This window comes from Crocodylus siamensis, chromosome 5 (genome assembly GCF_052110815.1).
Source record: "Crocodylus siamensis isolate JL-2025a chromosome 5, ASM5211081v1, whole genome shotgun sequence".
Taxonomy (NCBI): domain Eukaryota; kingdom Metazoa; phylum Chordata; order Crocodylia; family Crocodylidae; genus Crocodylus; species Crocodylus siamensis.
This window is the reverse complement of record NC_143399.1, coordinates 23,975,714-24,047,802: the sequence shown is the minus strand read 5'-3', so window position 1 is coordinate 24,047,802 and position 72,089 is coordinate 23,975,714. Positions and strand designations below refer to the sequence as shown.

The following is a 72,089-nucleotide window of genomic DNA, read 5'->3' as shown; positions in this document are numbered from 1 at the left end:
CTGATTCAGAACATGAACATTTTTAGCATCTTAGAGTTCAGTAGGATAAGAAAATCAAATCCTAAGTGTGGCAAAACACCAGTCACACATGCAAGAGCACAATTAAAAATGGGACTTGTTTAAAATTGAAAACTTTGAAAATAATGGGGGAAATTACTGGAAGACCAATGAAAAATTTAAAAGGAATGTATTATCAAGCTAAAGTGAGGTATTGGTAGGATTTCAACCATAACTTTGCACCTTTATAGAAAAACCTGTAATTAGAGATCAGCGTATACTGAAGATCAGTGTAGTAGGGACCCAGACAGGTCTTACCAAATGGCTACTGCAATGCCCCGCAGTCTGTGGGCCCCCCCAGCCATCCCGAGGAAGAGTGGTGAGCCAACAGGCTAATATTATGCCCTCCCACGCACCCACTTCCCAGGTGGGGCAGGCAGACAGAGGGTTACACATTCCCCATGGACCCATCCCCCGGTAGGGCTGAGAGCCAGAAGCCAGGCTCTACCTTGGCCCAGAGCCCAGCCCAGAAAGAGTGGCTGGCTTACCTGGTACCACCTAGAGCCTGCAGCTGCAGGTGATGGCGAGCTCTACAATGGCTCTTAGCACTTGGAAGTGGTCACAGGGCACAACAGAGTACATAGGGGTCTGGGTTGGCCCAGGCCACCCTCGAACTTCCTTTATAGGGCAGCACCAGCCACCAAGATGGTAAGGCACTGGTGTAGGCACTGACTCGTGCCACTTCCCTCCACTGGAGCCAAGGACATCCTACCTGAGACCAGCTCAACCCCAGTTTCCCCAGCAGGATCCTGACTACCCTGAAGATACTGGATGTCTAGTGCCCACAAGGGCCTCACGGGGGTTAGTACTAGTTCAATCATAGTACCATCTATCACAGTACCTCAATTCCATGAAAAACCAAAGGCAACCATCTTAATATACTAAGATCCTTTCCAGAAAGGTGAAGGCAGCTACCCTTTGGATGAGAAAAAGAGAGAGAGAGTTCCAACTGACTGTCCCAGGAGATCCCTAGTTAGAATGGAGTTATAGGTAGATAACATTATTTATAATCAGTGGATGTACTGGTATTAGATAAATTGAAATAAAGTGCCGGGTTAAATCATCCTTCTGAAGATTAATACAAAATAACAGTAATGAAAGTATTCTAGAGAAAAGGCAGTGAAATGACAGACAAAACTGATGAAAATAATGATCCATTTTACAGATGATATAAATGGTTTGTCCTTCAGTTGATATCAATAAAAGTTCCAGTGAGACTGTCATATTGGATGCATATGGAATACTATAATGTGTCATGTGGATAATTTCCATACAATTCGTTTCTCCATGCATTTCTCCTTCTCCTTACTCTACCCACCTTTGAATCCTGAGTATAGAAAGGATAGGACTTGGAGTTTCCATCTATTTTAGAGGAAATTCAATTGTGTATTGTCAAATCTGGCAGATTAAATGAAACTACCAATACACTAGAGGCAGAACAGGGCAGCTTTGTACTCTGGGAAGTGACTCTGCCTGTGGGAGTTCTGCTGCCGTGCTCCTGGTGCCCCTTCTAAGTCACTGCCCGGGGTTAGTGCCACCCTGCTGCCACGTTAGTAGTCAGTTGGAATCAGGAGCCAGGCCCTGTTCTGCTATGTTACATAGTAAAGTCAATTTACTACATAGTAAATGTCTTGTGAGTCTACACCATGAGGCAGACAACTCCACTGCATACTTATTTTTCTGAAAAGCAGTGTATATTAACCCATATAGTTTCATACTGTGGGCACGTGTACACGTGCTATTAACGCACCTGCATAACTCTGGCAGAGTTCATGCTGAAGATTATTGCTCTCAAGTGCAGCATTTACACACGAACCCAGGACTGCAGCATGTAGAGCCGGGGTAGCGCAGTCCCAGCTGGAAGAGAGTGGGGATCAGCCTGCCAGCCCAGAACTGCTCTGCTCTGGCTTAACGTACTGGGGAAGGGCTGGCTGGGGCACAAGGGCGCTACAGTGCGGGGCTAGCTGGCAGACAACCCCTGCCACTGTAACACCCTCATGCTGAAACCAGCTCGCCCTGCTCACCATCTACATATACATTGCAACACACTAAATAACTCTGCTGTAGGATAGTATTTGTGTCAAGCAATATTATCCTACAGCAGAGTTAGTTTACTCCAGCCTAATAGTGCCATATGTGTGGACAGTAATGCTTTACTGTGTAGTTAATTAGTCAACTCCACAGTAAAACATACATACAGATGTCACCTGTTACAACCAGATTACTTCTGGTAATTAGGTAAATTAGGGTATTTCTACATTTTACTTCAGTCTACAATATTACACATGCCCATAGATTAGTTATTCATTGATGCAACATCATTGCTATCCACAGAGTTGTTTATTGATGTTAGTATGATATCAAATCAAGTCTAATATTTTAATCTTGGCTGTCTATATAATTAATCGTGCATAATTTATTATGGTCTTTTTCTTCTTTTAATTTAAAAATGTCCAACACCAGAATTCACAGGTTTATTGGGCTGACAAATTAAGTTTAATTACAGAAATGTTTCATATACCTGTCAAGATAAGAGGAAAAGACCTTCAGTAATTTGTTTAATGTAGATAAAACTATGCAAGTCAATGCTTTGCAATTCTTTGAACAAATATGCAAGACTAAGCCCAGCATTTGTTTTTCCCTTGGTTAATGTGTATTTTGTGTTGCTGGGAGTAGTCAAGACAACATTTTGCTGATAATTTCTACCTGAGAGATTATTTTCCTTTCATTCATGGGTTGTACGATTTGGATTTAAAAGACTTCGATGAGTTGTTCAGTTTTCTAGTAAATAAAGTCTTATTTTCCCTAAAGTACTTTATCTTTTTAAAAATCTGCATATTTTAAAGAATTGGGCAGAAAGGGGGAGGGGGTATACATTATGGGTCAGAAAATATCTAAGACACACCTAAGTAAAGAAAGGGACAATGAACAACAACCATAATCTATCAAATACTGCTTTTCAACTGTTCTTTGAGGAGCGTATTGCTTGTGAATATGGGAAGACTCTAAATCCTGCGCGTGAATGAGAAACGGCAAAGTTGATACCACTAAAATGGCAGGACCATAAAACCTTTGGAAATCGCTGTTATAAAATTGTCTTCTTGCTGAAACTCACTGAGATGCAGATCTAAAGGAAGCACAATAGCCCACTGAAGGTTTTTCCCTAGATGGCAGAAAAAAGATAAACCAAATGCATATCATGGGAACTTACTGTATTTTAGGTAGAGTATACAGCAATCCTTTATCTAGCTTGACTTGCCTAGTTTCCTACCACTTTTGTTTAAAAGGTATAGCACCAACATTCCCTGAGGTACTTGTTAAAACTACTTGGGTTTCAAGTATTCTTGTTTTGTTTGTTTGTTTTTTTCTGGCTGGACCTGAATTGTAAGCATCATATTAAAGAAATTGAAGTCATCTGTGCCTTTTTCTTGATAATATTAAATATCTGTAAATCGGCTTTAGTTGGGCTGCACAGACATAGCTGAAAATAGAGCCCAGTGTTTTCCTAGTATGGCTTGGCCAAGAATTATAACATTCAGCTAAGACATAAATGATGGTGATTGAAATAATGTAGCACTTATTTTACCGATACCCAGTTAGCACTCTAAATGCTTTTGAAAGGTGCTTGAAATTGATGTATTTGAACACTGTAAAAGAAAAATAAAAGATGACACCAAAATGGACCACAGTATTTACATTTTAACATCAAATGAGAGGTAGAATAATAAGATAAAAGTATATTTCAGCCATCAATGAGTTTTAAAGCTTAATGGCTGCTTGAACTGAACATAAATTTAAAGGTATGATGAACATCTATTTCAGACACATAAAAATGTAATACTGTATAAACTAAACAAGTGAAACTTGTCATAGAATGTACTTAGACTCCCTTTATCTTGTGAATCCCAAACTCCCACTGAAACCAACTGGATGTATAAAGGTACATAAGGAATATCCTTTGTTTCAACTTATTCCATATGAAATACTTAAAAAAATAAGATATTATATGAACTTTGAGTCAGCTACTAAATTCTAAGAAGTAATGGTTTTTAGTCTGTAATCAGCTCAGTACTTTGGTGTGATACAGTACTTAGTTGTGGCTATCTAGAAAGCACTCTGCCCACTTGTTCCATTTCAAAATCAAACACTTTGATTTTCAAATGAATTTCAATACTTGATTGTGATTACCTAAAAAGTGCTCTGTCACTTGTAACATTTCAACATCAAGCAGCATTTTGATTTTAAAATGGGTTTCAATGCAGTCTTTCAATCCTATGCGTTTCTCAAAACATTTTCACTCTTGTATTATTTTGTGAATACAGCGTAACATATTTTCTGACTCTACTATTAGTCTTTCATCTTTACCTTAGTTTGACACTATAGTAAAACTTCTACAAAATGAAGTTAGTTTTCTTGTATTTGCTACAAATCAGTATTTTGTAATTGTAACAAACTATAAAAAGTGTTAATGATGTTTCTAATTATTCTTAAATAAACAGAAATTAATTCATTTTCCTAAGTATGATAACGAGCATTTCTGGCATTATCAACAGATGGGCACCATTTTGGAGAAAAATTAAACAACCAGGTTTTCTTCCTAACTCCAGAAAAGGTATGCTCAGTAAGTTGAGTTGCCTGGCTGGTCATCAGCTTAACAGTTATGTGGCAATGTTACAAGAAATGCATATGGAAATTAGGGTTATTAATTAAAGCTAGAGTTCCTTTCAGATGAAGTATGAAGATTCCTATATTTGGGATGTGCCTCTGGTACATCTTAGACCATCATGGTCATATGTACACTTTAAAGTAATCTGCAAAAATTTTCCCAGGTTTGTTCTCCTGGTAGGAAAACTTATCCAGAGATGCCTGAACAGATATTCAAATGCTATGGCCTTGAAGAAAAGAGAGCTAGAAAAGAGAGCTTGTAGTGCTGACATTGCACAGCCAGAGGACACCTGCGCAAAAACCTCAGTGTGCTCTGCAGGCTCCCAAGTCTGCCTGGTGATAGATGGCAGCAATAAACAAGGCAGCTCTGATTAGCTGATCCATACTGTTCAGAGTCAGCCTGTATCTCCATGAAGCATAATAGGGGATTGTGAAGGGGGTGCTCTTTAGAACAGCAGAACCCAATGAGTAAGACACTGTCTCCTGCAGGGAGGAAGGGAGCAGAAGCAAAGCACCCCAGGATGCTGAAGAACAGTGCTGTGGCTTTTCTCAAAAGAGAATATGTATAGACATTCAGTCTCCCAGGAAAAACTCTCCTGGGAGTAATTTAACCCTGGTTGTTCTTGGGTTATTTTTCTCTTGTAGCAGCCATTTTTGCTCTGGGAGAAAAATCCTGAACATATGTATACTTGTGGTTTTTCCTGGGAGAACAGCAGCTCTCCCAGGGAAACTCAATGTCTGTACATGGCCCATGTCAGCACATAACAAGACTGGAAATGCAGACAAATGTACTGAAAAATAATCTAAAATTGAAACAATATTTTCATGGAACACAAAAGCACAACTAGAAAAGTGTGCGGGCCTAAGTGGGGGTTATGTACTCTTTCAAAACATTTATTACTTCACCTCACATACAAACTTTACGTATCAGAGACTCATGTTCCTTTGTGGGTAGTTTGTTCAGTGATATGTTGCCACTGGAAAATCGTATCAAATTGTATATTCATGGAAGTGGTTAATCACTTCTCCTAAAAATATTGAGTACCCTGACAAAAAAAAAAGATTGCCTAACACAGTATTTAATATATATAACATGGATATTATAGGCAAAGACCTATGGTCAGATTCTATTCCACTATTAGGAACGTAAGTGGACTTAAGTACCTAAATGCAATTCTATTCACCCCAGACCAAGTCCCTGAAAAATAATTAATACAAAAGACAGTTGAGTCCTCTACCTCATCACTAACTTTTTGTGACTCAACTTTATGTGTAAGCTGATGATGTGTTACAAAAGTAGATGCAGTAATGGATTTTTAGTAACTTGAACAGTATGGCACTGGTGAATGACACTGAGGTGACTGAATCCACTTGGACACCTAAGATGTGTCAATTAATAGAAACTTGTCCTTAGTTATAATACTCCAAAAATTATAAAAATTCAAAATTCAAAATTCTTTGAGCTTTATAATACTTTTATAATTTAAAAAGTTTTAAATATATATATATATATATATATTTATACACACACACACTTTTAAAGCTTTAATATATACTTTTAAAGCTTTATAATACTTCTATAATTTTTAAAGATTTTTATTCAACAATATTTTGTGAGTCTCAGATTTAAGTCTTCCCTACAAATGATGCGTCAGTTTCCTTCAAAGGCAAGAAAACTATCCCAACCTTCCTTGCAATTTTGTGGCCAAATTTTAACAAACTGTATCTTTATGCTGTATCCCAACATGTCCAGGGAAGGATGGTCATGAGCACTTGCAAGGCATGTATCATGCTTACCCCACTCCCACTCACATGTGTCAAACCCAGAAGTGCAGTGGTGAAGCCACTCCAGGGGTGTCCCTTGAGGCTGCTCTAAAGCACACCCGAGAGAAAGCTCTGAAGAGTATCTATAGGGAGACAGAGGCACAATCCCAGTGTCCCCATAATATTTATTACAAAGTGAGCTAGAATGACACAGCAGTCACCCAGCTACTGAGTTTCAAATGTCTTTCAGCTCCCTAGAGTGGAGAGGAAAGAAAAAGAAACTTTTACCATTTGGACACTTCTCTCTTTCCTGTAGTCCAATGTGAGATTCTTCCCCAGAAGATGGAAACTACATGACCCAGATCCCATTTAAGAACAAGCCCTTACATATAGTAATCAGACTCCTAAACACATTGGCAAGTAGGTTTTGCACTAGCAATAATATTAAGTATTCCACCAGTATAACTACCATATTTACTTGAATATAATGAGATACACCCACCCCATCAGCATGGCGGGGGGAACCCCTTATAGCTGTATACAAAGCAGAGGGGGGGATCGGGCAACTGCTAAGACTTTGGCTTGGCCCCTGGATCCAGGTTGGGATCAAAGTCAGTCATATAGCAGCCTCCTGACAACCCCCCACCCCACACACACTTCCGCTCTGCAGCCTCTTCCCTCTTCCCCTCCCCACCCAGCCCCTTTCCCTCCCCCTTACTGTCAGGCACAGATCAGCTCTGACTCAGGCCTGGGTCTCTCCCAGACACAGAGCACATGGAAACTCCTTCCCTTGCCGAACCAATCAGCAGTACTAACACTGCTGCACAGTCAGGCAAGGGCAGACATTTCAGGTGCGGTGCTTCAGGATGGAGCAGCCCAAAAGTGGCAGTCAGTAAGGGGTGAGGGAGGAAAAGAGGCTGAGGCTGGATAATTTGGTGGGGAAGGGAAAGAGACTGAGGGGAATTTGAGGGAAGAGGCAGAGACTAGAGAAGTGGGTAAAAGGGCAGAGGCTATAGAGAGCTGGGGTTGGGGGATACAGGTGGCAGAGTGTCAGGAAGTCTGCAGAAGGAAGAAGTGGGCAAGGCAGGAGGCAAGGAGGGCATCTGACCTCTACCATCACCACCACCCCAGCTATTGCTTTCCTGCTGTAGATGTGGGTAGGGGGATTAAGGACAACCCTCCAACACTTAGATTCTACACCTGTAAAATTATAACAAATTTATATTTTTCCATATATAGAATCTAATTATTGGGGGAGTAATCTTATATGTGGAATCATTTTATATTTGAGTAAATATTCTGTCCACCCACATATGTATCCAATAGGAAGAAGCTCTCACTTTATCTGCTGTCTTGCCTTCCATCTTAGATGCTTCCCTCCTTATACTTTAATAACTTTTACATTGATTTAGCTGATAATAGCTACAGTACATGAAAGATGGAGCGAATACTAATTTTGTAGTCATGTAATACAAACTGTACGGCTGGCTGGTTTATTGAGGTATGTGTGATATAAATACGTATCAGAAAGTTATAGTACTGTCACATTTTACTAGGTGAATGCATAAATCCCCACCACCCACACAAGAAGTATGAGGCAATCAAAGAGCAAAATAAAAACCCAGTAAAACTTCAGGATGAAACTTGAAGCAAGAGAAAACAATCCGACAGTAAAAAAAACGCACAAAAAACACAGATAGATTGTGAAAGTCTGTAAATTAGATCTGGTGCTTTATTCCTGCAGTTCATATGGTACTACAATATGATTTCATAGATTTCATAGACATTAGAGCTGGAAGGGACCTCAGGAGATCATCGAGTCCAGGCCTTTGCCCCAAGGGCAAGAAGTCAGCTAGGATCAAAGGATCCCAGCAAGATAGCATCCAAACACTTCTTAAAGGTGTCCAGAGTAGGTCTATTCCAGGCCTTGAGGGCTCAGACAGTAAAGCAGTTTTTCCTTATGTCCAGCCTAAAACGGTCTTGGAGGAGTTTGGGACCATTGGTTCTCTTCATCCTTCAGGGTGCTCTGGTGAACAGATATTCCCTCAGATCCTGATGCACACCCCTCATGCCACCAGGTCCCCCCCGCAAGCCTGTCCTTTTCCAGGCTGAAGTGTCCCATGACTCTCAGCCTCTCTTCATAACGCCTATTCTCCTGTCCTCTGATCATGCACATGACTCTCCTCTGGACTCTCTCAAACTTCTCCACATCCTTCTTGAATTGTGGAGCCCAGAATTGGATGTAGTACTCTAGCTGTGGCCTCACCAAAGCCGAGTACAGGAGGATGACATCCTGAGATTTACTTGAGAAGCATCTATGGATGCAAGCCAGAGTTTGGTTTGCTTTACCAGCTGCGACATCACATTGGTGGCTCATGTTCATCTTGTGGTCAATCATGACCCCCAAGTGTCTATCTTCCTTGTTGCTAGCTAGTATACCACTGCCGAGTCTATAAGCATACTGCGGGCTTTTTCCCCCCCGCAAGGTGGAGTACCTTACATTTGTCAGTATAGAATGTCATCAGGTTTGTAACTGCCCACTCTTTCAGTCTATCCAAGTCAACCTGGATTACCAACCTATCCTCAGGTGTGGATGTCCTACCCCAAAGTTTGGTGTCATTGGCAAACTTGGCCAGTCCACTTCTGACTCCAGTATCCACGTCATTGATAAAGACATTAAAGAGAACAGGTCCAAGGACAGAGCCTTGAGGGACAGCACTGGTCATGGAGCACCATGATGATTCACTTCCATTGACCACCACTCTAAGTCTGACCTCAGAGCCAGTTCCCCAGCCACTGGTGTGTGATATAGCCGAGGCCACAGTTAGCCAATTTTTCCAAGAGAAGATTGTGGGACACGAGATCAAAGGCTTTTTTAAAGTCCAGATATATGATGTCAATCTCTTCTCCCTTGTCCAGGTGATATGTCACCTGGTCATAGAAGGAGATAAGATTGGTCAGGTAAGACCTTCCCACAACAAACCCATGCTGGTTGTTCCTCAGGATGTTGCCATCAGCCAGCTTATCAAGAATGGTCTCTTTGATGATTTTTTCTAGAATCTTTCCAGGGATTGAGGTTAAGCTGATTGATCTGTAGTTCCCCAGATCTACTTTCCTCCCTTTCTTGAACATGGGCACTACATTGGCCTTCTTCCAATCTTCAGGCACTTCACCTGAGCTCCAGAAAATCTTTACTAGTGGCTGGGCTATGATTCCTGCCAGCTCCTTAAGTACTGTGGGGTGCAATCTGTCAGGACCCACTGACTCGGTGTCCAGCCTCTCAAGGTGTTCCTTTACAAGGTCTACACTGATGCTGGGTATAAATGCAACCTCACCCTGGCTATCCTGCATCTTGCTAGGCAGGGCAGTCCCTTTGGGTTAATGAAAAACCAACACAAAGTACCCATTAAACAGGTTAGCTTTTTCCTGGGTGTCAGTTGTCCCATTTGGTTTAGCAGAGGTCCGACGTTACCCCTTCCTTTTCTTCCAACTCCCCACATATCTAAAAAAGGACTTTTTATTGTCCTCGATATGTGTAGCCAGGTGGAGTTCGGTTGCAGCCTTGACTTTCCTGGTTCACTCCCTGCAGGTATGGACCAGTGCAGAGTAATCCTCCTTTGTGGTGATTCCTATCTTCCGTCCTTTATAAACCTCTCTTTTGTGGCATAGGAGGTCCACAAGTTCCCTGCTGAGCCAAGGGCATTGCTGTGCCCTTTTGTTACCTTTCCTCCAAGATGGGATGAACATCCCTTGTTCTTCCAAGATCGCTCCCTTAAGGGGCAACCACTCCTCTTGGACTCCTCTCCTTGTCAAATCACGGTCCATTAGGGCCTCAACAACAAGCCTCCTGAGCTTATCCAAGTCACTTTCCTAAAGTCAAGGACTTCTGCATTGCTGACTGACTTTCAAGCTTTGCGATAGATAGTAAAAGTGATTTGCTTATGGCCACTGTCTCCCAGTTTTCCTTCAATTTTTAGGTTGCTGACTAGATCATCCTCTTTAGCCAGTACCAGGTCCAGCAGTGCTTTACCTCTTGTTGGTCCAGACTTCTTGGGTCAGGTAGAGCTCATCCACACATGAGGAAGCTTTGTGACCTTTAGGATTTGGCCGAGTGCTCTTCCCACAAGATGTCCAGGTAATTGAAGTCTCCCATGACCACCATGCATCGAGAGCATGTAGCCTCAGCCAATTCCCAGGCAAATTCCTGGTTGAGCTCCTGTTCCTGGTTAGCGGGTCTGTAGTAGACTCCTACCATTGTGTCCCCTGTGCCACATTCTCCACGTATTTTAACTTAGAGGGTCTCTAGTCACCCTCCCTGGGCGCCTAGTCACCCTCCCTGGGCGGACTAAAAGACTTAAAAAGCTATTTCATTCGGGGAAAACTCTCCATATCTGCCCCAGTGTGATAAAACAATTTTGAAGAGGCACAATCATGACAATGAATTAAGTTTATACAATGTTTTTAGTTGTGGGTCCTAAATCAGGTAACACTTGATGGAGAAAGCCTAGATTTACACTAAAGTATATGAGAGCCAAAGATTTCTCATTGCACTTATTAGAAAAGATTATCAACTATTACTAATATCAGATATTACTAATATCTATATATTAGTAGTGTTTCATTTTAATCACAGAAAAATGTGGATTTGGGGTTACTTTTTTTAATCCGAAAATTGGGGGTATTTTTAAATCAGAAAAAAACAGGCTCCCTGAATATCAGAAATGCTGGAGTGCGTAAAAAAATGTCTAGATATGTTTTGGTTCCTGTGAAGTGCACCCTTCTACTCTAAAAAGCAGCCTGTATTTCTTGAATTTATTTACATTCTTAGCCTAAGGAACAGAAAAGAAAAGTGACAAAATGACACACCATGCGGAGTAACCCTGCTAAATTAACTGTTCACTTAGAGCTCACTATATTTATAGCATTTTTTCTGACTCTTTGAACCCTCTAACTGTGAAACATTTATCTTAATCAAGTTTATGTATCTCCTGAAAAGTGTAAACATTTCAATTAGGTCAGCTTGAGCTCTCTGCTTAAATTAAATAAAACACACTGCTTTTACCTTCTTTACAACTTGTATCATCCTTGTTGTTCCACGCTGTATAAACTTATAAGTCTGATCAATACACAGTATGCCCATTTTAACAAGTGTTTTATAACCTCTTGTTTGGAATTCATCTTTCTGCTACCATGGCTTTCGGTCTTATTACCCTGTGAATTCAGCTGATACTTTCAACCATTTTTCATATAACAAATCCCAGTTCCCTTTCATGATTCAAATATATCTTGAGTTTCTCATTAGGCATATATCCTTTAGCTTTGACTCAGTCTGCCAGACTTGTTATTTTATATTTACTACCATGAGCTTCATATAAAATTTGCTGGTCAGATCAGCTCTGCTCCAAATCCCTCAAAAACTTAGAGGGCTTTTTATTATTTCCGTGTTCTAAGATGAGACTGAATGATGCACTGATTGAATATACATTTAAAATGGCTGATGAGACTACAGTTGTATTTGATTAATAAAATGAAAAGCAGGAAATCATGGCATCTGTGCCACAGAGCAACTCCTAGTTTGCTACTATCAGCTACCTTCCCTTCCTGTTCTACTGATGAGCTTGTCTGGAAGATTTGTCTAATTTCATCACAGTCAAAATAATGCATGTGCAAAACCGGTCTATGCTAAGAGCCAATGTATTTAAACTATGCCTTCTCTCTAACCCAGAGAGTGGGCATTTTTGCAAAGCTCTACTGCAACCATTGAATAATCACACAACAGAACAGTGGACTATAAGTAAGTCAAGGAGCCACCGTGGGAGGTCTCTTCTGTGAAGTGATCCATAGAACGAAAAGAACCATCACTACTAAATATTGCCACAGAGGGTACTGATGGCTGCACTGAATAATCGTGCTATTGGTTTCTCCAGTAGGCCTCTGGCCAGTCAGGCCTGGCCTGGTTGAGCTCTTGAGCGTCCACACCTGACCTTGATCCCTGGCTATTGTCACTACCCCAGTTCTCTGTGATTGGAGCAGCTGCTGAGAGCACCACTCAGCCCTTTTAAGCACACCTGCAGCATCAGACTATAGGAACACCTTGACAACAGCTTCAGTGTGCTCTGGCAAGCCTCACATTCACTGCTGTCTGCTTCTCCTGACTCCTGACTTGGTTTTGCCTTTCTGGCCCTGGTCTTGCATCTCCCCTGGAACTCAGCACCCAGCTCCCTGATTCTCCTGGCTACTGACCTCAGCTTGCACCCCTAAATATGTCTCTTGGCTCTCCGCTCTGCTGATCCAGACCCCAACCTGATGCCCTGGTAACCTACACCCCATCCAGCTGATCTCCTGGCTGCTGAACCCTCATGATATATAGGGAGAAAAGTCCTCCTCTGACCAAATTCACGCCTCTCCCCACCACTCCTTTCCAGATTTCTTCTTTTTTTCTAAGGACATGCTGATTTTAAGGTCATGCATTCAGTCCCCTGGACTGAAAGGGGTCAAATGCCTTTTTGAAATCCAATATTTAATCCACAGCTTTCTCATTTGTTCTTTCCATTAGCTTCTCAAAAATAAGTTCACTAGACAATGTCAACCATGAGATTTAGCCTTTATGGAGCTATGCTGGCCTGCATTTGTCCACTAGCTTTTTTCCAGATGTTATGTGATCTCATCTATTATTAACATCTTTAGATTCCTAACCTGGCGTTCAGATCAAACTCAGACAGCCATTTATAATTCCTTACCACAATTTTAAGGCTTGAGGGTTATTTTTTGTTGTTGTCTTCCTGAGAAGAGAATATTTTTATTTCTTTTGATTTGGTTTTATTATTATTTTTCCTAAAAGGGTATATTCTTTGTTCCTTCCCAGCCTTACATTCTTTTTTCAAGGAGAAAATTAAAACATGCTTACTAACTTCTGATATTCTCCCCATTTCCATCTTCTTTTCTATTTTACTTTATTTTTTCACTTGTTAGTTTTGGTATCCATGATTTACATTGGTATGGTAACTGTAATTCTCTATTTGCATACAAAGTATGTACATACATATGCACTAATTTCAGTTTCTTATTACTTAATGCACTATTGCAAATTTTAGATAGTTATAAATGTCTATGGAAGTGGAATAAACTAAGCGATATGTGGCAGTGAATATGATTTTATACAGTAATTACTGCATCAGCAAGAACACTGACTCTTTTGAGCACAAAGCAGTTACCTTTTATGCATCTCAGGCAGACTATATAGAGATTCTGCAGTCAAAAAGCCTCATAAATTAATTTGCATATACCCTTAGGATGGCTTTGGCCCAGACTAATATTTTCTCCCAGGTTCAAATTTCAAAGAAACACAATCTATTTTCCTGACCTACTGATTCTTTAAGTATAAACACTTACAAACAAAATTTCTACCTAGGGCTAAGTATGTAATTTATTGAATTAATGTGGTATTTGATCATTGGAACATGAGTACTATAAGATTTCTGGTTTTTTCAAACAATTTTAATTTCAAATGGCTTAGCCTTTTTTAAAAAAAATCCTAATGCAGAACAAATATGAAGTGTGCTGATAGACTTATTATAATATTCTATTCAAGTATAGTCTCTCTTCCTGCTTACAAGTTATTTGCGCAAGTCCTGATTTCTGAGTGAATTTGGTATTTGTTAATAATTGGTGCAGAGTTTGGATAAAGCATTTTCAAACAATTGGTTGTTCAGTTGTTTGGCTATATATTATATGTTGTTCCTGATACTCACATCATAAAGTATTATTTCTGCTTCATTAACTGAACTGGTTTGGGTGTCCTCAAATAGGAAGCATCTGTGGGAAAAGTGATTGTTGTTTGATATAATTCTAATTTGGGGATTTTTACATTTTACCTGCTTAGGTTTTTGTACTTCCCTCCTCAGTGTTCCACTTGAGCCCTCCTACTCAGGCGCACATGCTCACAGACCTCAGTGAAAGCTGTCTTGTGCAAAGGGCAGAGAAAGTGCTAGGAAATAAAAAAGATAATAGGCAAATGAAATTGAAGGAACAATCACCACCAAGTCCATAGGAACTACTTGTCCAAAAAAGGTCTGCAACAACCAGCAAAAAGTCCACCCTGGTTCCTCACAGGCAGCACAGCAACCAAACACCGCAAAAGAAACACAGCGTCTTTTGTAGAAGACAAAACAAAACCAAATCTCTAAAGTGTTCAGAGCAGGAGAGAAAAGAGTGTCACCAGTCTATTAGGATCCTGCAATTGTCAGAATTTATCAGGTGAATTATGTCCAGGTGATCCTAGGAATTTCGCCCCAGATACACAAGGCAAAATACCATATTCTGATATGGGGAAAGGGGGAGAATTCCTTCCCTACCGGGAAGAAAGGAGGAGCAAGACACGCCAGTCGGGCACCTCAGAGGTTTTTCCATGCTTCTGGGCTTTGCTGGTTGCTTCTACCCCCTCCCTCCCGCCCCCCCCTCACTTTTTCCGTAAGATGTGTCCCCAGAAGCATTAGATATTGGCGACAGATAAGGCTGGGGACTTCAACTAGGGTGCGCCAATTCTCCTGCTTGAAGAAAAGCTGATGGTTTCTGGCTAGAAGGCCTTGCCCCTCCTCTCAGAGTGACACCGATCTCCATATTTGGAGTCAGGAAGGAATTTTACCCCATGGTCAGATTGGTAGGGACTGGGGGTGGGGGGGGTGTTGCCTTCCTTCGTAGTGGGGGTATGGCCCTCCACCTGGGACCTCTTGAAAGCATATTGATAAATTGGCTGTCGTGGTTCTCCTGCTTTACCTGTAGCAGCTTAGGGTGTTTGGTCTATGTTTGTTGGGGTTGACAGTAGTCTTATGTAGAGTTTAGATTATGGTTGTATGGGATGGATTGAATAGGGATCATCCTGCCTCCAGCAGGGAGTTGGACTAGGTGACCTCTGGAGATCCCTTCCAGCCCTAATTCTACATGACTCTACTGTATCTGGCCCTGAAACAGATTTCTCTAGTTTCAACCTCTGCCACCAGATCCTGTCCTCACCACCAAAGTCAAGAAGTTTTATGCCATCATACAAGTCTTCACTATGCTTTCAGCCTCCTCATGAAACTACTACTGGAAGCATTGTATCATATGCTTTACTACTCCAAGAGCATCCCTATGGGTATGTGTAGACAAAGCAGGGGCCCTAAATTGAAGCAGTGAGTTTTTAAAAACACTGCTTCAATTTAGAGCCAATTAAACCCCCATGCCACACACACACCCTGCTGATTTACCTGCATCTCTGGTGGCAGGGAGGGGAGGATGAGCTGCCAGAGGGCAGAGCAGTCCCTGGCCTGATTGGGAGCTGGTGCTTCCCTCTGTGGCAATGGCAGGCCCCCCACAGGTGGCACCTGCCCACAGGCACCCCACTTTGCCCCTTGGGGGGGGCACCACAGCCACAGAGGGAAGCACCGGGCCTCCACACAGCTCAGGCAGGCTCCGGGGGGGTGGGGGGGAACCAAGATCAGGCTTCCCACTTTTTTTTTCTTTCTTGGGCAGAGCCTGGCTTCCCAGGCTGCTGCCAGGCTGCCTGCAGGGCCTTCAGAGGCCCCAAGCTGCACAGAGCCCCGTGCTTCACTCTGCAGCCGGTAGGGCAGCAAACTAAAACTCCTCAGAGTTTTAGTTTTCTGTACCCCACATCATTTAAAGCGCATTACAGTGCCGAATTTGCTACAGCAGCTATAATTAACGTGCAATACGCCACCGAGACATGCAAACAATGATGCCAGTAAAGTGGCACAAAAGCATTTAGCCCACTTTAAAGTGCTGTGCACACATGCCCCTCATTTCGTCTACACAGGGCCTAGGTTATCAGACTATCCCTGCCATAAGCTTGTGAAGCAGCAGCTTAAAGCAATTCATGTTTCTTGCCTCACTAGGTTGCTTGAAAGATCATTCCAGAACTTTACCCCTCTAATGTCTAGAAATGCTTTCTGATTTCCCGTCCAAGTTTATGCCTGGGAAATATGGACTTATTTCAGCTTGACCTTTTATATAAATAATTGTTTTTCTTCCCCAGTATTCCCTGAGACATTATATTCCCTTTCAACTTTCGTTTTGCTAGGCTGAACAAGGCAAGCTCTTTGAACCTCTTCTCTCTTAAGCTCACCATTCTTTTAATCATCTTAGTAGCCTGACTTCACACCTGTTCCAGTTTGAATCAACCTTTTAGAGAACAGAAGACCAAACTGTACACCATATTTTAAATGAGATTTTAGCAGCCTTTTGCCAATCAATGCTTCCCTGACTCTACTAAAAATACCCTGCCTAATACCTCCTAGAACTGCATTAGCCTTTTTCACAGTTGCATCACGCTGGCTAATTATATCTTGTCAGATTCAATCACTTCAAACTTTCTAAAATAAAAAAACCCGGTGTCATATGGAATAGGAAGTGTTATTACAAGGATTTGATAAAGCTCTCAGTGCTTCAGGTCAAGCACACAAAAGAAACTGAAAAAAAAAACACATTTCTGGAGTTAGCTCCTAATGATGTACTTCTTTGCTTTAGTGGCTTTTGCCCCTGGTATTCCAAGTGCCACTTTTCTACCCGTCTCCAATTCTACTGATAATCATTCCACAGTAAAATGGTTTCCTGTTGAGAGAATTTTCAAAGAAGTATATGACATAGGGTCACCTTTGGGAGAGATGAACTTGCAAATTAGTTATTTTATGTGCAAAACAAAATGCAATATCATCTCATTACAATCTCTCATTATTTTTTTTCTGGGTAGGAACTGGCAGCAATAAATAAGAGATTTAATGTGTTTTGTCTCACAACCCAAAAAGATACCACCAGGAGGGGGTTTTTTCCCCTTTTTTTTTAAACAGTGAATTACTACCTCAGTCACCTCAGTCTTCCAGTGAACTCTGTTAAAAGCAGAAGGTCAAGGTTTTGGGTTATAAAGACTGAAAGAAGAGCATGAGGAAAACCTACAAATGTTAGTACTTTATAGATGACAATCCTTTGCAGATTTCGGCATGAGGCACAGAACTTGCATTTTAAACCTCAAAAGGCTTTTTGTAGTACAGCAAGCAAAAACTGCATCCCAAAAACCTAATCCTGACTATCGCTTCTACATATAAAGGCCAAAAGATTGTGCCTGTTGACTGTGAGGAGAAATGCCAAACAAAGAATGTACGGGAGTGCACATAGGAGCTTAGAAAGCCTTAACCCACAGTACTTCAGAGAAAACTTGGAGGTCTGGATAGACTCAAAATTATATGGTCTCAATAGCTAACCCCTCTAGCCTGTCCTGGAGGCAATGGTACAGAGCAGTCAGGCTACTGCTAAAGCTCATGGACTAGCATTTCTTTATAGTCTATAGCCTCAGGGTCAGTATTTCAATAAACCCAGAGGTATAATCTGCAAATTCACCTCCGTGAGCAGAGAACAACAGGGTGGGGAGAGTGGTAGGGAATAGTGAGCACTGATGCAGGGGGGAGGGAAGGAGAACTAGGGCCTGTGCCCCCTCTAAAACAGCAGCAAGGGCTGTTGCTGCACTTTTCCCACCCTAATTAAACTGCTGAGTAAATCAATTCTGTATCTGGTTTACTTAGCAGTTGGAATCTCAATGGCTGCAAAGGCAGATGAAGGCTGCAGTGCAAAAAGATTTCCAGTCGTCTTGGCCTCCTTGCCATTGGATCAAGGTCCCATTCTACCAAGAATCATGTGGAAGATGATGTGCAGCAACCGCTCCACAATAAATCATGCACAAGCGTCTTCCAGGAAAATGGCTTTTGCATACTTTTCAAGCCCTGTGGCAACCAGCTAGTGGCAATGGGAGAACGATTGTGAGGTCTGGAAGCTCCTAGTCATGAACTGGCTCAAAGGTGGCAGGTACAAGTTATCTAGCGCTTGGATTGGCAAGAGTGTGATTCAGCAGCTGTAACTGTGACTGAGAATCCCTTTTTAGGATCTGCTCTGCTCGCCCCACATGGGGAGGAAGCTAGAAAAGGTTTCCTAAACATAGTCTACCTACCCACCATTTTCCTGACTCGATAACCACATCCCTTGGAATCACCTTTACTGCAGTCAAAATCAACAAAGACACACAACCATTTTCAGGACCTGCAACATCAGGACCCTCACGGAGAATCCTAATAATGAATGCCCAGAGTGCTGCATTGCAATTGTGGTTCAAGAAATGTCCCTTCTATGGGGTAAAACACCAGGTAGTGGGGGCTAATGCTTGCCAACCTCCAACCCTCGCCTTTCTGGAGTGACATGGGTGTGGTATTTCCTGAAGACTGGCCCGCCACAGACAGCCTGACCACACTGTCCAACTCCACCAGGGTTCATTTTCAGGTCTTACCCAGGACCAGAAGGAACCTACTCCATCTCCCTAATTCCTACCCTAACCTCCATGTGTTCTGGGAGCTGCAGACTTCAGGCTGAGGGATGTTGCTCCCTCAGTTTCCCAGATGTAACTGCTGACGCAGCTCCCAGAGTCTGGGCTTATACACTCCCTCCCCAGCCCTCCTCCAATCAGGCAGCCCCCTGGGGTCAGGTGACCACCTAATTGGGCCTGAACCCAGCTGCCTGCTGCCCCACAGCCTCTCTGATGCTCTTAAAGTGGCAGGCACAAGCAGTGTACTGCCACAGACTTGAACTCCTGAAACAACCTCTGGATATGGATGTCATTTACTTGGATTTTAAAAAGGCCTTCAATACAGTGTCTCATCCCATTTTTATAAATAAACTCTGCGGTTGTGATGTAGATGATTACAGTCAGGTGGGTGGTGAATTGGTTTAAAGGACACCCAGAAAGTGGTGATGGATGGGTTGGTATCAACCTGGAAAGATGTGGGCAGTACGGTCCCCCAAGGTTCTGTTGTTGGACCACTGCTGTTCAATATCCTCATCAGTGACCTGGATGAGGGTGTGGAGAACACTTTGCCCAAATTCATAGATTACATCAAATTATGGGGAAAAATAAACACACTGGTGGGCAGGGAATGGGTTCAGCCAGATTTGGACAGATTGGAAAAGTGGGCAGAACAGAATAGGATGCAATTTAACAAAGGTAAGTGAAAAGTGCTGCACCTAGGGAGAAAGAATCACCAACACACATGCAGACTTCCTAAGCTTCACAACAGCAGAAAAGGATCTCAGAGCCATAGTTGACTTCAAGATAAACATGAGTCATCAATGTGATGAAGTGATCACTAAAGCTAACTGCTAGGGCGATGCAAAATTTCAATGGGTGTTTCATTTCAAAGCTGTTTTGATGTGTTTCAGTCTCAAAACTGTGAAACTGAAACGAAACAAAAGGCTTCGAAACATTTCAAAATGTTTCGAGTTTTGAAGCAAACCAGCGGCAGGAGGTGGGGGGAAGCAGTGGTTGCGCTCCAAACAGCTCTGCCAGCCCCACAAAGCTCAGCCCAGTGGCAGAAAGTGGTGGGAGAGCCAGTGGCAGAGCCACTCCGAGTGTAGCCCTGGCTAGTGGCTCTCCCCCACCTCCCACCACCAGGCACAGATCCATAGATCTCCCCCATCTCCCACCGCACTGAGCTCCATGGGGCTGGTGGAGCCACTTGGAGCACGGCTCTGGCTCTGAGCACAGCATTGATGATCACAGCCCAGCAGCTGGAGGCCCCACAGCCCCCTGGAGCTGAGACTGGTGTCACGAGGCAGGGAAGAGCTACAGGCCAGGGCTGCACTCGGCGCCAGGGCTGCACTTGGAGCAGCTTCACCACTGGCTCTCCCCCGCCTCCTGCCACTGGGCTGAGCTCCATGGGGCTGGCTGCTTGGAATACAGCCCTGGCTCTCCCCCAACTCCTGCCACCGGTCTACACTCTGAGCACCTCCACTAGCCCTGTGGATTTGAGCCTGGCAGCAAGAGGTGGTGGAGAGCCAATGACCAGGGCTGCACTCAGAGCCAGGGTGGCTGGGTGGCTGGGCTCTGAGTGGCTCCATCACTAGCTCTCCACCACCTCCTGCTGTCTCCCACTGCCAGGTTTACTCCATGGGGCTGCAGAGCCTCCAGCCACTGGACTGTGCTCAGCCTCCCACTGGCAGGCTGTGCTTGCCAGTTCAGCACTCCAAGCAGCTCTGTCATTGGCTCTCCCGCCACCTCCTGCCACCAGGCTGAGCTCCATGGGGCTGGTGGAGCTGCTTGGAGTGTAGCCCAGTCCAAACTCCAAACAGCTCCAACAACCCCACAGAGTTCAACCTGCCTCTCAGCACAGCCAGACTCCTCCAGGGGTGCAGGCCCCCAGATCTGCACACGGAATGACAGGAGCTGCCACTGCTGCCTGGGGCCAGTGGCAGCACCAGTCTTCCCAGTGCTGGGTGCAGGCTGTGCCCAGCATCAGTCCCAGCCCCACAACACCCACAGCACTCCTGGGGATGTAGGCCCCTAGATCTGCACGAGATAACAGGAGACTGCTGCCTGATGCCAGTGACAGCAGCAGTCTTCCCTGCACCCAGCACTGTTCCCAGACAGCAGCAGCAGCTTCCTGTCATCCCGCATGTAGATCCAGGGGCCTGCAGCCCCAGGAGATTCCATCACAGCTCCACAGCTCTCTGTGTGCAGGATGACAGGAGGCTGCTGCTGCCAGCAAGTGACACAAGTTTTGCTTTTAGCAATTTGAGGTGCAGTTTCCCAGAAACCCTTGTACCTATCCCCTTGAAACATGGCTTCATGCCCCCAGAAGGGGCTACCATCCCTACATTTTTCAGCCAAATCAGGAAAGAAGTGGCATTTTCATGATTCCCTATTATAGGCATTTTCATGGTTCCCTATTATAGCCTCTGGGTGAAATGTCTAAACGCGTCAAAACAGCAAAACAGTTTTGACAAAATGAAATCTAACAGTATTTTGAAATGAAACAAAATAATGAAACCAAATACTATCCTTTTGAAATGGTAAAACAGAAGTCAAAACAAAACAATGCTGGTTCGCAGAGCCCTACTGACCACACTCTATCATGCATTAGCAGGTGTCTCCCTAGACAAACAGATCTAGGGAGGTGATACTTCCCCTCTATGCAGCGTTGGCAAGGCTGCAGCTGGAGTACTACATTCAGTTCTGGGCACCGCACTTCAAAAGGAATGTGGAAAACCTTGAGAGGGACCAGAGGAGGGCTACTTGGATGGTTAGGGGCCTGGAGGTAAGGTCCTGTGAGAAGAGATTGAGGGACCTGGGAGTGCTGTGGGTGTTGTGGGGCTGGGACTGATGCTGGGCACAGCCTGCACCCAGCACTGGGAAGACTGGTGCTGCCACTGGCCCCAGGCAGCAGTGGCAGCTCCTGTCATTCCGTGTGCAGATCTGGGGGCCTGCACCCCTGGAGGAGTCTGGCTGTGCTGAGAGGCAGGTTGAACTCTGTGGGGTTGTTGGAGCTGTTTGGAGTTTGGACTGGGCTACACTCCAAGCAGCTCCACCAGCCCCATGGAGCTCAGCCTGGTGGCAGGAGGTGGCGGGAGAGCCAATGACAGAGCTGCTTGGAGTGCTGAACTGGCAAGCACAGCCTGCCAGTGGGAGGCTGAGCACAGTCCAGTGGCTGGAGGCTCTGCAGCCCCATGGAGTAAACCTGGCAGTGGGAGACAGCAGGAGGTGGTGGAGAGCTAGTGATGGAGCCACTCAGAGCCCAGCCACCCAGCCACCCTGGCTCTGAGTGCAGCCCTGGTCATTGGCTCTCCACCACCTCTTGCTGCCAGGCTCAAATCCACAGGGCTAGTGGAGGTGCTCAGAGTGTAGACCGGTGGCAGGAGTTGGGGGAGAGCCAGGGCTGTATTCCAAGCAGCCAGCCCCATGGAGCTCAGCCCAGTGGCAGGAGGCGGGGGAGAGCCAGTGGTGAAGCTGCTCCAAGTGCAGCCCTGGCGCCGAGTGCAGCCCTGGCCTGTAGCTCTTCCCTGCCTCGTGACACCAGTCTCAGCTCCAGGGGGGGTGGGGAGGGACACAGCAAGGAATAGGAGATGCTCTGTTTACCAGGAGATGGAAAAGCAGGAGTGGCAGAAATAGTGTTTCACAAACCAAACCAAGAATTCTAAGTCACTCATCTTACACAGAGATATGTGCAAAGTTGCCATAGAATCTGTTGATCCCAGATTGGTCTCATCAGCCATCTTTGGACAACAGATAAGACATTTAGGGAAGACAATCATCCTTGACTGCAAGGGATTGCCAATGGGGTGGGGGGTGACTGGGGGAGGGAGGGATTCCAAAATTCAAGTAAATATGTTAAGTACCAGCCCTTGGTATAAAAGAAAAAGGGTTTAATCAGAGGGAAAAGTGTTTTCTGTTAATCATTTCATCAGCTCTACTTGAGGTTAAGAGCAAATCTTCCTACCACTTTTTTCTTTCCCTTCTCTACTAGGGTGGCCCATATTCTGTGTTTCATCTAAAATCTGTAAACTGAATAACAGAATAAGTTACAGAATAACAGAACAAGCTTTAGAGAAAAGGTCATGCCAAATGCAAATAAAAGTCTCTTTATTAATAAAAATTAGTTATACGTTTCCATGAATTTACTAAGTGCTTTGTTTCTTGGTAACACTAGAAGAGTCTCTTAAAAATAAATATTGCTTGTAGTTACAAGGAATATAAGAAACTATCTCTATATATATTTAATTTCAGCACCATGGCTGCAAAACAAATATTCACTTTGGAAGTGGAGCCTATTAAAAAAAAATCAAAGAATAACTAGAATTTTAATATAGCGTACTAAACTGTTAGATTAGCAACTCTTCTTTTTGAGACTATATTATAAAATAAATCTGCAGTGCTTGCTCCAGTGTGCATGTTCATGTTTTTGAGGGGGCTTTGCACACCTATCACTTTAAGAGGGAAGAAGCTACTTGAAAAGCAGCCTGCAGGTATAGCAGGGGCCAGTTAGAAAAGCACCTGACAAAAGGAAGACTGGGCTTGAAGCATATAAGCTAAGGACCTGAGCTAGTCAGGCAGTCTTGCCCTGAGAGCCACATGGAGAGGAGCTCCTGAAGGGATGCAGCTAGGCTCCTGATTAACATCACTCTGGAGGCTTGAGAATGGGACTAAGGGGTGAAGGACCATAGAATCATACAAGCAGGGTCAGAAGGCACCAGTCGCAGGGCTCAAGTGCCTATATACTAATGCTAGGAGCATGGGGAAGAAGCAGGATGAACTAGCGCTCCTGGTTGCACTAAAAGCCTATGACTTAGTGGGGCTGACGGAAACCTGGTGGGATTCATCCCATGACTGGGCGGTACATATCGAGGGCTATAGATTGTACAGAAAGGACAGGGTGGGGAAAAAGGGGGGAGGGGTTGCGCTCTATGTTAAGGAGCAATATACATCAACCCTCATCAAGACAGAATCAAAGGATGAGGAAGTAGAAGGACTGTGGGTTAGGCTAAATGGGGGGCATGGAGAAAAGGATTTGGTGGTAGGGGTCTGCTACAGACCCCCACATCAAGGGGAAGAAATAGATTTGGGGCTCCTGAGGCAACTCTCGGAGACCATAAAAGCTAAAGAGGTGGTGGTCATGGGGGACCTAAACTACCCGGACATCTGTTGGGAGACACAGACAGCAAAGTCCCACCGCTCACGCAGGTTTCTATCCTGTGTACAGGACCTCCACCTGACGCAGGAGGTACATGGTCCCACTAGGGGGAATGCCTTACTGGATCTGGTATTGGCAACGGGGGATGACATAGTAGGGGACCTACAGATCGGTAGCCATCTGGGGGACAGTGATCACCTAAAAATACAATTCAACATAAGGCATCGAGTGGGTAAGGTAACTAGTAGGGTGAACGTGCTGGACTTTAGGAAAGCTGATTTCAGTGAACTCAGGCGATTAGTGAAGGACGCGCTACAGAGTAGTAGTTTTGAAATGATGGGAGCCCAAGAAGGGTGGCTGTGCCTTAAGGAAACTATCCTTCGAGCACAAAGCGAGACGATCCCCGTGAGAGGTAAAAGAGGGAAAGGGGCCAGGAGGCTTCCCTGGCTGACCAGAGAAATCCAGGGCAGACTAAGGGCCAAAAGGGGAGCACATAAAAAGTGGAAACAGGGAGAGATCACCAAAGAGGAATATACCTCTTCTGCTCGTGCTTGTAGGGAGGCAGTTAGACAGGCCAAAGCTACCATGGAGCTGAGGATGGCAACCCAAGTAAAAGACAATAAGAAATTGTTTTTTAGATATATAGGGAGTAAAAGGAAGGCCCAGGGAGGAATAGGACCTCTGCTAAATGGGCAGAAACAATTGGTGACGGACAGAGGGGACAAGGCTGAACTCCTCAATGAGTTCTTCGCCTCAGTGTTCCTAAGCGAGAGGCATGACAAGTCTCTCACTGGGAGTGTAGGGAGGCAGCAGCAAGGCACCAGACTGCCGTGCGTGGACCCTGAGGTGGTGCAGGGTCACTTGGAAGAACTGGATGCCTTTAAGTCGGCAGGCCCGGATGAGCTCCATCCGAGGGTACTGAAGGCACTGGCCGACATCATTGCAGAGCCACTGGCGGGAATATTTGAACGCTCGTGGCACACGGGTCAAGTCCCGGAGGACTGGAAAAGGGCCAATGTGGTTCCCATTTTCAAGAAGGGGAGGAAGGAGGACCCGGGCAACTATAGGCCAGTTAGTCTCACCTCCATCCTTGGCAAAGTCTTTGAAAAAATTATCAAGGCTCACATTTGTGAGAGCCCGGCAGGGCAAGTTATGCTGAGGGGAAACCAGCATGGGTTCGTGGCAGGCAGATCGTGCCTGACCAATCTAGTCTCTTTTTATGACCAGGTTACAAAACGCCTCGATGCAGGAGGAGGGGTGGATGTCGTATACTTGGACTTCAGGAAGGCCTTTGATACGGTATCCCACCCCATACTGGTGAACAAGTTAAGGGGCTGTGACTTGGATGACTGCACAGTCCGGTGGGTGGAGAATTGGCTGGAGGGTCGCACCCAGAGAGTCGTGGTGGATGGGTCGGTTTCGACCTGGAAGGGTGTGGGCAGTGGGGTCCCGCAGGGCTCGGTCCTTGGACCGATACTCTTTAATGTCTTCATCAGCGACTTGGATGAGGGAGTGAAATGTACTCTGTCCAAGTTTGCAGATGACACTAAGCTATGGGGCGAAGTGGACACGCCGGAGGGCAGGGAGCAGCTGCAAGCAGACCTGGACAGGTTAGACAAGTGGGCAGAAAACAACAGAATGCAGTTCAACAAGGAGAAATGCAAAGTGCTGCATCTAGGGAGGAAAAATGTCCAGCACACCTACAGCCTAGGAAATGACCTGCTGGGTGGCACGGAAGTGGAAAGGGATCTTGGAGTCCTAGTGGACTCCAAGATGAACATGAGTCGGCAGTGTGACGAAACCATCAGAAAAGCCAATGGCACTTTATCGTGCATCAGCAGATGCATGACAAATAGGTCCAAGGAGGTGATACTTCCCCTCTATCGGGCGCTGGTCAGACCACAGCTGTACTACTGCGTGCAATTCTGGGTGCCGCACTTCACGAAGGATGCAGATAATCTGGAGAGGGTCCAGAGAAGGGCCACTCGTATGGTTAAGGGCCTGCAGGCCAAGCCCTACGAGGAGAGACTAGAGAAACTGGACCTTTTCAGCCTCCGCAAGAGAAGGTTGAGAGGCGACCTGGTGGCTGCCTATAAGTTCATCAGGGGGGCACAGAAGGGAATTGGTGAGTATTTATTCACCAAGGCCCCCCCGGGGGTTACAAGAAATAATGGCCACAAGCTAGAAGAGAGCAGATTTAGATTGGATATTAGGAGGAACTTCTTCACAGTTCGAGTGGCCAAGGTCTGGAACGGGCTCCCAAGGGAGGTGGTGCTCTCCCCTACCCTGGGGGTCTTCAAGCGAAGGCTGGATGTGTATCTAGCTGGGGTAATGTAGGCCCAGCACTCTTTCCTGCTTATGCAGGGGGTCGGACTCGATGATCTGTTGAGGTCCCTTCCGACCCTAGCATCTATGAATCTATGAATCTATGAAAGGGACCTTATAGATCTTCATATCCGACCCCCTGCCTGGGCAGGAGAAAAACTGGGCTCAAATGACTCCAGCCAGGTAGGCATCAAGCCTCCTCTTAAAGACCCCCAGGGTAGGAGCCAGCACCACTTCCCTTGGAAGTTGGTTCCAGATCCTAGCCACCCTAACTGTGAAGTAGTTCTTATGGATGTCTAATCTAAACCTACTCTCCAACAACTTGTGCACCGTTATTCCTTGTTTCTCGGTTAGGAACTTACGTGAGCAGTCAGATCTGGCTGACTGCTCTTCCCAGCAGATGTCTGAAAAGTTCAGGTCACCCATGATGACCACGTCCTTTGACCTAACTACCTCTGTGAACTGACTTAAGAATTCCTAGTCTAGCTCTTCTCCTTGGTTGGGTGGTCTGTAGTAGTCCCCCACCGTTGAGTCCCTTTCCCCTCGACTTCCTTGTATTCTAACCCAGAGCACTTCAGTGTGCCCCTCCTCTGACCCCGTGTCACTCGTTGAGGATGAGTATTTCTCCTTAACGTACAGCACCACATCCCCACCTTTCCTCCCTGTTCTATCCCTCCCGTACAGCCAATAGCCCTTGATATTCACCACTCAGTTGTGTGTTGGGTCCCACCACGTTTTGGTGAGCCCCACTATGTCTCGGTTGATGTCAGCTAGCAGGAGGGTAAGTTCCTCCTGCTTGTTCCCCATACTATGAGCATTTGTGTAGAGGCATGTGAGGCCTCCTGAAGATGCATGCACTGGCCCCTAATCTCAGTACTACCTGGGCCCCTGTTGCTTACCTGAGTATTTGTTCTGCTTGTTGTTGTTCTAGGCTGGGCTGTTCTTGTGGGTGACGCTTGGTTTAGTGGTTCAAGTCTTCCTCTGCCCTCGTCTGCCCCTTCCCCTGACAAGCCTAATTTAAAGCCCACCAGAGGAGATCAGCCAACCTAGAAGAGAACACATGCTTACCTTTGGGGGAAAGGTGGAACCCATCCCACCCAAGCACATCTCTTGTCCTGATGTGTGGGTCATTGTCTAGGAAGCTGAAGCCTGCCTCAAGACACCATTCCCAAAGCTGCAAGTTGACCTCTCTGATGCAGGTCTCATGTCATCTTCCATGTCCACTCACTGGTAGAACAGAAGAGAATACCACCCGTGCCCCTATCTCCTTCAGCATGCCCCCCAGAGCGCGGTAGTCCATCATCAGGTGATCAGGGCTTCTCCTGAATAGTTCCATGCATAAACCACTGGAGTTAATTTTTCTCCTCTACTCAGCACTCGTGATGCCTCAGCTAAATAGTGCACCCAGTTGTAGATATATATAAACTAGAGGAACTCCAAAAGAGAGCAATAAAAATGAGAAGATATTTAGAGAAGATTGAAAAAAACTGGATTCATTTAGTCTAGAGGAAAGGCTATGAAAAGAAGGCTATGAAAACAACCTTGTATAAGAGGCTGTTATAAAAAGGATAGTGATTAATTATTTTCTGCCTACAGCAGGATGAGCAGCTAGTTTAATTTTCAACAAGGGATTCAAGATAGATATGAAAGATTTTTTGTCTTCATTTTTAACTATGAGTACTGTTACAGTTTATCAACAGAGGCTGAAGAAACCTTAGCATTGATAAATGCACACAAACTAAAATACTCCATTACATACAGAATGGTAAATAGGCATTCTAGTTCAAATATGCCCAGTCACTTGTTAAGATGTTCACTTGCTGCGCTTCTGGAAATAAAACCATATACCCAAACCCAAACTTTCATCTAAACAAAACTCAGTTACATTAATGATCTCAGAAAGTAAATTATAACTTTTGCTATATTAAGAGAATCAAGTTAGACATTTTCTCATTAGACATCCAACTCTAGTTATTTGCTTGCATCAGCAATAGAACCAAGGCCAGATTTTTTTTAATATTTTGATTCGTAAGTCCTGTAACAGCCAATAGAAGTTGGGTTGCCCAACCCCTTTAAAATCTGTCATCCAGTTCAAACTGTGGAATATAACAAGTCTGTGACTACATATATAGTTGATATCTAGTACCTATGCAAATAAAAAGATATACATTGGCTATGCAGCTGGTGAGCTGTTTGTAACTAACCCACATGAGAAGACTTTAAAATATAAATTTGGAGCCCAATTTGGAGTTTGGGGTAATCTTGACTTGATTTGTTTTGATTTTTAAAAGCTCACATTTACTGCCTATTTTCAAAAGTGTCTCAGGCATTTAGACTCCTAGGCCTTAAGAACTGGGAAATGGAGGCTTGTTCAATATCATTTGGAATTGTTCTAAAATAAATTCCCTTTGAATGAAACCTTTGAACAAGAGTGAGAATATTTTAGATGATGCAATTTCAAGACATGCAACTGTTCTATTAAGTGTTCTGGTTATGCCATAAAAATTATAATTTAGAACACATTTCATTTGCCATTCATGTATTCAAAATATAGCAGACTTGAGTAGAATGAATTTGTCAAAATGAAAAGAATAAGCCTTTTCATGAAAATGCAATATTTCAGGAATTAGAAAGCAAAATCTAATCATGGGGAAAGGAAGCAGAACAGGAGTTTAGAGTACTTACTTGCTAGATGAGAAATAAATACAGAAAACAAGAGCTAGTTGCAAAATGGCCACTTGGAGTTCTAACTTCTGACAGATTTTAAGGAGTAAGTCTCACAACTACATGCTTTAAAAATGTTTCTGTAAGAGGGCAACTGTGTAGCTGGGAGTCTTAGTATGGTCAGTTCAAGGTACATTTGAAGCATCTTACAAGGTAAAGGCTCTTGCAAAATCCATTGGGAAAAGAATATTCTGTATTTGAAAAGCTGCCACTCATCATCACTCAGTCTCTCATCCCTCACCAGCCCAGGTATAGGGTTACAGAGACTTCAGTTCCAGAGGCAGGTATGCAACCAGAAAACACTACAAATTATCTTTTTCCCCACCTCCAAGTAGCCCTGAGAACCTGGGTCTGCTGTCATTCTCAGTTCAGCATCTCTCCATGCTTCACAGCATCTGATACAGTACCTGCCTGACCCTAGCAGTACAGAGGGCTGGTAGCTAGCACTAGCCAATAATGACTAAGGATCTAGAGTACATTCCTTCATTGGAGACACCTGAAAAACTCTAGTTCCTGCTAACAGGTGTTTAAGGTGCATCGAGATAACCCAGCACGCTTCTGAATGTTCTGAGTTACCAATCTTCAAAGAATGTATTTACATGAAAAGATGCATTTTATTTATATCAATGTACGTTTAATGTGCAGCATTTCAAATCTGATGCATACACTGAAATCATTATATGGTGTACATTGCAATTTTATTTTTCTTGCAAACTAGAATCTCACAGTTTTTCAGTCAGTTCAGGATTCTCTTCAAAAAGAGACATGCTGCTACTAACATTTAATTGTCATTTCTATCAACTTTGACTCATGAATCTTTGCATAAATCATCTTAGAACTTTGGACAGCCATTTTGTTTAATTTGCCAGCTTTCAAATTATTCCACACTGAAGGAGTTACGTAGTCTGAGCTGCCCATGTGGTCATGAACAGGACAAACTTGTTCCTGCCAGAAGACTTCTGCATCATTCCTCAGGCTCTCCTCCAAGTTTCCTCCCTCCAGCGTAAACTCAGCCTGTTCTGCAGCTACACCCATGGCATTCTCATCCAGAGTATGTTGCTGGCTTAATTCTCCAGTCTCCTCTCTGTGGAAGCTGACAGACCCTGCAGAATCTGTCTGATGCTCAACAACATTCATTTCCTTCCTTCACTAAGGCACTGGGGTCAGAGCCCTGCCACTGTGGGTTACTACAACAGATACCTGGGGTATCATATTCACATCTACCTACCATACAAGGGATTTCTGTATTCTCTTCTCCAGCATGACACTAGCTGCAAGGAGAGGAATTGCTGCTTATCCACCCAGAATGGGATTCTGTCCTCCCATACAAGTGCTGTTGCTTTCTTCCTAGGGACACAAATCTCCTCTCTGCCTGCCTCCTGGACATAGAAATCTGGGCTCCTGCATCCTCATGCTCCAACCACACCCTGCCATTAACCCTGACTTACTTAACCTGTTCCAGTCTATCTGGAAAGGACTTCTGTGGAACATGCTTAGCAAAGGTTTCTCCTGATTCCCTCTTGGGCTCCAAAACCCTCACAACCACAACTACCCTCTGGGACTGGGATCTCTCCTCTCTCCCCAGCAACTTGAGACTCTGAGCTTTCAAGTGTTCAGTGGGTCCACATTTGAAACATCCTGAGAACTGCCTTTCTCTGAGGGTTTTCTGTTGGGCTTGGGAATGCCCAGGGTTATTTGGATGCTTGGGCTTACCCTCAACCCTCCCCCTATCCCCAAAGATGAGTGTTAGTAATGGTGTCAGGGGCTAACAGATAGACTCTGCAGGGGCTGTCAGCTCTCAGGGAAGGGAGACTGCAGGTGATAGAGTTTAAATAAAATAGGTCTGATTTTATTATGTAAGCAACATATCCTTACCATATAGTGCCATGAACAAAACAAAATAGTAACTGCAAAAGACTGATTTAAACCTAAAGCCTCATCACTGCTGGAACTATTAATATGTACATATCAAAATATATATGGTATAATTAATTTTAATAAGTATTCAAATATTCCCTGTATCAAAAGATGACACTGCTCAAAGTCTTTTGGCAAATTTTCCTTTGGAAGAGCCCAATTTTGTGGGGTGATAGTTGGGTCTTTATAGGCAGAAACTGACCCAGGAACTCCAAAGGAGCCACTCCTTGCTAGCACAGCCAGGCTTCTCTTGGGCCTTACTCAGACAAGCAACACCATTGGTTTCACTAAGGCCATTTGCAAAAGGAAAGTAAGGAAAAGGATTTGGCATTGATTTTCCACAGCAAAATGATACCCAAACATGAGACATTTACTGTGGAGCTAATTAGCAGATGTTTTAGTGTCTACACATGAGACCCTATTAGGCTTTAAGAATTAATTGTAAATACAAGTACTATCCTGCTGTGGAGTTTTTTTACTCTGCACCAGCACATGTATAGATGCTGATCCAGCTTCCTGGAGCACAAGGGTGCAGAGTGCAGGGGCTGCCTCCCAGCTAGCCCTGCACTGGAGCACCCTCATGCCCCAGTCAGCCCCTCTGTAGCATAGTGAACCAAGTCAGAGCAGCCCATGCTGGCAGGCTGAGCTGCCGGACCCCCTGCCAGCTGGGTCTGCTCCAACCCAGCTCAATGTGCTATAGGCCCAGGTGCACATGTAAACATAGCACTTGGGAGCAATAAGCTCCAGTGCAATATGTGCTGGAGTTTATTGCTTCACATTAATATGCATATGTAGATGCACCCAAGGTGTACATCAATCCAATGTGCTTTTTATGATATTGGTGTACATATATAGGCTTTAATGAATTACTTTTCAGTATTTCATGTTTTCTCATCATTTTAAAATATCTTTACTCTTAACATATGTTTAATAGGTTTAATGAGACGCTGCAATTTACATACAATACATATCACTACACAAAATATAATGACACAGATATACATATAAAGGTAACTTTTTTCTTTCCTTTTTTTTACAATTCAGGTAGCATGAAATTTCACGATACATTTATTCACACAACAGAATGCAAATAAGCTTCAGCCACTGGTCAAATATCTCAAAAATGTACCTTATTCTGCAACTACTTGCACAAAATTCTCACCCCACAGGATGAAAAATCATGTCATAGGCATATTTGTGTCACATCCTGTACAGTAAGGAGGCCAAAATGAGCACTGGCACAGTACCACAAATTTCAATAAACTGCAGGCATGTCTACATGTGCATTAACGTGCTTTAGTTAATGTGCATTAAATTTAGTACCTCCATGGTGAAATACTAAGAAAATGCACATTAACCTGTATTAATGAGCATTAACTGAAATGCATGGGGCATTTATACATGTGCTCCCTAGGGGATGCTTTAATAACAGTGCCCAGAGTATCGCATGTATCAGCATCCCTGCACTCCAAAAGGTAGCAGAGGCAATTTATCTAAAGTTAATCAAGCAAGCTTTATTGAATAAGCCCAGTGAAGTTTTAAAGAGCCCCCACTTCCATTTTGAAGCTCGAGGATGCTGATATGAGACACAGGTAGCTTCAGGAGTGTGGTAATTCCCACTCTCCCGCAGACTTGATTAATAGAGTCTGCTTCAATGTGCTGAAATTACAGCTCCTTAGAGCAGCCACCATGCTCATGTATAAGCACCTATGTTTTTTAAGCAATGTTGAATGTGCCTTAGCCTATTTTAATACAAATTAACTAAACAGCACTTTTTTAGTGATGCTTTAATATGCATTAAAATAAGCTAATGTGCATTGAAGCACATGTATAGATGCACCCTCTACAATGACAATCAAAACAGAGCAAATAACCAACTGCTTAGGTTTGGTGACTGATCTGAAAAAAAATCAAAATATTTTTTGCCTAGATCTACTGAGAATTTACAAATATAGAGCAATTATTTGAAATAAAGTAGGTTACATTCAATACCATAATTTTCCATTCAAAAGCAGCACCTTATTAGAAACTCTATACTACCTTTGTTTTGGTTCTAAGCATAATACAAACACAAAGATCAAAGCTTCTTCTCCCTACCACTCTCCTTGCTTTTTTTAACAGAATATGAATAGGCATGATCAATTATATTATGATGACAGACTCAATTGTTTAGGAATTGCTTTCTTATTTTTCCTTAGTTATATCCATTGCTAAGTCAAGGGCAATTGTCTTTGTATCTAAAGAGGTCACTTATAACTTGTGAGGTATCCTGCCTTTTGCTGAAAAAATCTAAGAAAGACAGTATCTTTCAATTACTTGGGGAAAGTTATTTTTGAGTTTCTGTAGTTTGATGTCGTATACCTTCTACCTTAAGGCAACACTAAGAATTGCAGTTTTGAATCAACAGCTATATTTCTGCTTTTAAGATCAGGCAGAGGATAGGACCTGATTTCTGCTTGAATAACATGGCTTACCACCTCTGTGTTCCTTTAAAATCATAATGGCTGTGTAGTATCATGATATCTTGCCCTTGAAGAAAAACTGCACATTATATCAATAAAGTCAAAGATCAACCAAACACACTTACACATTACCAAAATCTCCTCAGGCCTGATCCTGCTCTCAATGAACACAAAAGGTACCTATACATGAATCATGGAGTGTGGTAATTACCATGCTCCAGCCAGCCTCCTTATCTCATGTATCATTATCTCTACACTTGAAAATGGCAGCAGGGGCACTTTATCTAAAGCTTGTTCGATGACCCCGCCACCATTTTGAATTGTGGGGATGTTGACACATGAGATGCTTCAGGCACTTGATTTAGAGCAACTCTCACAGCATGTTTGTAGATACCCAAAGGAGATTTTGCCCCATTCATTTAAATGGGGATAAGATAGGATCAGGCCATATGAGAACAAAATTAATGTATACAACTAATGTAATTAAAATGATTTCCACTGCATGACTAATATTTGGCATGTAATCATTTGCAATTATTATATTTAATTAAATGATGCAAGAATTATTATTATGTTATTGATTTTCATAATGCAGAACTAAAGGTTATGTTATACTTTGATATCAAATTCCCAATCCATAAAAAATAGGCCAGTAATTTTAATAGTGAAGGGCACAACTTGCCCTGCAAATCTCAAGATGTTCTCCAAGTACCCTCTAATCTCCTTGAAGGCACTCAGCACTTCAAATTGTACCTTAAAATTAGCAAAGAAAAGAACATCAAATACATCTGCAAAGAGTGAATACACCTTTTGCTCCCATAAAACACACACATGCACACATTTACCTAGAATGCGGTTTTACATGCATATACCCATTGTGTTCAAATTATTTTTATATGCACCAGTGTGGGCCTTTGTAGACAAAGCAAGTGTATTGTATGTACATTTCTGCAGATCTGTCTGTGGTATTCTAGAAATTTGCTAATGAATTTGATCAACTTTACCATTTATAAAGACTCACATGGTTGGGTTTAATTTCTTTGCTGATAACCTCAATAGTAGTCATTATCTGGTTAAGGGGTTATCAGGCTAGACCCATAATTTCCATCTGTCCTGTGGTTTATTGTGGTATAAATGGGCTACTTATAAGACCTCTTAATGAACTAAAAATTACTGATGGGCCTCCAAATATAATTGTAAATGATGAATCATCAATAGTAGGTCTATGCAATGACCTGGAAGAAAATAAAGTATTACAGATAAAGTTTGTGACTGACACAAAGTTCTCTAAGTAGTAAATAATGAAACAATGGGTCATGGATATTGAGCACACTGGATTGCTTGGTAAACTGGGCATAAGCAAACAATATACATTTTAATTCAGCCAAATCTAAAGTTAGACATCTATGAACAAAGGACATAGAATGGTGGACTCTTTCCTAGCAAGCAGTGACTGTGAAACAGTTTATGGATTATACAGGAGATACAGCCAACCCCGAGGTCCTGCGTGATGCTCTGGCCAAAAGGGCCTAATGTTACTTGGCTATATAAATAGAGAGAAATACTAGTTAGGAGTAAAGGCATTCTATTTCCTCTGTGTTTGACAGCCATGCAACTGCTACTGGAATAGTGTCCAGTTCTTATGTCCATGATTCAAGAAGCATGTTGAAAAACTGGAGTTCAGATAAAAATGATTAAAGGATTAGGAAACATGCCTTTTATTAAAAGAGCTCAGTCTACTTAGCTTATCAGAAAAAGGTTAAGATATAACTTGATCATAGTCTATAAGTACCAACATGGAAAATAAAAATTTGGTAACAGAGAGTTCTTCATTCTATGAGACAAAAGTGTAACAAGATCTTACGACTGTAAATTAAAAATGGAAAAATTAAAATTAAAATAAAGTGAAAATGTTTAACCACAAGGACAATGTACCAAAAGTTCTGATGGAGTCTGGATTGGATGGTTGCCTATAAATATGCTATAGTTCAAATATAGCTGACTTTTGATGACTGATGACTTTTAGGACACATGAACTCTAGTTGGTCCTGTAGCCTGTGTTTTGTAGGTCAGAAAAGATGATGTCCCCTCTTGTCCTTGAAATGTATGAAGATTTTTAATTACCAACATGTCATTAAAAATTACATTACAATAGGCTGTGGGATCTACTACTAGCCAACAAATGGGTTCCTCGACAACAAAACCTTCCTCTTACCTTTCCCTTGATCCCATGGTACTGGTAGCCATCCACACTCACCCAAAACCTCAGCTTTCTGTCATTGCTAAAATCAGCAGGTGATGGTGTTTTTGGTGTGGCAGGTGCTAGGATATGGAGCCAACCCTGATATCTGTCTCATCTAATTATACACCATTTTTGAAAAACAAGTTAAAGCCACTTTTTTAACTGAACCTGTTTTTAATGTGACCATTGCTTCTTATTATTTTACACCTTTTTGCTTATAAAAAGTCTCTTAAATTGGCTTGTTGTGTTCATTATTATTTTTTTGACCAATTTGATAACAGAAATGGGGAAATGTAGTTATTTATTTTTATTACTGGAAAGGGCCCATAAGGAGATTGAACTAAAATACTCAAGTGCATGCCTTGGAATAGCAGTGTCAAACTGATAAGTAATAAGAACAAACCTCTTATGATGTGAAACAAGCACAAATCACTTAACCTCATTATAAGAAGTGTGAAGGTGTTCTCAATGTATGATCATTACCCCCATTGTTTCTTCACAGACCTTATTTGATTTTATTGCCCCATTGAGATGAGTGACTGTTTATTTATTTGTTTGGAACTTGATGGTGACTCAGAAATTGCTGCAACCTTTAAAGAATTCTTGATGGAGCTCAGTTCCCACATATGCAAATTCATGATGTGCATACCACAGCATCCCCTTGTAATCTTGTAGAGGTTTTTAAGTACAGCTTTCCTTAGAAGAATATATACCCAAGGATCTAATATTTGATTCCATGTTGCCATTCGAAGAGCGAAAAGTATTGTTTCACATGTCTCCAGTGACCGATTTTCATTTATTCCGATATTGGCCATTGTCACCTGGAAAACAGAATATTTTTAAAGTAAGAATGCATCAACAAAGCAGGCTGACAAACACAAAAATGACTGAAATGATTCTTTCAAACAGATCTCTAATTTTGCCACCTTTACAAAGTATCAATGTCTTATTAATGATCCCCCCCACTGAATAACAGTTAACAACAATGTGATACTTTGCATGACTTTATCCTGAAAAATCCCAGTTAAGAATAAAACACTGTACATGTTTAACTGATGAAATGCTACTATTTCTGGGATAAAAGCTAACATGTAGCTGGCCTACGCTACAGAATGAGGAAGGGAGAAAGAAAGGAGTAACTTATTTATTAGGAGTAAATTTATTTATTATCAAATAATAGTAGAGCAGACCCATAATTTTATTGAATATGCCAGTGATCCTTTAGATCGAGACTATATATGGGCCACTGTCACCTGAGAAACAAAACATTTTTAAACATATAAGTGCTAATGTTAGAAGCATAAGATGACATTTTACGTAGAAGTACAAACCCCTAATTCTACCAACTTACAAAGCACTATTGGGTATTAATCCCAAAGTCTATAAAGTACTTTTCTAATATACTTATAAAAAGTAATCAAGAAACAGAATACTTTATTAATGATGCTGTGACTACATTGATTTATTAGATGGTGAAAGGCAGGGTCAGTCTGTTCAAGTACAGAGATCACTTATTTACACAAAGAGATTGTAAAACAGAACAATAAAAGGAGACTACTGTTCAAGAATCCAAATATTTTTCTTGTGTTAAACCACATTTAGCATTTGTAGCTGGGGCCACAATTACAGCTGCATCTGACTATAATTACAGAGCAGACGAAAGAAAGAATGTGAAGTGAGAGTGTATCTGCTTGTATGTGCATTTTTTATAGCCATCTGCAAAAGCGAACTGGACAGCCCACATAAACTGTCTGAAAGAAGCCGGTAAAACAGCAGAAGGATGGCTGGGAACTAGTAAAAGAACAGAAAAAGTCTGAGTGCCATGCCAACATAAACGGTATGAAGCCCATTTCCCAGAACCCTCTTTTCACTCTACGATTATTGGGTGCATTCCTCTCTGACAACAACAGTCCACCCATACTTGGATGACTCCCATGGCTTCTGCACGGGATCTTCTCAGGAAGGTCTTGCATATTATCAATTACAGGCCCAATTGCATAAACTTCAGTCACACCAAAGACCTCTTACTCATCATGCAACTAGTCCCATAAAACCAGTCTACCGAATAAGTGCTCTTTAGGGACGATAAAGGAAGCAGGGCTGGGCCTAGAACAACAATAGTAAGAAACAGAAAATGACGCAAGACACAAACAGACATTTCATATACATGCGCCTTAACTAATTCTACCTTAGTTTAATACAGACATATGGTTTCCTAAAATTTCTTGCCATCTCATGTCCATGTAGAGAAAAAACTCCAGCACTTCTGTTTGCAAACAACAATTTTAAACATCCAAAACTAATTAGTACTCTGTATATTCCAAGGGAACTAGATACCTTTCTGAGAAGCAGAATTTCTCTGTTCTGATTTTTTTTCAGTTATGTAGTATATTTATGCCCAGCCATATCATGTATTTCAGAATATGAAGCTATAAATTTTCTATGGCTCTTCTCCTGCACATGCAGGAGCTTGTCACTGCCAGAAATAACATATGCAGCTGTTCATGACCCCTGGGAGCCACAAAGGGAGTCTGGTGTGTGGAGGGGAGGGTCAGGCAAGATCGGGGTAAGAGGGGCTAGCAGGTCTGTGCTGTGGAGGGTTTGACAAATCTGGGGGGCAGGGTCTCGTGGGTCCATAGTGAGGGCCAGGGGCTAAGAATAGCCCAGTCACATTTCCAGGTGGGAATAGCACAGCCCTGGATCTGGGGCAAGTGGCTGGACTTTCCAGCCCCAGCGCTACACTGTGAACTCATGCAGACATTCTGGACATTGGGTTAACCCTTTCTTAAACTGGATTAAGCTCATCTCAATCTAAGTTAGTGCACCTACTCAGATGGACTAATTTAGATTGGATGCACCATTTGGATGCACCTAGATGAGCGAAGTTGCACAGTATGCAGCACTGCAAACATATTTGCAGTGCCACATACCACACAGTCCAGTGTTCTCTGTGCTGCAAGGGCATGCTGCCTGAACGTGTGCTGCGCTGGGGGTTTTTCCACAGGTTTGTTTGACCCCTGGATATCCGGTGGTCAAAAAAAAAACACGGGGGGTGAAAAAAATAGAGCAACACATGCTAGGCCAGTGAGCACTGCTGAAAAGCAGAGCCAGCCTGTCCAGAGCCACGCGCTGCTGCCAGCCAGGATCCGCACAGAAGAATCACCATGGCTGCAGCCCCGGGAGGCTCCCAGGACCCCATGTAAGGCTGTGGGGGCCAGTGCAGTGCTTGCCTCAGCCTCCCTTACCCCACCCAGGGTAACTTGCCACCTGCCAAAGCGCACATGGCATGTGCATTCCCTGGAAAGAAGAAGCAGCAGTGCAACATGCACCACCACTACTTGTCCTTGGGGAACCAAATGTCCATGCACATCTGGACTCAGCCTTTTTGGGGTGATTTAAGCCCTCTGTATGCTTATATAATTGGGTATTTAGACTGCTTAACCCTGGTTAGGTTGGTCTAAATGTAGCGCCTGTACATGCCTTTAGTAATTTCATAGATTTCATATTATAGACATTGGGGCTGGAAGGGACCTCGGAAGATCATCAAGTCCAGCCCTCTGCCCCAGGGGCAGGAAGTCAGCTAGGGTCAAAGGATCCCAGCAAGATAGACATCCAAATGTTTCTTAAAAGAGTCCAGAGTAGGTGCTTGCACAACCTCTGGAGGAAGTCTATTCCAGAGCCTTGGGGGCTTGGGCAGTAAAGACATTTTTTCTTATGTCCAGCCTAAAACGGTCTTGAAGGAGTTTGTAACCAATTTGACCTTGTCATCCCTTGGGGCGCTCTGGTGAACAGACATTCCCCCAGATCCTGATGCACACCCCGATGTACTTATAGGCTGCCACCAGGTCCCCTCTGAGCCTGCGCTTTTCCAGGCTGAAGAGTCCCATAGTTCTCAGCCTTTCATCATAAGGCCTGTTCTCCTGCCCTCTGATCATGAGCATGGCTCTCCTCTGGAACCTCTCAAGCTTTTCCACATCCTTTTTATATTGTGGAGCCCAGAATTGGATTCAGTACTCCAGCTGCAGCCTCACCAAAGCCGAGTACAGCAGGAGGATGACATCCTGGGATTTGCCTGAGAAGCATCTATGGATGCAAGCCATTTTTTTGCTCACTTCACCAGCTGTGACATAGCATTGGTGGCTCATATTCATCTTGGGGCCAATTATGACCCCCAAGTCCCTTTTGGCCATGGTGCTAGCAAGTGTAGCACTGCCAAGCCTATAAGCATGCTGCAGGTTTTTTTACCGCAAGATGAAGAACTTCGCATTTTTTGGTGTTGAACACCAGCAAGTTTTCATCCGCCCATTTTCTGAGCCTGTCAAAGTCAGCTTGGATTAACAGCCTATCCTCAGGTGTGGATGCTTTACCCGAGTTTGGTGTCATCGGAAAACTTGGCCAGTCCACTTCCGATACCAATGTCTACATCATTAGATGTTAAAGAGTATAGGCCCAAGTATGGAGCCTTGGGGGACTCCAGTGGTCATGGATCACCATGATGATTTACTTCCATCTATTACCACTCTCTGGGTCCAGCCTCAGAGCCTGTTTCCCAGCCATAGGACTGTGATGTAGCCAAGGCTACAGTTCGTCAATTTGTCCATGAGGAGATCATGGGTCACCAGATCACCACTCATAAACCCCACCCCCATGCCAGCTTCTGCAGACTGTTACTACTCACCACCCCACCGCCAACGCTGCTGCCCACAAATTGTCCCCCCAACCCAGTCTTAAGAGGCACCAGTTGTTCATGTTTCCTTTGTTGCCTCTTGGGTAGCCTTCATAAGCCTTCAGATCCTAGAATCCACTCCCATAGGGGTCACTAGAGGCAACTAGTTGCTGAGAAGCAAGACTTATTAGCATAGAAGCAGTACAGCAAATATAGTTCCACTGCTTCTAACTTGACTATCTCTGTTTTCTTATGAAATGTGAGCGTACCCTGTAAGTCTGTATCTATGGCATTTTGTGTTCTAACAAGCCTCACCATAACTAAAGTTTTTTTTATATTTGTGGCCAACTTTCAGTATACTTATCAGTATGTTATCATTGTCACTGGTGCATTTGATTAATGCAGTGTTATATATCTCCCCAAAGCCTTGTGGAAAAAGTTTGTACTCCAGTCTCTATATCTCTACCTCATGTACAAAAAATATTTTAAAACTTTGCTCTTCCAAAAAATTCTGCAACTAGCATTATTTACAAGACCATACATAAGGCTGTGACCTGCTATAGGTGTAAACTGACCAGAAGATGTAATTGTGTAGTATTTTATCAAGAGTGAAATTAACAAGGAAGAAAGACACCCAGGGGGCCTCAGGGGTCAGCCCGCCTGGACAAAGCCCAAGGTCTCAGCTCACTCGGTGCACCTCTGCAAAGAAAGAAAGAAAGAAAAGTACATCTTTTATCTACAGTTATATTTAATGAGAACTGGGGATTATAAAAGAAGTGCTGACACCTATTTACTTCTACCATCACTATAAAAGTATCACAACACATAGGAGGAGGATGTAAGGCACTGCTGATATAATGCAATCTGTTTCACAATTTCGTTTTTTATTCAATTTCTTTATATTATTCTGTTCAAAAGCAAGAGATTTCAACAGAAATATCCCATAGCATGGATTTTCTACAGCCACCTAGGGAAGTGGAGCTTCCAAGGGAAGTGGTGCTTGCCCCTACCCTGGGGGTCTTCAAAAGGAGACTAGACAGCCACCTAGCTGGGGTCATTTGACCCCAGCATCCTTTCCTGCCCATGGCAAGGGGTCAGACTAGATGATCTGCTTAGGTCTTTTCTGACCCTACCAACTATCAGACTATGAAACATAAACACAAACTTTTGTTGTTTATTGTGTAGGAATATATTGTAGTATATTACTGATCAACGACTTGCACTTTTTTTTCTAATAATCTCTTCCCATTTAAAAAATTCTGGGTCATATCCTCCACTGGCATGTATGAGCAAATTATATATATATGAGATATGCTCATTTTCCCCAGTAGGCAAATTAAAACCAAAAAAAAAGATTTCATATAGAATTGTGGATTTTAAAAAACCTAACAGGATAAAAAAAAAATCAGTAAAATTCTTCTTATAAATAAGGATTACTTGTGAGTAAGGTTTACAAGAACAATTTACTAAAAAATAATAGGCCTTATTCTCCATTTGACATTGCTGCAAATCCAAGAAAATCCCATTAAAATTAGTTGTGTAACAGCTGCATTGGAGGCAGAAGAGATGCAAGAGCCTAGATTCCTCATCTCATGGAAACTAGAATAGAAGCACTGGAATCAATGAACACGGGTCAAATTCCACCAACTGGAAGCCTGGCTAAACATGTGTTATATATATAAACAAGTATATGGCTGCTAACTATCGATGTGTACTCATACATATATCAACTTGTCAATTTTTTCTTTTAAACATAGCTAGCTTGAAAAAAAGCTGTCAGACATTATGAACAGTCTTGTGAGACTATATGGTGACTGGAAACACAGAGCTCTGGAGATCTGGCATTCCAAATTAACAAAATCTTAATAGTAAATTTAAAAAAGCATTCTAATATCAAAGGGTGAATGAGGTATTTGGCTTTTAAAAAGGAAATAGCCAGACTTATAGTCCTGGGGCTGCATATACACATTCAAATGATTGGAAGAACATTTCCCAGGTTTGTTCTCCTGGTAGAAAACTTACCCAGAAAAATCTAAACAGACATTCAAATACTGAACCCCTGAAGACCAGTGAGCCTGTGCTGAGGCTACAAGTCAAGGGTCCCTTGCGCATACATCTCAGCATGCTCTGCAGGCTCCTCAGTCTGCCTGATGACAGATGGCAGCAGTACAAAAGCAGCCTTGATTGGCTGACCTAGACTGCTCAGGGCTAGCCTATGTTTTTCTGCTGCACAATGTAGGGATTGTGAAAGAGGCATGTTCTGCTCCCTGCTCAGTTGAAGCAGCAGAGTTCAGCAAACAACACATTGTCTCCCTTGGAGGTAGGAAGAAGGAAAGCACCCTGGGGTGCTGGATGACTGTGCTGTGGCTTCTCTCAGAAGAAAACACATATATCCACTCTCCCAGGAGAAATTCTCCTAGGAGTGATTTAACCCTGCTTATTTCCAGGTTATTTTGCCCAGGGAGAAAAATCATGAACATCAGTACACTTATGGTTTCTCCTGGGGTAGCAGTAAATTTACCAGGAGTAACTGAATGTTTGCACATAGTCTGTGTCTAAGGCAAATGGACAGGAGATTTAGATTCTAGCCCTGATCCTGCCATAGACTTCCTGTGTGACTGGACAATTTATTTGGTATCTCTGAGATCAGGTTTCCATCAGTAAATTAAAGCTAAATACAGCTCAAAGGACTATTATAAAATGAGTATCATTCATATTGGTAGGCTGCTTACATATGGCACTATGGTAATGAATGGCATAGAAAATTCTACATAAAAGTTCACATTTTTCCCAGTAAAGATTTTATTATATTTTTGTTGATTGTTGAATCTGAGATTTAGGGAGACAAAGGATATTACTGCATTACATGGTATCTCTGTCAAATACTAAATATGTTCTCAGAATACAGAATTGGAGGTTGTGCCAATTATTATATTTCAGAATTGGCAGAACAAATCTTATATACATTTTACACCAATATTTTTGCAAATAAATTTCCCCAAGTTTACATCGACATGCATTAAAATCAAAACAGGGCTATATTGCTCCTTACTGCCTGGCAATACAGCTAATTTTGAATTACCAGATACAGAAAATTCTTTGATATGAGAGTCTGCTGCTTTCATGACTGCCTGAATGTTGTGGCTGCATTGTATTTACTGTTTATGCCGTTAAAGCTGGGGTAGGCACAATCCAGTTTACAGGCCGGATCTGGCCAGCGGTGGACTCTGTTGCCCAGCAGCCCCTGCCTGTGTGGCTGGGGTCAGTTTCCATGGAGACCCCAGCTTTAGCCACACTGTGATAGCATGAGGGTGGAGTTTCCATGGAAACTGGCCCCAGCAGCACTGGCAGGGCATACGGCAGGGTGGGGAGCTGCTCCAGGCCCAGACTGGGTTCTTCCAGCGGTTACAGCATGGTCTGCAGCCAAGCCAGAGCTACAATCCACTGCCTCACGCCCATGCCTGGAATGTGCAGGCTGAAAATCACGACTCTGCCCTGGCTCCAGACCATGTTGTCACCGCTACAATTTCCCAACCCATCCCTGGAGCAGCTCCCTGCCCTGCAAGCGCTGCTAGGACCAGTCTCCACAGAAACCCTGGCCCCACGCTTTCTCAGAGCTGCTGCTGCTGGGGTCTCTATAGAAACCAGCCACGTAGGCAGGAACTGCTGGGAAATGGAGTCTGGCCACTGGCCGGATCTGCCATTTTGCCCACCCATGTGTTATGGTCTATTTCTATATCCTTTAAAGTCACTGTTATTTTTATCATCTGTATTTTTATGCAAATGTCTTAGATAAAAGAATATATTTCTGAATAATTATTCATAAATAATGTACTATACATAAAAATGGAAGAAACACCTGAAGAATTTATCAAAATTATCCCCTCCACCTTCTCCAAAAGTTAAGTACCACGCATCCTTGTATGCCTATTCTACAAACTCTCCATAAAATGGCCCATCTCCACCTAATCCAAAGTAGTACCGCATCTGCTTTAGGTTAAGGGACATGAGTTAAATCCCCAGTGACCTTTAGAGACATAGATAAAGGAAACCTAACCTTAGTTATAATTTATGTTTATTGTATATGCATCTTCAAGATTGGGAAACTCAAGAGATTTGAAATTATTTTAAATATAGAGGCCAAATTGTGTGAACATAAATTAGATTAGTGTAAATCAGCAGGTACTCACAGACCCTATAGTACATTGCTGACTTATAACATGAGCAGATCTGGTCCTGGGAGATGAAAAATAAGCTTTTTAAACATTGCATAAAACTGCTAAACTGCTGTAAAAAAATGATTCACTTTTATGCAAATAGTTTTTGGAGAAGTGTTTGTTAAAGGTTGTATGCTAGAAAGAGCAAAATCAGTGAATCACTACTACATTTACCCATCTGGAACGCATAAATTACAACTAAACATGTTTCCTTTTTTAATTGTTGGCAAACGGATTACATTGTTAAACTGTTTATTCTCTTGTTACTGAAGACAAAAGAGAAAAATTGAATCCTCAGTGAAGAGTGATACATTTTTTCTTTCTTTGAGCTCAAATTCCAATGGATCCCCAAATTCCCAGTAAACATAAATGCTTATTTAATAGAATCATTTTTATTACTGATTCACAAAATCAACTGCAAATCCTAAAATAAAACACCTTATGAAACTATTTTATCTTCTCTTCTAATACCCCATTATAATTTTCCATATAATGCTACAGACAAATGCACAACTATGTGCATCCAGGATAGCACAGGGCCCGTCCCCCGCTACACATACCTGCTCTAATCTTATACATTCACAGGCTTGGAAACTGTGCCAGTGACTGGTTAGGTCATTAATTTCTGCTTCTCTAGTCACAGGATACTCACAACATTCTGCAAACTCAGGTTTCAGGCTTTTTTAGGTTCCCAATTCAGGAAACCCATTATGTACATGCTTATCTTTATCTCTGTTAAGGAAATCACATTATCACACCCATGAGAAAGGGTAACTGCCCACCTGCAAAAAGGGACCTCAACATAGTCCTAGTGTTTAATTAAAAGAAAAAAAACCCTAAATAAAACAAAAAAATAGAAACACATTAGTGCTTAGATGTATTATATACACGCTCATTAACTTTGTCCAAGTCCGTAAAGAAAGGGCCCTCAGTCTGCTCAATTTACAACAGTTCATTAAGTTTCCTATAGTAAACTGTTTCTGCAGTTCATGACCTAAACTCCTTCTACTATGCTACTTTTGATGGTTATTGTTTTTATTTATTGTTACAAATAGTATAGCAGTTAGTGGAGTCAATACAGTCCTCATTTTGCCAGGCACTGCACACACAAATCAGAAAAAGATAGTCCCTCTTCTGACAGCTTGCACCTATACTACAGTGTGTGAATACTGCAATGTATTGCAATTAAAAATACCGTGTAGGGCAGGGTGGCACCTTAGAAAAGAACTGCTTCAGAGAGGCATGACCTTTCATATGCAACAACGTACTTCATCAGATCATGGGAATGAACTTGCAGGAAAAACAAAATGAAAAAAAATGAATATTCTGCCAAAAACTGTTTCATAATTAGCACTTGTTACCCCGGATATATTCAGACGTCAGGAATTTACAGGTTTTTAAGAGTAGTTAGCTAAAGTACAAAACTAAAGTGAGGATTTAAAAGATCCTCTCTCTCAAAAGTACAGTCTTGTTTGATGTAGCTTTGATAGACAAAATTAAGGAGCATCACCTGTAAAAATCAGAATTTGACAGTAATCCAATTATCTGTCCATAATAATAAAGAATGGATAGCACAGAAATAGTATAACACATTAGTTTGGAATATGTTGTTTTACTGGGATTACATAGAAAATTGAAAAATTTTTAAAGACTTGAGCAGGGTTTGAAAAGTTTTCTGTCTAAATGAGTAAAATCATTAGTCAGAAGTAAACAGTAGTCCTGGGTGGAGAGTGGAAATCCTATTTTGCAAAGGATTTCAAGTTTCCAAAATGTGCTTTTGTTATGATGCAAAACAAAACTGGAAATTTCAAAATTTTCCATTAGATTTTGAAATTATTTGATAAACAATTTTCAACTTTATTTTACGCTACAAAGTTTTAAAATCAAAATAAGATTATTTCCCGCAAAAGAAAAATGGAATATTTTGCTCTAAAATTTTCTAAATGGGATGTTTTTACATTGTCAAAACTTTCTTTAACTCTGTTTTTCTCCTGAATGGGTTTTTAGCAAAATCAACCCATATCTGTGAAGTTGATACAATTTTGATAGAAATGAATTTTCTGACAGAAAACTGTTCCATCTAACTTTTCCCAAAAAGTTCCAGTAAATAAAATATTTCCAGGAAAAATAAATGAGCAACTGGAATAACACTGACTCAAAAATCAGTAGTAGGAGCCAATACTAGTATTTGAGGATGCTTGTCTTAAAAAAGCACATTCTTAAATTGGTAAGTGTCTAATTAAATTTAAGTTCTTCTGCTTGTCCTGAGTCACCGAACTGCTGCAAGGGAAAATGATCTCTGCTAGTCTTCATCTTCACTACCAACTTGTTGGTGTAGGGATGGCCTCCAGTGTCTTGCCTGTCTTCTGACTGAGAATTATCCTCACTATAACTGCAGGACTCCCACGTTTGGGAGCAACTGGTTTTAAAGAGTCTGCAAGTATACCATCCCCCAGGATATATTTAAAAGCATTCAAAAAGAGTTTGAAAATGGAAATAAATGCTACCTAAATCCATAAACAAATAAGCAAGCTAAAAATATTTTTCATTTATATATTATGGTTTGCCTAGTCTCTGCAACCCAATTCTCTCCCATACATGTACGTTAAGTCATCATTTATCAAAATCCAGTACCTTTCAAGATTTATCATATATGTCAATATTTTATACAATGCAAAAATACAGCTATTCAAAGTCACTACTATGTGTAATTATGGCTGAGAAGAATATTGTACAGTTATGTTTCCATTATAAGTATTTTAGTACTGGGTATCAACAACTTTCCTCCTATACATAGGTGGGTCCTCAGGAAATTCACTAGATACTACATTTATATAAATTGATATAAATCCAGTGAAATCAATGGACCCAAAGAGATTTCTACAAGTTGAAAATCTGACTAATGATCACATAAGAACGTGTTTGTGAATAGATAATAGATTGTTGTAAATGCTGGTAATTTTTTTTACATGCATACAAGAATTAACAAAAACTGAAACACTAATTCAATCAGCAACTACACTTATTTTTGTGTAGCACCATATCACGTATGTATGTGTGCAAATGTGAACAGACATGCACATATAGTATTATGTTTAAATAATTATGGCTGCTGTGGCAATTTGACATTTGTGTCTAATTTGATGGAAGTTTACCTCACATTTCTCAAAAAAAATCTCCAAATAAGCAGAGAAGTTACCAAACAATAAAAAAACTAGTTTTGCATTAGAGGCAGCAGACAAAATAGAGACTCTTCCAGAAATAGAATTTAAAAAACTAAAACAGCAATTTATAAAAAGATGTCTTGTTGACCATAGCAACAGGACTGACACAGCAAGTCACCAGTAATAAACCTTCAGTATATTAAGAGTTCATTTAGACAAACTCAAGCAAGAACACTAATAATAACTGAATTATCCTCATGGTAAAGAGTATATTCTGAAACCTGGTTAACAATCAATAGCACATCAGATGAGGAATCCTCACTGGAGAAAAGTTTCATTCTAAGTAGATTAATAAACTCACAACAGCTGATTTTTTTTTTCACTATAAGAACTTAGGAAACACTATATTCCATCTCACAGATAATCCTATTTCAGCTAATAGAAAGGTCTGATGAAGAAAACTCTGACAGATTCTACTGCCTAAAGATAAAGAGCTAGATCTTGGTATGTTTTTTGCTAGCAAAAGCCTTTCTCTTCACTCGATAAAATTAGCTCTCTGTGAAAGAGACAGACTCTTGAGATAAGCTTCAATTAGGACCAGGCATCAAATTGGTTAGCACAGCACTTAGACGTCTGCATCAGGTTAGCATGTTTCCTGAATAGGCTTGCCTGCTGTATTGCCTTGTTACAGAATTTGGCACTAAAATTATAAAATCTTCGCCTAAAGTAATCATAAGTCTTTATCTACCTCCTTGTGGTAGAGAAAAGGATCATGTCCACCTACCACAGTTTTCAAATGGCTCAGGCTAGCAAAATACAATGAAGACTCAATAATAAAATAATATGTATCATCTGCAACTATATTTTAAACCTGGGATTCTGCAGAACAAAAATATTAATGGGACTGTCTATGGCTCTAGGTTTTGCTACAGGAACTTCTTTAAAAGTATTCAGATTCAGGCTTAGGCAAATACATTTTATATTAACACCTGCATTATTCAGAAACATTATAAATAATCAAACACCAATTTATCCTTGTTTAAATAAAATGATAATGCTTTTCACTGGGGTGCAATGTTCCCTGTAAAGTTCACCTAGGTCACATAAAATAAGATACCCTTTCTCTATGGAGTATTCTGTTCATAATGCCTGCACTCTCAAATGCACACTTGGAATTACCAAAAATGGCCTGCCAGAAGGCACAAGGAAAGAAGAACTACCCAAGGATAAACCAATTTTATTTTGTATGGACAATAAAAGGATATCACCAATATTTGGAAAGAGAGAAAGAACAGAAAGAAAGCAGCATGCCCATATACATGTGATAATGCTATATATCATTTTATATATTAAAACATATTAGCAATAATACATTTTAATATTAATATATTGCATTATATATTAATACATTGTTTGTATGTATATTATCATAGATATATAAACATAAGCCAATCTATAACAGATTTAATCAGCCAATACATATAAATGTGATATAGAAAGCCAGATTGCAAAGAGACAGCTCAAGGCTGGTGTGGGTATAATTTGGATATAAAGGCAGTGCAACATCATTAAGTACAGACATCAGTACATACACACAAGTACCAATCTCAGATGTAGAGAAGATTCTCTAGAAAGAGTGGTAAAATGCCTTATAATCTATCATTAATAACCAGGGTCCAGATCCTCAGTGATATAAATTAACTCCAGGGACTTTCCATTACCTCTGTCAATTTATATCAGTGCAGATCTTGACCACAGTGATGAAATAGTATGTGAAGCAACCCAGAACAATTGAAGCAAACTGCACTACAGCTCCAAACCCTTTTTAACATGGGATCTTCCCTTCCTAAGCCAAAGGTACTAGGAAAGACAGTGCATGCCACCCTACCCTCAGAGAGGTACCCCTAAACTAATGTCACTCTGAATGGCCAGCACCAGGCAGACAGAATAATAAAAATCTATTCTTGAAAAATAATCTGTTTTTATTATAAGTTGGATTAAATTGATTTTATTTTACTATAATAAAGTTATCTTTTTAAAGTAAAATTTGAATTTAATACAAAATATGGTAACATCTACAATTATTATAATCCCTTAAAAGCATTGAAATAAAATTATATATGCTCAATCCTTGAGCCTTTATCAAAAATGCAGTTACAGACTGCATGTTTCTCAATACTACGAAAGAACCAGAGAAAATACCACTTTGTTTCTTAAGTCAAGCTATATAAATATAGTACAATGGGCCATGTATGGTATTAAAGGGGACCAAGAGCTGTGCATCGTGTGCAAGAGGCAGGGAATCATCACAGCTATTGGGACCTGACCTCCAGGAGGCCATTCAGGCAATGGCCACTATGTAGTTCATCAGGATCTAATTATTAGCAAGGAGCTAATTATCTAGCAAATAATGCATTAATCACTATTTTCGAATACCTACAAGTAATAAGAATCTGAAAATATTAAGTTATGCACTTATTTAAACTAAAGCTTTCCATGTGCTGGTTTAAATTGCCCAGATTTAAATTAATCTACCCGGCAGGTAACTACAGACACTGGAGAGGAGGCAGACTGGAAGCTAGAAGGATCCAGGAGTTGTAAAAACACTCCACTATATATGACAAGGAAAAGTTAGAGAAAGCTTTGAGAGAGATGCAACTAAAATAACATGGCATAAAGAAACAGATCCCCAGTAACTCCATTTACCTGAGGGCGTCATTCTACACTGCAGCCATACAGGATCTCAGTTCCCCACATCACACCCCTGCTAATATACAGCCCGGTTGCCTGTCTGTGATTGTAGAGCATATCCTCACAGCCCTATTCTTGTCTCCAGAAGGAATTAAGCACCTTCTGGTAGGGAAGTATAAGTCACTACCTCACTGGAAATTAGGTAGAGCCATGAATATTATTAATTATAGTAATAATATATACGACAACCTAAAGGCTCCAAACAAGACTGTGAATCCAGTGTGCACTGCACATGCACTTACAGCCTTCAGTCCCTGTCCCAAACAGCCTTTAGGCTAAACACTGATTTAGCACAAAAGAACAAGCCAAGTTCCTATTCTGCCTCTTACGATGTCTAAGTTTTTGCCACCGCTAGCCCCAAAAGGATGTACCTCACGCCTCAGGAATGTGATGCTATTTCTCCAGAAAGATGCATAAGTTTCCCATTCTCTCCCTGGGAAGCAATGTGCCCACAGAGACAGATTTTTTTCTCCTCTGTCAAGATCCATTACTCTCACTCAGGCAATGAGCAACCTTATTAGACTTCAAGAGAGGTGGGTAAATCTCCCATTCTCTCAACAGGCTGTCTTCACTCATGCCCTTCAGTCCTATCAGGGATCTAGCTTTCCCAACATGCCCTAACAGCCACAATGACTCTTGCATCCCTCCTGGCCCAACTTCAGCAGGACAGATGGGTGAGACCCTTAGCTCTGCACATTCTGTAAACAAACGTATGGATATGCAATATTTGAGTAAACTGATTAAATACTGCAGTGATTCTCAACCAAGGTACTAGGGCATCCTAGGGAGCAGTACCGTGGCAAGGAAGTTTGACACCCAGGCAAGCTCACAGCAGCAACCCATTCTCACTCCACGCACAGAACCAGGGGGCACATGCCCCCCCCCATACTTGCCTGGGATTGCACTTGGTGGCAAGAGCCAACCTAACCCCAGCCCCATCCCAGACCCCTGCAAACGAGCCACTCACAGCTCCATCCCGCACTCTGTCCCAGCAGGGCAGCACCTGTCGGTACCCCTTTGCTTCGGCACCTGGGGCAGTCACCCTGCTCACCCCACCCCTTCCTACGGTACTGCTAGGGAACCAACAGATCTTTTGAAGGGTGCAATGAGGTATGAGGAGATAAGTTAAGTGTAAAAGGACAAGCCGATAAGCTAAGTAGATAAACTCAGGCTTGTCCCTGCCTGAATGATCCCCCAGCCCCACTGCGCAGCCCCTTTGCAAGGGGACAATCGCTGCTATATATAAATTAGTTTTTGAAATGGGGTGCCACTCAATTCACAAAAGTTACGCAGGGGTGCCTTGAGTCCAAACACGTTGAGAACTGCATTACTGTCTTTTAGAAAACAGATACAATTAAAGTAACGAGCAAAAAATAAAAACTGTGTAGAGCACATCCTGGGCCTTATCCTTAGGCACATAAGTCTAAGCCTACTCTACCTTGCTCAAATCCCTAAAAAAATTACAGTTAACACAAAACATGGATGGGTTTTTCTTCTTACTGCTTTACATGCCTTCGTATTGAGGCTAAGCTCCATTAGTAGGTGCACAACATTATTACAGCTACTTAAGAAACTAACAGGTGGAACAGGCTCTGCCCATAGAGTCCACATCACACTGGACTGGATTAAAAACAAAACAAATCTAAAGAAAAAAAAGAACCCCAAAACCCAAGACATGCAGTCACACTAACATGTGCTTCCTTCTCCTGCTTTGTCTTCCCCAGCTTTGCTAGATTCCTAAGGCATAAGTAGAGGCTGGAAATGCTATCTAGAGAACTAAAGCTCCAATTGTTTTAGACATCTGCCAGATTTAAACACTAGAGACCAGATCCTATTCCACCTATTACACATTAGTTTGACCTCATTCTACCCTGTTCAATTCCCTGAATAACAGCTAATACAAAAAATGGATGGACAGCCTCCTGCTTTTCTTGACTTGGTCATAAGGCTAAGATGATGGCATGTTACAAAAGTAAATGTGTTAACATTTAATTTAGAAATAAGCAGGGTGAAATAAGATCACACATTAGGTACCTAATCGATAGAACAGGATCTAGCATATTGACCTAAATTATTTAATAAAAATCCATTAAACAAGTGCATAATGTAATATAAATATTTGATTTGATATCTGCAGAATGATTTGCTTGAGCTGATCTCTTATTTATTTTGCTGTATATTGATAATATTCTATAATCCAAAAATTCACTTGACAAGAACATATCCCCCAAAGGTTTTGAGTTAATGGAGCATGTAAATGGGGTATTTGTCTCATACATTTTTAAATATTATTTGCCTAAGAGAAGATAAATTGTATTAGAATATTTGGATTTCAGCTGCAAAAGGAGGAAATGAGTAACTTACACCAAGGAGTGCAACTTCGATATACAAAAGATAGTGTTTTGAATAATGGCTTTTCAGACAGATGTCTGGTTAGAGGCATTTTACCATCTACTGTATATATCTATTTGCAGGATGGATATATGAGTGTGCTTTGTCCTGTTTTATGAAGACAAGAAATAATGGATGAAATAAAATTATACTTGCTCCACTTTACTTGTTCAACTCCATTAAAATTAGAATGGGTCATTAGCAGAACAGCAGAAGTTGATCCCATCCAGACAAACCTAAAACGTAAATTAAGACGGCAAACACAGCACTAAAGAACTTATCCTGCAATGTGCTGAGTGCGTTCAACTTCTACTAAAATTCTTCAAGTATACATTACTTAATAAATATATGCCTATTTTGACTAGAAAAAGATAATGAAACTTATCTTCGATTATCCATTTATAATTGTATTGGGTCACAGTCAATTTTGCTATTTGTATATCCATTTAGGACAGCTGACTTCTTTGCCTGACTAAATATTGTCTGGAATGTCTGATGTCCCATCAGCTAATACCGTTCACATACTACTGCACCTAGACCTTTATTATTTCCTCTGATAGGCTCCATTTTCTTAGGCTAAATTTCTCTCCTGTTTCCAAAAACATATTCACATTCTGTGTATGCTTCACCACGCTGTACAAAAAGTAATTAAAGCAATATTGTGTTTATAATTGTGTTCACCTTTCCTGAATTGAATGGTTTTTAAAATAAAAATGCATCTATGGCTAAAATACTGACAGTTCAGTGAATGAACTTTTATATACAAAGTCCAACTGAAACAGCTAAAGATGATAAATAGGTATTCACATAATGACCCTACAAAGACTTAGGCAAGTGTTTAACTATACACACAAGAAACTCCACTGACTTCTAGGGAGCTACCTATATACATATATTTAAGTAAGGTTTAAATCATAGTCATGACCCAAGGCCATCAAATCCATTACTGCTCATGAAAAGGACATAATCCCATAATGGAACAAATGTCACACTATTAAACAAATATGCTGACTCTGATAACACTTTGGATTTTAGCCAAAAACATCAATTAATTTATACATCCTTAAATAATTTTCTTAGCAGCCGGAGAAATGTAGCTAACTATATTAAAGCTCAAATGTATGGGTCTCTAGGGCTAAATCATACGTTAAAATTATTTGTATTTTTTATCCCCAAATGACCTTTGTCTTATAAAAGACAGCATAATAGTTGGTGAAAATTTGGCATCTCTTGGAAAAGGGAACACAGAGCGAATCCTGAATACACAGAAGGATGGGCACAAGTAGAATTGTGAAGAAAATTTACACAGCACCTGTCAGACCTATTCTTGCTCTAATCACGGCTATTTGTTCAACGCCTTTGCAAGGATGGCATTTACAGTAAGTTTCAATGACAAAATTAACTATGAATACTTTTATAGCATAAATAAGCTGAACTGAGCCCCAATACACAATTCAGGATAAAGCTTTTCAGTAAAGCAGTAAATCATGTTACAAGCTACACGATGTGAAATGTTTTAATCAAAGCAGCGCAGCGATTTCAAAGTACTTATGGACACAAATATCTACCTACAAGCTTCCCAAAAAGATGCATGTGTTCTATAAAAATGAGAGTTCCACGGTCTTCCTCCAGAACACAGGAAACATAAAGGCCGCAGTAAAGAGAAAGATCGAGAGAGAGTGAGAAATAATTAGAGCAAATGGAAATCAGTTATAAAACTTATGCAATAAATAATGAATCTCTTTCGAACAGTTTATCCGCTGACAATCAAAGTCCTTCTGGAATAAAGAAATTACAAACTTTAAGGGCTATTATTTTTTTCTGAAAATAAATATAGGGTGTGAATGATATTTTTGAGTTTCTGACAAGCAAACCAATCAGTTCAGTTACTTCTCTGGAGAATCATGTTCTGTTTGCCTCAAATCACTTTCAAGAATGACTGTGTCCATAGGCATAATTGTTCATTATGAAAAAAAGCCTATACTATATTATCCTGAAGATATATCATCTATTCTATATATACACAAGAGGCATGTCACTGAGAAAAATGTTACATAAAGCCAATATTAATTAAAACCACTTTCTAGTACAAATCAATAGAAAAAAAGAAGAATTTCAAGTCCAACTGAAGTTAATGGTAATGTTCCCACTGACTTCCATAGGACTGGTACTTTTCCAGGTCTACATTATGACTCACTATAACTCACTACTACTTCATCGAGTATGCTGCCATATACTAAATGTTCTAGGGACATATCTACACTACTTCTTAGCTGGCTAAATTATCATACACTGAATTCTGTGTGGCTGGAGCAACACTGTGAATAATGCCGAAGATACTTGTTAAACTTAGCTCAGGCACTAGACCAAGGTGGGCAAAATGGGCCTGGGGGGCTGGATGTGGCCCGTCAGGCCATTCTTTCCGGCCTGTGGGGCCCCTAAAAAATGTAGAAAATTCATATTTATCTGCCCTGGGCTGCCTGTCATGCAGCCCTCGATAGCTTGCCTAAACTCAGTAAGCGGCCCTCTGTCCAAAATAATTGCCCGCCACTGCACTGGACTGTGGTTCTGCAGCTTAGATATACCCTCAGCATGATTTGAATGACTCAAGCTTCCCATCAATAAAAACTCCATTGCTTCAATGTGTGTGAGAGTTTACAGCACACTTTCTAGGAGATGAATTAAGGTTTGGTTTTTCTCCTGCCTTAAGCTCCCCACAAAGTTAAGCTATTTTCAAAATAGTTTACTAAGTTGAGTCATTTTCAGACTCTTTGAACATGCACAATACCTTCTTGGGCACAGCCATATAATATCATAAGAAACCTACAGAGATTATACCATACAATAATCCTGTGCATCTGACACAGATTTCTGACATGGTTCACACTGACCTGACTAACACTATCCCAACAAGAAAAATAACTGCAGCCTGTAGCATATATTTTGGGAGATTTTCTGGGAGCAGCAGCTGCATAGTACCAGTCTGCAGCAAACTCTGCTAGAGCCCAGACTACAAGTATATCAAATACTCATTCCTAAACCAAATGTAATTAATCACCTATCAACTGCTGCTCTTTAACACAACTCTAAGTGGGTTTTAATGGTACGGATTTCACTGAAATAACAGTAACAGCTTTTAAACCATTACCTTCTTTGTCATGACTTTGGACTTTGTTTAATAGACCTTGTACCAAAACTGAGTACTTGCTGGGGACCAGCAAGCCTACAAAATCATATTTTCAGATAGGCCTCTACTGGCAATTTTGGGGAATCTCCCATTTTTGCATTAGCATCAGTGCTGACACCAGTTTGGACTGGCTACCAGTGCTCAACACCGTGTCGCAATAACAAAAACAGGCCCTTATGCCTGTTAATTTTTTTTATTACTACCAAATCTATTTCAAATCCTGTCAGAAAGGGAAACAATCTTTGTTGCAGATGCACTGGTCCTACTATCACACGCAATGTGCTTCAGGAAAAATAAGATGGCCGTGAAGTAAGATGTTAAAATGTGCCTTGTATTGTTCATCAAAGCTCGTCACTTTTAAAATCCTGCAGATAAAAAGGACACATTTCAGACAGATGCGATTTAAAAACTGTCAAACACATGAAACTCTTACCAGGAACGGACTCCAGCAAATGCAAGACACGCACATTATAGCCAATAGCTGAATGATCATTTCAAAATGATGAGATCTGCCTTGTCTTTGTTGACTTTTAAATTTAACTCTTAACAGAGTAACTCCTGTCACTGCATTGCACAAGAATGAAATGGCAAGGGCCAGTAACCCAAGGCAAGAAAAAAGCAAGAGATAAAATCTGTCTTCCCAGTCCTCAATATGTTCTGTTTTATAGAAACACCAGGTCCGTGATGCTTGAATTTGATAGGCTCTCAACCTAAGAACAGGCAGAAAAGCAATAAAAACAGCAAAGAGACATACCACAGTCAACATCATTTTCACATGTTTAGAAGTCATTTTTGTAGAATGAAATATTGGCTTAGTGACTCCAATGCAACGTTCAACCGCCATCACACTACCCAGAAAGAGAGGGCACAAACCAAAGAATACCATACATATGCCAAAAACACTGCAAAGAACGTTTGACTGATTAAATCGAATCCAGTCTTTATCAGATGCATATACGAACACTGCAATGGTTCCATTGATGAGATGGCCAAAGAGGTCGGTGACAACCAAGCCACTTGCAAAAAGCAAAAAGGATGCTTTTGATTTCTGCCTAAATCTCTGATATGCCTTCATGAGAATCACTATTGCCAGACTGTTCGACAAAATCCCCACTGTCATGAAGATTACGGAAAAAAATACCGAAATCTTTTTCTCTGTGTGGCAGGTCGTATTTTTAAAAACTCCGAATCCAGACGGGACCGGCGGTTTTGAACCATTCATTGTTGGGAAAGGAGACGCAGAACTCAGACCATTTCAGCAGCCGTGTGGTCCACGCGCATCTGTAACGTTCAAAGAAAACACACGCGCGTTACAAAGGGCGGGCTGCTGTCCCGGAGCCGAGGCTGTGCTCAGCTCCAACAGATGTGCCAGGTGGCATCCCATTTCAGGGCTCAACAGGCATCTCTGCTATTGTTATGGTTCAGGGCCAGACGGGAGGTGCTGCTAAACGCCCGTGTTCAACTGTTACACGCACATCAATCCTGCTGGGAACATGTTTCCTGCCCCTGCCCCTGAGACCTCCCGAGCGGAGCCCCTCGCGGGGCGGCTCCCGAGCATCCTTCCTCCGGCCACAAAACCTCGGACAGCTTCCCCACGGGGGAAAGTGCTCCCCAGGCGGCGGCTTTCCTTTCCGCCGCCCCGCTGCCAGGCAGCCTTTCCCGCCGGCGCGGCGGGAGGCCGGGCGGCGCGGGACCGGCTCTGGGCGAGGAGCCCGGCTGCTACGCGGCGGACGAGACGACGAGAAGCCGCCGGGGACTGGGCGGCCGGGGCCAGCGCGGAGCGGGGCCAGCGCCGGCAGGTCCCGCCCCGGGGCACGCGGCTGCGGGACGGCACGGCCGCCCCAGCCCTGCCCCGCCCCGGCTCGGGGACACGTGCGCCCCCGGCCCGGCCCAGAAAAGTTTGGCTCCCGCGGCCGCCCTCACCTCGGCCCCCGGCGGCGCCGCTCCGTCCCCGGCCATCGCGGCGGCGGCGCCGCTCCTCCGCCCCGCCGACCCCGAGCCTCGCCTCGCCTCGCCTCCTCCGCCTCCGCCTCCTCCCTCCGCCGCCACGTCATGCCCGGGCATCCCCCGCGCACCTGCCCCGGCGGAGAGCGGCTGCCGCCCGGCTCGTGCGCGGGGCGGTCTCCGCGGGGCAGCAAAGCCCCCGCCCAGGCACCGCGCGGCTGGGGCGGGTGAGGGTGGCCGCGCGGCGCCGGGGGCGGTGTCTCGGCTGCTGGTTCTCCACGGCAGCCACCGGTGGGTCCTCGGGTCACAGAGCCGCCGGGCTGCCGCGGCCGCGGAGGCAGGGCCCTCCCCATCCAACCCGCCCCATACGTCCGGCCTCTCAGCCCTACGTAAGACTACTGCCAGCCCCACCACAAGGCGGACCGAGGTGTAGGCAAGAGGTGGTCCAGCTGGAACTGAAGAAGGTCCCGGTCTTCTCACAGCTCATGGGGCTGGCCGTAGCGGTAACTGGCGCTGCCTTTCTTTCCTCAGCCAGCCCAGAGCTAGCGAGGCCGTGGCTACCACGGCACAGGGTGACACAACTGCCCACCCTAAGGACGGGCTCCCAAGGATGTCATGTCATACTGTAGCTCCGAACCCTAGACACAAGCCTGTTTCACCTGTGGCATTGCCAAAGATATTTGCATGCAGGCTTGGATGGACCCAGGAGTCTGCACCATGATTTATGCGGTATATCTAGCTGCTCTTTTACAGAAAAGTAACTTAAATGCAGCTAAATGGCAACAGCAAAGAAGGAATTGAGAACCATGAATTTCTTACTTCCAGTCATACGGTCATAGCATTGAAGCAGGATACCTTAGGCTGCTTCTGAGTCTCTATTCCGGGCAAGTGTCTGTGTACAAGAAGGTGACATGAGTGGATACCTTCGAAATGCTTTGGAATCCATCACCTTACTGAAACACATTAGGTAATAAGTCTTCAAAATATCACATGTAAAATTGGACAGAATTTGTGCCAGTAGGAAAGCTGCAGTATTTTAGTTTGTCTTACATAATGGTCTCAATTTCTAATCCTGCTTTAGGACAGAATTTACCCTAAGAAAAAAATTCAAAACCATTGCAATATTTCCCTAATTTCATGCTTTGAGTGGCAAAGCAATTTGATATGTTGCCTGATCCATCAGTCATGTCATACAAGTCAGCCAAATCCATTTGCTTCCTAGTCAATCTCTTGAAATAAGATCTTGAGTCACACACGCACAGTTAAAGCACCAAATCCTTATTTTTCTTATGAGAATGTCTTTCAGATTTTGGCATCTTTTTACAAGCCAGGCTCAAATGAACTAAACTGCAACTGCAACTGCAACAGAAAAAGATTCCTTTTCCGTTCTGGTGTGATTAGGAACTATAAATTCCTGGAAATTCTTTTTTAAAGAATAATAAAATATTAAAATGTCAGATAACCAGTTTCTATTAACTTTAGGGAAAATGCATTGAGTCTACATTTTTCCCAGCTTTCTTCAAAGTCTTGTGAACTGAAGACTTTAAAATTGCCATTTAAATAAGATCATGCCATTAGTTTCAAGCAGAACTTCCCCTTAAAATTAATGGAAAGTAGTTTTTAAAAGAAAGAATAAAAAACACTGTTTGATCCAGAATTTAGGAAAAAGAGATTAAAAGGTCTTAATTTGTTCAAGCCAGAATTTTGTTAACACTTTTATCATCCAAAGAAAGTTGTTCCATGCAAAATAATATCTCACCAATAAAAGAGAATTAGTAAAGATTCTTAAAGAAACAGAACAAAGACAGATTGAAGAATTTCAGTTATTTCTGGAAAAGGTGGATTTCATATATTGCAAAGTTGCCTCTTGAAACTTTTCTCCTCTCAACAGTAAAGTCTACAATATACTACCTTTATGAAATAACTAAAGGACAAAAAGAAAAGTGCTAAGCACTGGTGTTCTCAGTACAGTCAATATTTCTCGTGATCAGGGTGCCATTATGGCTGATAAAGTAACTGTCCTCAAGAGAAAAGAAAAAAAGTCCAAGATACAGAAGTTTCAGTGCTGCTGGCAGAAATGGTGTCAAGGGAAAAGAAATGTATAAGCCTGTAGAGCTCATCCAAAAAAGGCAATATTCAGCCAACAGTCGAAAGTCATTTCAACTTCTGCAGAAATGGGAACTGAAAAATACCCAAGTAACTGCAAATATCCAAGTAACTACAGGTGGCTCTCTTGAGATCAATGGCCGATCCAGAGGGTGTCTTGTTTGCCTCTTCCAGCACTGCCTCCTAACCCTCTCCCTCTTCCTCCCTCCTTTCTGCCTTTTGTATTCACTTTTTACTTTCTTATACTTTTTGCAAATGTCCTTTCACAGCACCCGATCAAGTGAGCTTCCATCAACAAAAAGATTGTGGTTTATATTAAAAATTGTGTTTTATATAACCTATTTTTGGATAGTCTACCAGGTGCAAGTCTACACTGCCTTCTACTTGACTTCAGACTAACAAGGCTAACTATGTCTCTCTGCAAATGGATCTCACACACCCTCCACATACATCATATTTGATAAAGAATCACATTTCTATGATGGAAAACTGAGTTCTTTGTCCAATGGTTATTGTAACAGGGACTCGTGCAGGAGCTCTATTACTTAGAGTCAGGCAGGATTGACCTGACAATGAACTCTGTCAGGTGGCGGACATTACAAACCTGGGAAAGGTTCATGTGCTTAGCCCATAAAAACCGGGGAGATAAAAGACAGCGGCTGGGTATTAATTTTGCCTTTGGGCACAAGAAGACAAACAAGGAATAACAGAGACTGTAGAGGGGAAAGAAGAAGCCAGACCTTCAATCCAGAAGAATGCCAGGGGTGCGGGACTCCAGGAATGGCAGCAGGTCAGTCTTAGAGGGAGATTGCCCCTTGGAGAATCTCAGCTGCACTGGCGAGTGCACCAGGAGGTGGATGCCAGGAACTGAGAGAGAGAGCGAGAGAGAGAGGGGTAGTGCCCTCGGATAAGGTGCAGAGTAGGGGTAGGAGCTAACCCCAAGCCCTGACCCCACTGGGACATTTAAACCTAAAAACAGAGAGACTGGCTGGAAGAGAGCAGCTGGAGATCACTCCCAGAAAAAGAGAGAGGGAGAGATGTGGGAAGCACATACCGCTAATGAGGTAACTCATGGTAGAAATTGTTTGCAAAGTAGCTGCAAAATATCCAGCTCGGAGATTTCTCACATGTAACACTGGCTTCCCTCACCAACGAAGTAATTGGCGAGATTGCTGTGGCTGTATCACATTTATTTTGGTAATAAACTAGCACTATGAGCTTTAACACCAGGGTGACATTTATCTATCCTAAACATTAAAGAATGCTGATCTCTTTTCTTTTCTTCACATCTAAGTCGTGGCAGGAGAGTACAGAGGGGAGATGAAAATAAAAGTGCAGAACCTTCTCACAGTTATATGAAGAAACTTAAATAAGTCTCAATATTGCTTTGGTTGTTCAAAACCCACAAGAAAGTAAAAATAAATGTATAAAACCTCCACATTCTGTTCCTGGATGCATTCACATAACTTCTGTTGATGCTACATTTCTGGATATGCATGGGAGAGCAAAGTTTGGCTCTGGCCTCCAGAAGCTATGAGCCAGCATAAGAAAAAGGCATAGCAATTGTCTGCTTCCCTGGTCTAGTGTGAAAATTTGAACTAAATATTCCCCACACCCAGACACAGTAGTATAATGTACTTGAAAACTCAAAGGTAAGAAAAAATGAAGTGATAGCATAAGAAATAATAGTGATGAAAGGACAGCCTTGAACCTCTTTTTACTGAGCTGGTTGGATGAAGTTGCCAAGCATGAAAAATACAAAAAGCAGGAGGAAAATATAAGGAATCATTTCTGGGCTAAGATTTATGTTCTTTCAATGTTAAGTACCTTCAATGATTCTATAACATTCCTAGTACAGCTTCTAAATGATGATTACCGTATGATTTTCTTACATTTTCTATGCCATCCATACTAAACATTATTTACTGAAAGAACCTAAGTGCTTCTTTTGCTCTTGTATGCTGATACTATAATACTATTGTACTATGTCTTATTGATTATAAATTAAAAGCAATAGGGTTTCATTATCTCTAAGGTTAATAAAACATGGTCAAGATATACTTAGGCTAAAGTTAACATGATAAGAGCAGATTCTGTGGTCCTTCAGCAAACTAACGTCTCACTGAAGTTCCCTGAGTGAGGAGCAGATAAATGTTTACAGACAGGATTTATACACCTGCCCTAGCGTATACTATGAATGAATCCTTTTATACACATTTTCATGAAGAGTTTCCAGGTTTTTCTAAAGTACCTTCAGGCTCCCCTAATAATTAGTGTTATTTCCCCATACAGTAATTTATACAATGGATCAGAAGCATAACTATAAATTTTGATGCCCTGGGCAAAAATTCACATGGGACGGGGTGGCATGCTTTCATGAATGACTGGTGCCTCCTGAGACTGGGGGGCCACAATTTGTGGGCAGCAGCATCAGTGGAGGGGTGGCAAGTGGAGACCACCTGCAGAAGCTGGAATTGGCATCGGTGAGCAGTGACTGCTTGAAGAAGCCAGCAGAGGAGTTAGCAGCGGGGGGAGGGTAGTGAACAATGACCAATCTCGGAGGGGTCACATGCCCCCCGTACCTCTCTATGTCTCCCATGCATGCTTTGTTGCTTCTGGGGCAGTCCTACGCCCCGCCCCACCACCCGGCCCTAGGAGCTCAACTGAAGCAGCTCCTGGCCACCCATCCATAGAAAGTCTTATCTTTCCCAGGGACTCAAAGAGCCCTGCTGCTCCTGCTATTTCCTTATACCTGTCTCCTATGGCCAGGCAACATAGTGCTGCTCCTGCTCAACTTTTAGGGCTGGGAGGCACAGGACTTCTGCCGTGTCCCAGCACATGGCACCTACAGCTGGGCAGCACAGGGCTGTTCCACTTCAGCTCCTATGTTCAGAGGGGGAAAAGCTGCTCCACATGTGGAAAGACTCTTGGGAAAGGGGCATCATTGCACCATCCCCTCTAATTTGGCACCTGGGGCTGATGCCCCTGTTCCCCTCCCATTCACCTTCAGTTACACTGAAGCAAAGGATCATACTTTAGATACTCCACATGATGAATTCAAGTAAAAAGCAAGGTATTTAAAAGGAAGTCAAAGGGAGCTTGAAAGGCAATAGAAGTTTAGGTCCCAAGTAAGGTTTCCAAAGGTTTTTAAGAAATTTAGGTGTGTATCTGTAACTCTAGCCACCTTTCTAAAATATGGTTCAGAGAGAGGATTAGGAGACAGTGAATTCTAAATAGAGGAGAAGCCAAATAAGAATCTGAGTGAGAAAAAAGTACAACTTTGGGAAGACTTCTATTAAAAGGAGACAACGGAAATATTCAATATGGGCAGCGATATGCACAAATTAAAGGTTGAACAGAAAAACAGACAAGACACTGAATTTTTGCACAGCTCTAGAAGTAGCAATAAAATGATTGACATGGAAAAGGAATTACATTCTTTCATGAAGACTGAAAACAACAAAACTAATTATTTTATTAAAAGCATGCAAAACTGAATTTTATAAGATATGGATTTCTTATTTTAACTGAGATTTTCAGCCTATTTTAAAAAGTTCTAAATCACTTGCTAGTAAGGAATAATCCACCATTTTATGAAACAACTAAGATAAAACAAGGTTGTTTTTGTATTAGAAATTAATTTAATCTCATGTCTAGAATATGTCAGTTGGAAATAAACCCAGTGACATGTGCAGTGATGAAGTGTATTTAACTTTTTAAGAGTAGATATCACCAATGCTTAAGACTTCAAAAATATCTTTTCAAAATCAGTTAAAATTTGTGATTTCTTGCTTGCTGGTATAGTGGCAGACTTGTAAGCTCCTGTCTGAAATAGAAAATAGAAGCTTTTAGGCTCTAGATAAAGTTTCTTCTCCTGGGCACTCATGTCAAAAGTACCGTGTTAGATACAGTATACACACACACAGCATGTTGAGCGAGTTTTAATTTCTCCTCCTTTTAGAAGTCAACTCTGTACTATTTCTAAAATATTTTTTCTGTAAAATGCATAACAGAACAATGCAGTATTTCCAAACTGGCTTTTCAGTTGGATAAAGAGACCATAGCCTTTTGGCCACACCAAGCCTGGAGTTAATATTTCCCATTTTGGCCCCTGGCCAGTACAATTAGAAGAGAACAGTCCTAGTTAGTTGAATATAAGTTACTGGTTGTTTGTAACAAACCCAGGCTCAGCACAGGAAGTAAGTAAAAACACACCAGTGACATTACCTTCCAATGAGGAATAAAAAACAAGATGTCATCAGAAAGAGTCACAAGCATTCAACTTTCCAATGAGATTTCTACCTGCTGTTAAGGATCAAGGAATTACAACTCCAGAGATGTCTGCTTTTTTTTTTTGTACCTGATAATAAGTTGGTACTGATTTTCCTTTCATAACAGTACAAATTTCTGAGAGAAATTCAGTGTCATTATTTACAGTCAATTTCACTCTTGCCTTTACAAAGAAATTTCAATTTGCCTTTAGAAAGAAAGTTACTATTCCTTGTTGTTTGTGTGGTTCATTCATGGAAAGGAGACTAATACTTTTTAAAAACAGGAACATATGATTACAAAAGAACAAAAAAATTGGCATGGGGATTTGGAGAGAAGCATACTACCTACAGATTCTATTGATTACTTTTTTTCTACTGACTACATTTGAAACTGTTATAATGGTATCCTTTGAACTTACACTTCCTTGCTGAAATTTCTGGAGATCCTAATACTGTAAACTGGTACTTCTTTCTTGTGACCTGAGGAAGAATACCTTGCATTCAAAAGTTTGTCTAACTTTATCTCGACCATTCAGTTGGTCGAATAAAATATGTCACCCGCAAAAATAAGGGTAATCTCTCACATAATCCCCTGACCATCATACTTCATTCACCAAACACCTGGCTGTAATTCTAATTAATTTTTTTTTAATTGACAGTTACATTTTTGCACTTTACTTAAGCAAGTATTGAGGAGCTTGACTCTAAGCTCCAATTTTTAAAAGATCTTGGGGTATAAGTTAAACCCTACAGGGCTCAGAGAGTTTTTCAGAAACAACATGGTTATGTTAAAATGTCATGATAATAACATTCAATATAGTGAGCTCTTGAAGGCCAGAAGCAAAGAAACTCTCCTTGCATATTATACAAAGTCCTATTTTTATCACTGCAGGGCATTGTGATATTATACTTTAGCCCTGCATTTTTCTTTATTTCAAGATACCACTGCTACTCATCTAAATCTTGCCTGCTGTGGCACTAGATGTAATTTGCAGTCAACTGTTTTATGCAATACTTCCACACTTCAGGATCAAAGTACCCATAGCTGTAATGTCACTGTAACACAGTTAGGTTAATTAAAAATATACAAAACATTCTCTCTTATAGATTGCCTCTTTAATATTCTCACACATAAAACCACCTACGAAGTGATGTAAAATGCTATGCCATCTTATTCTGGAAACAAAGCAAAAGCTAAGCTCTCACTAAACCAGAAGGAACTCCCATCAAGAATTCTCTACAATCATTCTGCTCAGGTCAAATTAAATAAAGAAACCATTTCCTTCAAATTGACTTAACATATTATATTTATGACATGTGACATAATTGCCAAAATAGATCTATTATATAACTAAATCTGATTAGTGTGTGCCTGCCCTCATCAAGTTACATGGTATTATTTATTTGGGTTCAGCAGTATGTATGGTTGTTCAAAAACTTAATATATGGACTCCTGATAGATTCAAATACTTTAAAAAAGCATTTGAAAAGTAAACACATAGGGCCTTCCATTTTAAAAAAATGGCCCACAAAACATAAATGTAATAAATGCCTAGTCTTATAGCATAGCGTAACTTCCAACATTAACCTGAAGTTTGAAGACTAACCTATGGGATTTTATCACTTTTTTAATTTAGTAGTTAAAAATATTCTCTCCACACTTCAATGAAGAGCATAACTACATTCTTATATAATTACAACCAGTTGTTTCTGTGACTTATTTTATTCTAACTTTTGAATTGTGTGATTCCAGTTCTTTGTTTGCAAGATTCGCTGGTTGGGACATGTGGAGTGCATGCCTCCAGACTGTCTGCCAAAGGCTGTGCTCTATGGCCAACTGAAGAACCTCCCACAATGTAGAGGGAGGCCAAGCTGAGCGACGAGCTCAAGCAAGGTCTCAAAAAATTCTGCATTCCCACTGACAACTGGGAGAACGCTCCCACCTGCTCAGTCTGGAGAAGCTGGGTCAAGGCTGCTGCAATCATGGCAGGGAGTCATCAGACAGCGCAGGCCGAGGCCCACAGGAAGCAGAGTCTGCTTCAGCCTCCATCTAACAAGTGGACCTGTAGTCACTCTGGGAAGGCTTGCCACTCGTGCATCGGATTCTTTTCCCACACCACTGCCAAGTATCATTGACCTTGTCGCATCTCATTTCACCTGTCAAGATGTTGGATGGCCTTCACCATTTGCAAGATTCAGCATATGTTATATTTAATTACATTTCTTTGAAGTTTTAAATCGAGGATGGGGACTCAAAACAAGGGACAAAGGAGAGGGACCATTTCTGTTAAATGTTATTATTTTTCTTTGTAGGTCTCTTGGTAAAGGTACAGATAAGTGGCATGGTCTCATACCTTATCCAGGGGCTCCTACAATATTTAAGTAAGAGGACAAATAATAAAATACTCTAATTGCATAGGAAGACAGTGGGCACACCTATACAACACACTTTACTGGGAAGCAGTGTAGTTTACTGAACAGTAAGCATATGCATCTACATATGCACATGCTTACTGCACAGTAAACTTCGCTAATTGTGACTAAATTTGCTACCTGCAAATGCAAGTAGAAAATTTTCTTATGATTAGTAACAGGACGCTAGCGCTTATGTAGACACCTGGCCAGGAGCAAATCTGCTCCTAGTCAGACAGCCACCAGGAGGCAGGAGATTGCTCCCTGCTCCTGGGAGCTGCCTGCTGCCAGGGTGGGCTCTACCACTGGACTATGTTCCCCTACCCTGGAAGCAGGAAGCTCCAAGCCCCGGCACTCCAAGATCACAGTCAGGGAGCAGGGCTGGGAGATCCTTATCTCCCAGCCTGAGCTCTGCAGTCTGGAGCTCCCAGGAACTTATAAGGAAACCCTACTTAGAAGGGTCTCCCAGCCCAAGCCCTATGACCCCAGAGATCAGGCTGGGAGAGAAGGATCTCCCAGTGTCAGCTCTGTGACCTCCCTGCTGTCAGGGGCTGGGGAGCCTGTTCCCCACCCAGCTCTGTGACCATATTGCTGAGTGGGGAACAGGCTGGGGAGCTTGTTTCCCACTCAACTCCGTAAGCATGGAACTGGGTGGGGAAGAGGATCCCCAGCCTGTTCCCCACCCAGCTCCAGGCTCACAGAGCTGAGTGGGGAACAAGCTCCCCAGCCACTCCCCCAGAATTGCAGGTCCTAGCCCCATGCCCCAATCAGGTGATTGAAGCACAGGGTTTGGAAAGAGCTGCAGGGGTGGGGTAGGTCCCAGCTAGCTGCTCTGCCAGCAGACTGGGGTAGGGGGCTGTGACATGCCCCTCCCCTGCAGCTCTTTCCAAGTCCCATGTCCCTGATTGGGGAGCCAGGGCCAGGAACTCCCTGCTGCTGGGGCAGGGGGATGTTGTCTCTACCCTGGCAGCAGGCAGCCCCCCGAGGCAGGATGTAATGTCCCAGCCCCTAGTGCCCCCTGCCTACCACTGGGCTAGCACCCAGAGGGAGCCTAGAGCTCCCCCTGGCAGTGGCAGGGGCCCATTGCAGGGCCCCAGGAAGCAGGAGCAGTTTGCTGCCACTAGCAGCAAATCTGCTCCCACTGCCGTGCATCTGTAGACACCTGCATGGGACCATTTACTCACAAGTAAACTGATCCTGGATTAAATGCGTGTGTAAACATACCCAGCAGTCATTCTAGAAAAATTCTAGAATTCGGGGGGGGGGGGGGGGGGGGGGCTTACTTTAATTCTAGAAAAAGTAAGAAAATTCTAGAAAAAGTCTTACTTTAATTTCACGGTATTTTTCTCAGAAGCCCTTTTTGCTACTAGACTCAAAAGTTGGCCCATTTCTCTGCTTCTACAGGAATTCATGTCTCTGGACTATGTGTCATCCCCAACAGAAATAATTTGTTCCTGAGGGTCATAATATTTCTTCTGAAGAACAATGATTTTGATTTTGATTTTGAAAAGAACTAGATTTAAATATACTTAGAGAATATTTTCATAATATTTCTCCAGATCTCTGAAGAGGCCCTTTTCACATCCCACTTTATTCCCACTACAGATTATGCAAGCATAATACCAATGCTGGTAGTGGGTAAAGGGATGCCAAATAGGTCTCAGTGGTCCTAGCACTTTTAAGAGAGATTATCAGCCAAAACCATTAAGATGGTGAGTGAATACTGCAGGAAACCTGGACCAAAGGCTGGAATAGAAGTCACAAGATTATGGTACTACCTCATCCCCTGCTCTCTGATTGGGTGGCTTCTGAGCATTGTACCCCATGTAACATCCTAAACAATGTTAACTGATCAAGCTTTGTTGATTGTGTTTTTTTTTTTCCAGTGGGGACAAGACAACCCCAGCAGACCTCTCATGATTTTCACACGGGTCTTTTTATGATACAGAAGTGAATGGGCAACCCAATCAACAGCGGGGTGCCATTGTATGGATACATAATAGGAGGCAGTCCCTGGCCTAAAAAGTTTACAATCTACATAAACAAAGTAGGGGTAGCAAGGTAAAGTAAATTGCCAGCGACCAAAACCGATGTCTTTGAACATCCACGTTAGTGCCCAGTTTAGAAAACCACACTGACCCTCACCAGGCTCTTGCCTCAAATATCAATTCAGTAGTAGTATGATGCTGACAGCTTTCCTTTTTTCTGCCTCTATATATGACAGGTACATCTCTGTGATTTAGGTAGATGGAAGTGCGCTTGAAATTAAATATCTCTTCAAGGAAACACCCTTGAAAAACTCTTGAAGGGAGAGATGTGAACTGTGATTTAATGTCAATAGAGTTTCAATGTTTTCCATAAGAGTATAATGATGGACTTTTCAATTGACTGATTTTCTTTGTTGTTTAATAACCTATATTTAATGCTGCTTGTGTTTGCAAAAAATGTATGCTTTTCCAGATGCTGGTTCTGTTACGGAAAAGCAGAACAATAATAGTTGTTCTGATTATAAAAAGCATAAGGAAACAGAAGACACCTATACCTTTTTAACAGACATAATTTCATTTTAGGGTAAAAGTTCATAAAATTACATAGGGAGTATATTAATGGAATACTATGGATTAAGAATAATCTACATTGTTTGTTTCATTGCATATGAACTGAAATGCATAAATCAAGAAGCAGAATTAGCACCTACGGAAGAAAATCAGAACTTTTCCCAATCCGAACTGGATTGAGACAGGAATATGGCCTCTCTCTAAACCTGGTCAATCTGGCACAGGAAAAAGTAATTAGGAGCATAAATAATGAGGGGAGGAATTCAACTGAATGGAGAGCACGAAGCCATTGCTTATGCTGACAATATAGCGTTCATAAATGAAAATATGCATGATATAGGAGCCCTGTATACCCAGCTAACCAATGCAGCAAAGAAAATTGGACTACAGGTGAACATGGATAAAACAGTGTTGGCTGATAAATCAAGGATCTCACATAACAATAAACAACCCAGATGTTAAGCAAGTGAACCATTTCAAGCATTTAGGTTCTATCACAACACAAGAAGATAATATGGGTTTTCTCACAAAAAAATGAGACACTATTAGATTGTTTTGAAAGGAAACACATTTGGCAAAGATCAACAACTATGCAAACTGGCTTTAGGCAACGGTACTTTGACAAATCTGCTGTACTTAAAAAAAAATAAAGGATGTTAATAATCCAAAAACAATTAATAATTCTAGTGAGGGGGGAGGCAGATCCTTGTATGGTAAATTTTCACTAAAGTTAGTTTAATATGGTATGACAGTTTACATTAGCTGAAGCTCTGTCCTGGGGACATTTTTAAGGATTCTATCAAAATGCATTTAAGATTGAGTACTCTGTTAATAAGCAAACTGAATGTAATAGGGACATTGGTATTTAATTCATTTGCCATCTCCTGGTACATGTATATTTCTTTTGTTCAACTGTAACATGTCAGATTTGATGGATGTCACTAGAGGATATCTCAAAGATCAATCTTGTTTATGGGGATTGTAAATCAACTTGACACCTCAGTGCTTTGACTGAAGCAAACATCTTACAACTGATGACAGCTTCTTATGCGGGTGCTACCAGTAATATAACATGAACTTGAAGTTGCCTTGAACAAAAATGTTAATAGAATTCAAAGAGGTACTGTTGTTCCATATAGGTTTTTTTCCACATCCTTTTCTTTTTTTTCTTCATCTCCAAAGTTCATTCTTCATACTTTTAAATACAGCTATTTCAAGCTTTTTTTGAAACAATGCAAGTAGTAAACAAAAACCCAGTGGGCTGGAGAGTAGAGCCACTACAAAAGCCATCCGTTTTAATGAACAAATAAGCATAGAACAGAAAACAAAATCAATGTTTGGGCCTAGAACCACCTAGGCCCTGTCTCACTCTGGCTGGGTGAGACGGGACTCCACTCAGCTGGAGATCACAGCAGCAGTGGCAGTGGTGGGCAGGCACATTCCCCTCCCCGGACCAGCTTCTCGGGAGAGCAGGAATGCACCTTCCGTGTGGCCAGAAATGGGGGATGAGGCCACACATCTCTCCATCCCTTGGATGGATCCATCCCAGATTAGCAGCAAATCTGTTCTATATGATTTTAAATTATTACTGTATGTAACATGTTACATTAAACATAGCTTTAAGAGTTCTCAACTAATAGTGTTTTAACAGGATCCCAAAATGTATGTTTTCATATCATTAGCATTATTATATTACAGATGAGAACCCCATTGTGCTCTGGGCCAAGTTAAAAGTAGTGAGGAATAGTTCCTACCTAATCAAGAAGGATAATTTACACACAACAGATCTCAACCGTATTTTAATACAGGAAAATATTACATAACACTATTGGGTCAAATGGTGACTACTTTGATGACAATGACAATATTTTGATGAATTAGATTTATTCTGTTTTATAATTATGCAATTTATCACTGTATTCTTTGTAATAATGATTCTAATAATATTAAAACAGAAAGTTTGATTTTTTTACTGTTTCAGAGAAAACACACTTATTTGTACATCATCAAAGACGTTTCATCCATAATGATCTAATCCATGACCTGATCCATAATGACCCCCCCGACATGATGTGTCAGCATTACAAAAATGACCTACATTCTTGCAGTGCTGACACATATAATATAGAACCGCTACTTGCAAACTTGCATCCTTGATTAGAAGAGACCTCTTCTGTTAATCAGCAATATAATCATGCAGCTCTCATTAACATTAATAGAGTTTGTACCGTTATGTTTATAAACCAAGCAGCTCTTGACATACAATACTGAAGGATGGCTGCAGCTCCAAGTAGTATGATTAACAGCTTTGTAATTATTATTATTATTTAGTTTGATGTTTGGAATGGAATATGGTCTTCTAGGGTTAGAGTATATGGTGTGGGAAGCCAACACAGGGGATTTGTCAGATATATTTGTGCAATGGACCTGAGCTATCCTGAATCCACCTGTTTAGCATAAGAGGGCTCAGTTTAGGAGCAGGCCAAGGAAAAGGTACAAGCATGGCCAATAGATCTAGAAGTGTCTGAATTCACTGACCAGTAGAGGACTCGCTAGTCAGGCTCATGAATTGCAACAAAATTCTAAATAACTTCCCCTTGGCACAAAATTCTGGTGTTAAGTGAACAACATATGTTCAGAAATATCATAATGTGATGTCCTCAAAGAAATAATAATATATAAATACTGAGGGATCAGATAGAGCAGACCATGTATATGGATGAATGCAAAAGGAGGAGAAAGGGTTTCCAAGGCCTCATGTGCAGTTGGTC

At 41.8% G+C, this 72,089-nt stretch overlaps 1 protein-coding gene across 2 annotated transcripts; it reads right to left on the bottom strand.

Moving 5' to 3' along the window:
• Positions 1 to 31,541: 31,541 nt before the first annotated feature.
• PTGFR (prostaglandin F receptor) lies at positions 31,542 to 58,331 on the bottom strand. Of its 2 annotated transcripts, none has more exons than XM_090048526.1 (3): positions 58,103 to 58,331; positions 56,461 to 57,308; positions 31,542 to 36,472 (listed from the first exon to the last, which is right to left on the bottom strand). In XM_090048526.1, exons 2-3 carry the CDS (start codon positions 57,247 to 57,249, stop codon positions 36,167 to 36,169), a joined length of 1,095 nt encoding a protein of 364 aa, XP_089904652.1. In that variant the 5' UTR covers positions 57,250 to 57,308; positions 58,103 to 58,331; the 3' UTR covers positions 31,542 to 36,166. The 2 variants fall into 2 exon arrangements, with proteins under 2 accessions (XP_089904652.1, XP_089904651.1); XM_090048525.1 differs by lacking the exon at positions 58,103 to 58,331 and adding an exon at positions 57,951 to 58,086.
• Between the last annotated feature and the right edge of the window lie 13,758 nt (positions 58,332 to 72,089).

Excerpts from the sequence above, each read along its gene's own strand:
- PTGFR (XM_090048526.1), bottom strand. The coding sequence starts at position 57,249 with ATGAATGGTTCAAAACCGCCGGTCCCGTCTGGATTCGGAGTTTTTAAA. Across the intron at positions 36,473-56,460 it reads TTTGCTGGAGTCCGTTCCTG|GTGACAATGGCCAATATCGG; the intron begins GTAAGAGTTTCA and ends TCTGTTTTCCAG.